Source organism: Engystomops pustulosus, chromosome 2 (assembly GCF_040894005.1).
Source record: "Engystomops pustulosus chromosome 2, aEngPut4.maternal, whole genome shotgun sequence".
Classification (NCBI taxonomy): domain Eukaryota; kingdom Metazoa; phylum Chordata; class Amphibia; order Anura; family Leptodactylidae; genus Engystomops; species Engystomops pustulosus.
The window spans coordinates 34588680-34656560 of NC_092412.1; the positions used below are offsets into that span (position 1 = coordinate 34588680).

Below are 67881 nucleotides of genomic sequence, written 5' to 3' on the forward strand. Positions count from 1 at the left end.
CAAGGTACAAGGTCGAGTACCAAACGGTTGGATGGTTGATCAAGGTACAAGGTCGAGTACCAAACGGTTGGATGGTTGATCAAGGTACAAGGTCAAGTACCAAACGGTTGGATGGTTGATCAAGGTACAGGGGCAAGTACCAAATTTAAGGTTTGGGTTTGTTAATCCCTGCAGTCCGTGACATCACTGTGTGTATTATCCCTGTACTTTGACATCACTGTGTGTATTATCCCTCTACTGTGACATCACTGAGTGTATGATCTCTGTACAGTGACATCACTGTGTGTATTACCCCTGTACTGTGACATCACTGCGTATTATCCCTGTACTGTGACATCACTCCGTATTATCCCTGTACTGTGACATCACTGTGTGTATAATCCCTGTACTGTGACATCACTGTGTGCATTATCTCTGTACTGTGACTTCACTTTGTGTATTATCCCTGTACTGTGACATCACTGTGTGTATTATCCCTGTACTGTGACATCGCTGTGTGTATTATCCCTGTACTGTGACATCGCTGTGTGTATTAACCCTGTACTGTGACATCACTGCGTGTATTATCTCTGTACTGTGACATCACTGTGTGTATGATCTCTGTACTGTGACATCACTGTGTGTATGATCTCTGTACAGTGACATCACTGTGTGTATTATCCCTGTACTGTGACATCACTGTGTCTATAATCCCTGTACTGTGACATCATTGTGTGTATTGTCCCTGTACTGTGACACCACTGTGTATATAATCCCTGTACTGTGACATCACTCTGTGTATTATCCCTGTACTGTGATATCACTGTGTGTATTATCTCTGTACTGTGACATCACTGTGTCTATAATCCCTGTACTGTGACATCACTGTGTGTATTATCTCTGTACTGTGACATCACTGCGTATTATCCCTGTACTGTGACATCACCGCAACTACTATCTCAGTACTACAGAATCACTGTGTGTATCATCTCTGTACCGTGACATCACTGTGTGTATTATCCCTGTACTTTGACATCACTGTGTGTATTATCCCTCTACTGTGACATCACTGAGTGTATGATCTCTGTACAGTGACATCACTGTGTGTATTATCCCTGTACCGTGACATCACTGTGTGTATTATCCCTGTACTTTGACATCACTGTGTGTATTATCCCTCTACTGTGACATCACTGAGTGTATGATCTCTGTACAGTGACATCACTGTGTGTATTATCCCTGTACTGTGACATCACTCCGTATTATCCCTGTACTGTGACATCACTGTGTGTATAATCCATGTACTGTGACATCACTGTGTGCATTATCTCTGTACTGTGACATCACTTTGTGTAATATCCCTGTATTGTGACATCACTGTGTGTATTATTCCTGTACTGTGACATCGCTGTGTGTATTATCCCTGTACTGTGACATCGCTGTGTGTATTAACCCTGTACTGTGACATCACTGTGTGTATAATCTCTGTACTGTGAACTCACTGTGTGTATTATCCCTGTACTATGACATCACTGTGTGTAGTATCCCTGTACTGTGACATCACTGTGTGTATTATTCCTGTACTGTGACATCACTGTGTGTATTATCCCTGTACTGTGACATCACTGTATGTATTATCTCTGTACTATGACATCACTGTGTGTATGATCTCTGTACAGTGACATCACTGTGTGTATTATCCCTGTACTGTGACATCACTGTGCCTATAATCCCTGTACTGTGACATCATTGTGTGTATTATCCCTGTACTGTGACACCACTGTGTGTATAATCCCTGTACTGTGACATCACTGTGTGTATTATCCCTGTACTGTGATATCACTGTGTGTATTATCTCTGTACTGTGACATCACTGTGTCTATAATCCCTGTACTGTGACATCACTGTGTGTATTATCTCTGTACTGTGACATCACTGCGTATTATCCCTGTACTGTGACATCACTGTATGTATTATCCCTGTACTGTGACATCACTGTGTGTATAATTCCTGTACTGTGACATCACTGTGTGTATAATTCCTGTACTGTGACATCACTGTATTATTTGTGTACTGTGACATCACTGCTTGTCTCATCCCTGTCCTGTTACATCCCTGTGTGTTATGTTATTAAACTTATATATAATATATATTGTGGTCCTGTCCTCTCAGGTCTCTCTCCTCTCAGGTCTCTCTCCTCTCAGGTCTCTCTCCTCTCAGGTCTCTCTATCCTCTCAGGTCTCTCCCCTCTCAGGTCTCTCTCTCCTCTCAGGTTTCTCCTCTCAGGTCTCTCTCTCCTTTCAGGTCTCTCTCTCCTCTCAGGTCTCTCTCTCCTCTCAGGTCTCTCCCCTCTCAGGTCTCTCTCTCCTCTCAGGTCTCTCTCTCCTCTCAGGTCTCTCCCCTCTCAGGTCTCTCTCTCCTCTCAGGTTTCTCCTCTCAGGTCTCTCTCTCCTTTCAGGTCTCTCTCTCCTCTCAGGTCTCTCCCCTCTCAGGTCTCTCTCTCCTCTCAGGTCTCTCTCTCCTCTCAGGTCTCTCTCTCCTCTCAGGTCTCTCTCCTCTCAGGTCTCTCTCCTCTCAGGTCTCTCCCCTCTCAGGTCTCTCTCTCCTCTCAGGTTTCTCCCCTCTCAAGTCTCTCTCTCCTCTCAGGTCTCTCTCTCCTCTCAGGTCTCTCTCCGCTCAGGTCTTTCCCCTCTCAGGTCTCTCCCCTCTCAGGTCTCTCTCTCCTCTTCGGTGTCTCTCTCCTCTCAGGTCTCTCCTCTCTCAGGGCTCTCCTCTCAGGTCTCTCTCCTCTCAGGTCTCTCTCCTCTCAGGTCTCTCTCTCCTCTCAAGTCTCTCTCCTCTCAGGTCTCTCCCCTCTCAGGTCTCTCTCCTCTCAGGTCTCTCTCCTCTCAGGTCTCTCCCCTCTCAGGTCTCTCTCTCCTCTCAGGTTTCTCCCCTCTCAAGTCTCTCTCTCCTCTCAGGTCTCTCCTCTCAGGTCTCTCTCTCCTCTCAGGTCTCTCTCCGCTCAGGTCTTTCCCCTCTCAGGTCTCTCCCCTCTCAGGTCTCTCTCTCCTCTTCGGTGTCTCTCTCCTCTCAGGTCTCTCCTCTCTCAGGGCTCTCCTCTCAGGTCTCTCTCCTCTCAGGTCTCTCTCCTCTCAGGTCTCTCTCTCCTCTCAAGTCTCTCTCTCCTCTCAAGTCTCTCTCCTCTCAGGTCTCTCTCCTCTCAGGTCTCTCTCCTCTCAGGTCTCTCTCTCTCAGGTCTCTCTCCTCTCAGGTCTCTCCCCTCTCAGGTCTCTCCCCTCTCACGTCTCTCCCCTCTCACGTCTCTCCCCTCTCACGTCTCTCTCCTCTCACGTCTCTCTCCTCTCAGGTCTCTCTCTCCTCTCAAGTCTCTCTCCTCTCAGGTCTCTCCCCTCTCAGGTCTCTCCCCTCTCAGGTCTCTCCCCTCTCAGGTCTCTCCCCTCTCAGGTCTCTCTCCTCTCAGGTCTCTCCCTTCTGAGGTCTCTCCCCTCTCAGGTCTCTCTCCTCTCAGGTCTCTCTCCTCTCAGGTCTCTCTCCTCTCAGGTCTCTCTCCTCTCAGGTCTCTCTCTCCTCTCAAGTCTCTCTCCTCTGAGGAGCAGCAGGGAGAACATGTGTCTGCACTCCTGAAGCCCCCAGCCGGGCAAGGCAGCGGAGGGCATAACAGGGGCATCCAGCCCAGCAGAAACGCCAGTAGGCTCGCTGGTGAACCCCACAACCTCCTGAGAAGGAGGGGGGTACCAGTGGAGGAAGGGGCAGATGCTGTGGCTAACAGGGCAAATGCCCAGGGACAGGGAGCTTGCATATGCGGTGCATGCCTGAGACCGGATAAAACCAGTCCAGGGGACAAAGCCTAACTCCATAACCGCATCAGCGATAGGAGCGCGCACAACAGGGCTAAGAACGCCATAAGGACATAGGAGCAGGCGCAAGGGGCGGGGGGAGGAGAAAGGGCGGAGCTAAGGTGCTCCGGCGGTCTGTAGACCAGGCCATATCATTGAGCAGCGGCGCTATGTATAAGAGGCAGGTGAGGGGGGATAGAGGAGGAAGCCAGGGCAGATGGAAGCTGGGACATCAGGTAAAAGAACCTGAGCCAGCTAAGGGAGTCATCCATACTAGTTACCAGTCACTGGATACTGGGAGCTCTCAGCGCACACCAACTGCTTTGGTGCCGCAGATCAAAGAGGAAGAGGAGTAGCTGACAGCCCCTTATAAAACCAGGAAACAGGAAGCAGAGGGGAGGAGAAAACACTCTAGCAACACCCAGCTCAATAAAGTGCCAAGTTAACCCTATAGTGCAGAGACTAACCTAAAAACAGCATTCACCAGTCCAGGTGCACCTTCCCTAATTGGTCAGGAGTACACCACAGGTTTCTCCTCTCAGGTCTCTCTCTCCTTTCAGGTCTCTCTCTCCTCTCAGGTCTCTCCCCTCTCAGGTCTCTCTCTCCTCTCAGGTCTCTCTCTCCTCTCAGGTCTCTCTCTCCTCTCAGGTCTCTCTCCTCTCAGGTCTCTCTCCTCTCAGGTCTCTCCCCTCTCAGGTCTCTCTCTCCTCTCAGGTTTCTCCCCTCTCAAGTCTCTCTCTCCTCTCAGGTCTCTCTCTCCTCTCAGGTCTTTCCCCTCTCAGGTCTCTCCCCTCTCAGGTCTCTCTCTCCTCTTCGGTGTCTCTCTCCTCTCAGGTCTCTCCTCTCTCAGGGCTCTCCTCTCAGGTCTCTCTCCTCTCAGGTCTCTCTCCTCTCAGGTCTCTCTCCTCTCAGGTCTCTCTCTCCTCTCAAGTCTCTCTCCTCTCAGGTCTCTCCCCTCTCAGGTCTCTCTCCTCTCAGGTCTCTCTCCTCTCAGGTCTCTCCCCTCTCAGGTCTCTCTCTCCTCTCAGGTTTCTCCCCTCTCAAGTCTCTCTCTCCTCTCAGGTCTCTCCTCTCAGGTCTCTCTCTCCTCTCAAGTCTCTCTCCGCTCAGGTCTTTCCCCTCTCAGGTCTCTCCCCTCTCAGGTCTCTCTCTCCTGTTCGGTGTCTCTCTCCTCTCAGGTCTCTCCTCTCTCAGGGCTCTCCTCTCAGGTCTCTCTCCTCTCAGGTCTCTCTCTCCTCTCAAGTCTCTCTCTCCTCTCAAGTCTCTCTCCTCTCAGGTCTCTCTCCTCTCAGGTCTCTCTCCTCTCAGGTCTCTCTCTCTCAGGTCTCTCTCCTCTCAGGTCTCTCCCCTCTCAGGTCTCTCCCCTCTCACGTCTCTCCCCTCTCACGTCTCTCTCCTCTCACGTCTCTTTCCTCTCAGGTCTCTCTCTCCTCTCAAGTCTCTCTCCTCTCAGGTCTCTCCCCTCTCAGGTCTCTCCCTCTCAGGTCTCTCCCCTCTCAGGTCTCTCCCCTCTCAGGTCTCTCCCCTCTCAGGTCTCTCTCCTCTCAGGTCTCTCCCTTCTGAGGTCTCTCCCCTCTCAGGTCTCTCTCCTCTCAGGTCTCTCTCCTCTCAGGTCTCTCTCCTCTCAGGTCTCTCTCTCCTCTCAAGTCTCTCTCCTCTCAGGTCTCTCCCCTCTCAGGTCTCTCCCTCTTAGGTCTCTCTCCTCTCAGGTCTCTCTCCTCTCAGGTCTCTCTCCTCTCAGGTCTCTCCCCTCTGAGGTCTCTCAGGTCTCTCTCTCCTCTCAGGTCTCTCTCTCCTCTCAGGTCTCTCTCTCTCTTCTCAGGTCTCTCTCTCCTCTCAGGTCTCTCTCTCTCTTCTCAGGTCTCTCCCTTCTCAGGTCTCTCTCTCCTCTCAGGGCTCTCCTCTCAGGTCTCTCTCTCCTCTCAGGTCTCTCTCTCCTCTCAGGTCTCTCTCTCCTCTCAGGTCTCTCTCTCCTCTCAGGTCTCTCTCCCCTCTCAGGTCTCTCTCCCCTCTCAGGTCTATCCCCTCTCAGGTCTCTCTCCTCTCAGGTCTCTCTCTCCTCTCAGGTCTCTCTCTCCTCTCAGGTCTCTTCCCTCTCAGGTCTCTCTCTCCTCTCAGGTCTCTCCTCTCAGGTCTCTCTCCCCTCTCAGGTCTCTCCCCTCTCAGGTCTCTCCCCTCTCAGGTCTCTCCCCTCTCAGGTCTCTCTCCTCTCAGGTCTCTCTCCTCTCAGGTCTCTCCCCTCTCAGGTCTCTCCCCTCTCAGGTCTCTCTCCTCTCAGGTCTCTCTCTCCTCTCAGGTCTCTCCTCTCAGGTCTCTCCTCTCAGGTCTCTCTCTCCTCTCAGGTCTCTCTCTCCTCTCAGGTCTCTCTCTCCTCTCAGGTCTCTCTCCTCTCTGGTCTCTCTCCCCTCTGGTCTCTCTCCCCTCTGGTCTCTCTCCCCTCTGGTCTCTCTCCCCTCTGGTCTCTCTCCCCTCTGGTCTCTCTCCCCTCTCAGGGCTCTCCTCTCAGGTCTCTCTCCTCTCAGGTCTCTCTCCTCTCAGGTCTCTCTCCTCTCAGGTCTCTCTCTCCTCTCAAGTCTCTCTCCTCTCAGGTCTCTCCCCTCTCAGGTCTCTCTCCTCTCAGGTCTCTCTCCTCTCAGGTCTCTCTCCTCTCAGGTCTCTCCCCTCTCAGGTCTCTCTCTCCTCTCAGGTTTCTCCCCTCTCAAGTCTCTCTCTCCTCTCAGGTCTCTCCCCTCTCAGGTCTCTCTCTCCTCTCAGGTCTCTCTCCGCTCAGGTCTTTCCCCTCTCAGGTCTCTCCCCTCTCAGGTCTCTCTCTCCTCTTCGGTGTCTCTCTCCTCTCAGGTCTCTCCTCTCTCAGGGCTCTCCTCTCAGGTCTCTCTCCTCTCAGGTCTCTCTCCTCTCAGGTCTCTCTCTCCTCTCAAGTCTCTCTCTCCTCTCAAGTCTCTCTCCTCTCAGGTCTCTCTCCTCTCAGGTCTCTCTCCTCTCAGGTCTCTCTCTCTCAGGTCTCTCTCCTCTCAGGTCTCTCCCCTCTCAGGTCTCTCCCCTCTCACGTCTCTCTCCTCTCACGTCTCTCTCCTCTCAGGTCTCTCTCTCCTCTCAAGTCTCTCTCTCCTCTCAAGTCTCTCTCCTCTCAGGTCTCTCTCCTCTCAGGTCTCTCCCCTCTCAGGTCTCTCCCTCTCAGGTCTCTCCCCTCTCAGGTCTCTCCCCTCTCAGGTCTCTCCCCTCTCAGGTCTCTCTCCTCTCAGGTCTCTCCCTTCTGAGGTCTCTCCCCTCTCAGGTCTCTCTCCTCTCAGGTCTCTCTCCTCTCAGGTCTCTCTCCTCTCAGGTCTCTCTCCTCTCAGGTCTCTCTCCTCTCAGGTCTCTCTCTCCTCTCAAGTCTCTCTCCTCTCAGGTCTCTCCCCTCTCAGGTCTCTCCCTCTTAGGTCTCTCTCCTCTCAGGTCTCTCTCCTCTCAGGTCTCTCTCCTCTCAGGTCTCTCTCCTCTCAGGTCTCTCCCCTCTGAGGTCTCTCAGGTCTCTCTCTCCTCTCAGGTCTCTCTCTCCTCTCAGGTCTCTCTCTCTCTTCTCAGGTCTCTCTCTCCTCTCAGGTCTCTCTCTCTCTTCTCAGGTCTCTCCCTTCTCAGGTCTCTCTCTCCTCTCAGGGCTCTCCTCTCAGGTCTCTCTCTCCTCTCAGGTCTCTCTCTCCTCTCAGGTCTCTCTCTCCTCTCAGGTCTCTCTCTCCTCTCAGGTCTCTCTCCCCTCTCAGGTCTCTCTCCCCTCTCAGGTCTCTCTCCCCTCTCAGGTCTATCCCCTCTCAGGTCTCTCTCCTCTCAGGTCTCTCTCCTCTCAGGTCTCTCTCCTCTCAGGTCTCTCTCTCCTCTCAGGTCTCTCTCTCCTCTCAGGTCTCTTCCCTCTCAGGTCTCTCCTCTCAGGTCTCTCTCCCCTCTCAGGTCTCCCCTCTCAGGTCTCTCCCCTCTCAGGTCTCTCCCCTCTCAGGTCTCTCCCCTCTCAGGTCTCTCTCCTCTCAGGTCTCTCTCCTCTCAGGTCTCTCCCCTCTCAGGTCTCTCCCCTCTCAGGTCTCTCTCCTCTCAGGTCTCTCTCTCCTCTCAGGTCTCTCCTCTCAGGTCTCTCCTCTCAGGTCTCTCCTCTCAGGTCTCTCTCTCCTCTCAGGTCTCTCTCTCCTCTCAGGTCTCTCTCTCCTCTCAGGTCTCTCTCTCCTCTCAGGTCTCTCTCCTCTCTGGTCTCTCTCCCCTCTGGTCTCTCTCCCCTCTGGTCTCTCTCCCCTCTGGTCTCTCTCCCCTCTGGTCTCTCTCCCCTCTGGTCTCTCTCCCCTCTGGTCTCTCTCCCCTCTGGTCTCTCTCCCCTCTCAGGTCTCTCTCCCCTCTCAGGTCTCTCTCTCCTCTCAGGTCTCCCCTCTCAAGTGCTTGGCTTGCAACACAATGTTGAAGTCCAGCAATTTGTCAGAATCCGTTGGATTGTCTGACGGCCCACCTCTCCAAAATGCAATCGCGTGCGACACAATCGCCTGCTACATACCTGTCCCGGCGGACAGGTCTTAAACCCGATGGAAATGCGGCCGCAGGACCCTTAGTAAATAAGCCCCACTATGTACAATCTGCTCTGCTCCTCCTGCTCTACAACATGCTGCCTGCAGATAGGACACTATGTACAATCTGCTCACCTCCTCCTGCTCTATAACATCCTCGCTGCTGTGCCATCTACACTTCTCCTCAAATGCTATAAAATGTCAGTGACAGGTTCCTTTTAAGAACCTTTTGGGTTGTTTTTGCGCTACGTTTTGGGTGACTATGCATTTGGTTTTCAGTAATATAATGTAATATATGTAATAATCAATGTTTCCCTGTAACATCAGATATCATCTGGGAAACATAATCACAATATCTAGGCAAACATCAGATCTCTCCTAGGAACTATCACTAATGTCGCCTCTGAATGTCAAGTCACATCCAGACACGAGGCAGGGAAGTGCCATCACTCTGGTTACATCTGGTGCAATCTGCGCCTCTGACAGATGCAAGCGGAATAATTCGCCCGGAGGGAATACGTATTGGAAATGGAAAAATAAATATTAGTGAAGGAGCCTGTAATATAATATAACTGCGCAGGATTTAGCTGTGATTACAAGGTGATTCTGCTAGCGGCCTATCACAATTCATTTCTTACTACCACATGAAATCATTACTTATCCTGCTCATAGGGGGAGTAATGATAAGTAGAAGATATAAAGGGGGATTCCGACCATAGATCATTTATGGCGTGTACATCTCAGCATCTACATCTCTAGTAGGTGAAATGTTCAAGCTCAGAACCGGTCCATTTACAAACAGTCTGAACAATTATGACCGGTCTAATTTAGAAGACTTTTCTTTTTAGGCTCGTTGTTGATTGGGTAAAAACACTGCCTTGGGGCTTTCTAGACAGGGGACCAGGGAGTCTATTGTGGAAGATAATGGGGGTTCTTTTGGTAGTGGAGGGAGCTTGAAAAAAGACGGTATTGCACAAGTTGATAAGTCATAGTTTAGAGTTTGGTTAGTAAATTCTAGACTGTAGTGCTGGATATCTGGTAAGACTTCTTAGGATGTTGTGTCTCCTGATGGGCTTACCAAATGGGTCGTAAAGTTGGAAAGCGGGATCTGTAGGCTGATTGGGCAACTAGAGACTTCTGATAAATCTCCCCAATGGAGTTGGCCATGAAATCCTCTTTATAACCAAGTATTCTAGAGTGAGAGCCAAAACTAGCCTAAAACTGGGTCATCAACCATGATCAGTTCTGTGTAGACAGCAGTGTAAAGACACCCCCTCCTCAAATGTAGAAGCTACAATACAAAACTGAAATATAAATCTATCTTTTAATTAATTCATAAATTGCCTACACTATTCATATAGTGTCCCCCTAATTCAAGCTCATTTATTGTCTGCCCCTATTCCATGCCTCACAACATTTTTTGCCCTAAGACTGCTCTTTACTCTGCCCCTTTATGTATATTTTCCTCCTTGGTGTCCTCCAGTTCCCCATCAAATTATCACAGCTCCCTGTCACATTGTAGCCCCCCCCCCCCCCCCCCGATATTGTGTCTCCACATCCCCTCATATTAAAGCCCCCTATTATTGCACTCCCCCCAGCAGATCCTCCTCTTATTGTGCCCCCGCTAAGTTTATATAATACCTCCCCAAATTCTTATAGCACCTTTGCCAATTATTGTCTTCCCCCAATGACTTGATATAACTCCTTACACAGTCCATATAGTGACTCCCTTATTTCTTATAAAATATGTTTCTCCTGTCACATCTTTTTTAAGTAAAGGATTGTTGCAGGTTATGTCAAGGTTCACTTATTATAGGATACCCCTTGTCTGCCGGTGACCGCTCAGGGAACTCATGCGGCTATCCTGTTGCAGGAGTCACATCTACATCATTGTGTGGATGGTATCATAGAGAGCAGTGTGTGCAGAGGAAGGCACCCTGCAACCCCACTCTGTTAATCAGTTCTTACCATTGGTAAGTGCACTCACTTGTGGCGTCCTGACGAATGTGTCAAAAAGCATGCGCCTAAAATGGTGGTGTAATCAGCTGTGTTGACATTGGGACACCGCTGCTGAAGAAAAACACTTTCAAAGCAGCAAAATGCATAGTAACCTGAAAACACAGATATAGATAAATACAGATATTCACCCAAGCATTCAACCAAGGGGTATTAAAAGTGCAACACAAAAGTTTGCCGCCCCCTAATGCCCAGTCTGCCACCCCCTAATGTCAGCCCTTGGTAGATGTAAATTTTACAGGGTAAAGGACCTTAGATGACATCACGCTGGTCACATGACATGAAGTGCTCAATGATGTAAAGGAAATCTCTCTCAACGTTCCAGCAAGGCAACATTTACATGTACAACATTTGACACAATGGGGCACATTTATTTACCCGGTCCATTCGCGATCCCGTGGCACATTGTCCGACGTTGCTTCGGGTTCTGCCTGGATTCACTAAGGTCGCGCATCCGATGTCCACTAAATGTCGCTGCTCCGCTGAAGTCCGCCGTAGTTCACCTACTTCGTCCCCGTGTATGTGAGTGCTATTCTTGCGACACCAATTTTTTAAAAAATTTTGCTGTTATTCCGAATCCATCAGGTTTTCCGATTTCCGTCCCGTGAAGGCTGGCGCCGATGCACCACAATCCGATCGCGTGCGCTAAAATCCCGGGGCAATTCGGCACAAATCGTAAATATTCATGAAACCCGACGAAAATGCTCGATTCGCATTGCGTATAAAATTGAACATGCAGAAATATCATTGGACTCACCTCAGGGGGACCTCAGAGGGAAAGCTGAATAACAAACACTACTGTGTAGTACAGGAAGAAGAAGTAAACGGGTTAAAGAAGTATTTCCATTTAATAAAGTCTATTACATAAGTATATTAAAGCACATGCAATATTAATTTCCAGGGGAAAAAAAAAAAAGAATAGTTTCACATATTACGTTTTACTTTGAAATTTCTGTACATTCAGTCGTTCTCAATGCCACGAAGTTTCCCATTATTCATGGTTTCTACTGTATTAATAAACAGGTACAGTATATGAAAAAGCTTTGTTTTGTTCTATGTACGGTTTATTGGACATTATATTGCCGAGTACTTGACAGTAGCAGTTTGTGATTTGGAGCTGTATTTCCATATATACTGTTGATATTTCTGTATACTACCATATATACTAATCATTGGAAGCCTTTGGCTTTGGGCAGACAGTTACCTGATCTGTATATAAGTACTGTATATTATATCCAGGTTTCTCCTACCTCTCTCAACTACATCTGTTAAACCTGTGTATATCAACAATTGGATGTCATCAAATTTCAACTAATCTGTACTAAGAACCTGAAAATATCACATCAATGTGCAGTGTATCCATCTCTTTCTGTAGAGATCGGTCGACTCATCATTATCCTAAGTTTATAACTGGGATCCATTCAAAGTTCCATAGAATAAATAGAATAGATACAAATAATATATTACATGTATAAAGTGAAAATTTTCTTTTTCTCAAAGCTGTACATAAAAGAGTTCAGTGATGTAATGGTTGGATGGTCTATTCCTTTTATTGTGTTTAGTAGGTAGAGTTATCTAATGATGACACATAGGATTCATTGGTCTAGACACAGATATGTAGGGTTTTACCTTTCCTCTTGGCCCAAGAGGAGGGGTGGGAGACTTCCAATAAAAAAACAACAACTTATTTTGGGATGTCTCATGGCAAAAGCAAAGTTAATGAAAGAGAAATATGTTAAACTTATTCTTTTACGTATTAGGTGCAGGGGCGTAACCACAGCAGCTGCTATGGAGCCCACAGTGTCAGGGGGCCCCTGCATCTGGGGTATGGGATATAAATATGCTGTATGTGTGTATTTATAATGTGTATATGCTCTAAATGTGCATTCATATGTGATGTGTATATTCTGCATGTCTGTATATATGATTTGTGGGTGTATATGGTATTGCATGTATGTGTGTATTTGCTGTATGTATGTGTGTATCCACTGTATATATATTTTTAAGGGGTAAATGTGCTCCATTCAGAAATTCTCTGCCTTTTACACCACTGATTAGGTGAGCCAAAAAAAGATATCTAAACTTTAAAGAAACTTTGCATAAAGTAGCCTTATAGTGTGTGTACGGTATTTCTGACCATTATATGACTTGTTTCCTTCATTTTTACCAGTTTTTTACTCTGTAGTCTCTGTGACAACTTCAAGTTTACTTCAAGGCGCTGAGTGTAATCCTAGCTGATATCTCAACTTCTCACTCACCTACCTCCTGTCTCCATAGACATCTCTGTCAAACTGATGCCTAAGTGAGCTTTTGTTCAACTAAATCGTAAAGCTTATTGGGGCAGATTTACTTACCTGGACCATTCGCGATCCAGCGGCGGGTTCTCCGATGCTGATTCGTGTCTTCCGTCGATTCACTAAGGTAGTTCTTCCGATGTCCACCAGGTGTCGCTGCTGCGCTGAAGTCCGTCGGAGTGCTCTGAAGTTCACCGAGCTAGCCTGGGTGCAGGTAAGTGCGTGTCATGCGACACTTTTTTAAAAAAAATACGGCGTTTTCTCCAAATCCAATGGGTTTTCCGACGGCCATGCCCCCTGATTTCCGCCGCGTGCATGCCGGCGCCAAAGCGGCACAATCCGATCGCGTGTGCCAAAAACCCGTCGGAATTCGGCGCAAAACAGTAAAATTCGGGTAATCCGACGTAAAAATGCAATTCGGGCCCTTAGTAATTGACCCCCAATGTATCAGAGATGGAACATGAGAGGTATAAAGTAGGGGGAGAAAGAAGCAAATAGCTCCATGCTATGTATAGTGGCCAGGCATTGTAAGAGCACTCTCAACTTCAACTATCTTCAATGGCTGCTTACTGATAGGATTTACAGATGGCTTACACCCCATGGATCCCTGCACTTATTGAACTGAATGACTTCACAGTAAAACTCTGTTAAAGCCCGAGGCATCGGAGAGACTTCCTCCCACTCTGACCGATTGCTATGGTAGACTTGAACTTCATCGGTGATTTCATCAGGAGCATAATCACCACCCAAGATATAAATTTTATCTTCAATACCCACTGCCCCTGCATTAAAACCAGCACACTCAAAAGAGCCTTCACCCTTCCACACACAAGTCTCGGGGCAGAAGCTGTAAACCTTGTAAGTTGAAAGGTCACAGATATACAATGTGCTGTTCACTGGCACTGCCTTGATTAAAGTGGCATGAAAAAACTGGCCGAACTCTGCCACTAGTTCACACCATTGGTCCGTGTCTGCGTTGTACTTAAAGAAACAGTCAAGGGAAGGGTTAAAAGCATCGGTAATCTCAACTTCGGATCCTAGAACGTAAATGAAAGACTTGCATGCACTTGCTTCGGGGTAGTATATCCCTCTTGGCAATGGACCAACTGATTTCCATTCCTTAGTTAAAGGATTATAAGCGTCGACATCTAGAAGACTCCTTATGTCTTGTGCTCCTTTGGTTTTCCCACCAATCACAAACAATTGGTTGAGGGCCATGACCGATGTATGCATGGTTCTAGGTTTTTTCATGGCTGGTACTAGGAAAGAGTTATTGCTTGAAGGACAGTAGCACCAAGTTTGGTCAGTGGCTTCATGGTAAGGCTCGGCAATATGAAGCCTCACTGCGCGACAACAACTACCTGTACAACCTCCGGTAATGAAGATTTTCTCACCAAAACTAGACAAGCTAGAACCTGGAAGGTCCACGATATGGATCTGTGGAAGCTCCATCCATTTATCAGTTTGGATATTGTAGCAAAAAGTATACTGAGTTTCTCCATCTTCCGCAGTTTTGTGGACAAAGATGTATTTTTCGGTAGTGGAAATGCGGGCGTCTGGGAATAACCCTCCAGAACGTTCAATGCTTTGTATGGCAAGACGCACCTTCGGTAAACAGTCCGTGCTTGTCAGAAGTTGCTCCTCAGAATCTAGTATATTCTGCAGAACCAATTGTGATAATTGATGTAGTCTTACTTTCCTCATCAGCTGAGGGAAAAACTTCTCTCTCTTTTCAGAATTATATTTGGTCCACGCCAGGATGGCCATGAGCACAAACTCCTCATCAGGAACGTTCAAGTCATCGTCCTCCAAACATTTTTCGAGCACTCCGACGTTCAACTCCAAGAAGTCCAAAGATTGTGTCAGCAACGAGAAATGCCGTAGGGCAAAGTGTAAGGCACATTGAAACAGCCGGCTGGAGCCGTAGCTATCCGACAAGGACAGCAGTTGTAAACAATTACTTATGTCAATGGTCTTTATTAAAAAATCACTACAGGCCTTTGCAAGGAGAGGCACCTGGAGAAAGGAGGACATCTGAAATAGCCTATCCACATTTTCTTCTGTAATCTCTGCTTTGCCTGTGTAGGCGTAATCCAGGAAGGCTTTCACAGCGTTTGGAGACAGATTGCTGATGGTGACATTTCCACCATCTCTTTCCCTCATATTTACCTCAAACATGGCCCTGGAAATACAAAGGGAAATTCAGTAAGTTATTTCCTATCAAGTCAGAAATTATCGTGGAACACAATACATGATATATAAGTCTTATTGAACCCTCAAGAATCAGGGCTCCAGAACTTTTTCTTTGGGAAAGGTAAAGTATATGATAACAACTGTAAATGACACTGATCAGGTGTTTGTAGTTGAGCTTTCCTTCAAGGAACCTTAGGATAGGCCATCAGAATCTCACTAGGTTTTTTTTTCTTCCTCTAGAATCCTCCACACCGTAGGATTAGTTGGTTCAACTTGATGGACCAAAATCTTATTTTCATCTTTACTATGACTATGATACCCTGCCTTGCAGTGGTCTGCCAGTCTTGAGCACTGCCATCTTTATTTCAGCCAACCTGTCAGTGCTGAGGACCAGGAAAAAGGTATGACACTGGAACCATGACACTTTTTTGGCTGCCCCTGTCCCAGGTTTTTTTTTCAGGATTCCTGGAAATCCTCATTTACAACATGCAGTACAAGTAGAGGGAGAGGCCATTGTGTTGACTTTTTGAAATATGTGTGAATGAAGAGATCGGCGGGAAATGTTTTGGGCTTGCAGCATAGAAAAATATTTCTTGTTTAGGGCCCCAAACCTGGGGATGGGTTCTTTTTAATCTTCCACATTTATACTAAAGGACCAAATGTCAGAAATCTAAGGTGGGCACTTGGATTTTTGGTGGCAGATGTGCAGTTTGTTGTGGATCTACATGCAAATTAGGCCTAATGTCCGGACATGTTTTGGCTCTCCTGAGTCTTTTTCCAACTGCTGCAGTTAAAAAATGCTCAGAAGAACCAAAACACAATGACATTTATGTTTGTATGATATATTTGCAATCACTAAATATAATACTGATATGTAGATGGCATATGGAGAATGACCCCCCCATGCCTGTGATACACCCACATGTCTGTCTATACATACACATGTCTATAGCACTACTAGTACCTTGTCCCTCTCAGTTGACTTAATAAATTAGGCTTGGAGCCCACAATTTTCTTACAGCCTAGTTCCCATGGTAGTACTGTGCACAACAAACCATTGAAGAACCAACCTATATATACAAACATACATGATAGACTCCTCATTGTATACATATATACAGTATATAGTAGATCTGGTTGTAGATTCCTCCTCCCTCTGCCCTAATCTGCAATTTAATAATCCTGGAAACAAAATTGGCAAAAACTTTATTTTAATGGGGCGTGTACTAGTCTTAGCTCCCAGTGCCCGGGCCAGGCTAGTACACGCTCCAGTAGCCTCTGCAGTTAATTTACATATAACTAAAATAAAGTTTTTAACAAATTAGGTTGCAGGATTATTAAATTACAGATTAGGGCAGGGGCAGGCAGGAGGGATCTACCATCAGAACCACTTCAGATAGGTAGGTTTCCTTTAACGGACAAATATACCAAGAAGGCTTTACCTGAAGAAGTCACTGCTGGCCGCCAGGACACACCGGTGGCATGGAATGGACTCTTCTTTCACTATTATATTAAAGTCAAAAAATATATTTTGTTCTCTGAAGTTCTGCAGCACAGTTAGTATTTGTTGTCCGTGACTATCCGCCACCAGGGAGACCGACTTCTTTTCAGCAGACAAGAACCCGTTGCACGCTGCTCTCCCAAATGAATCCATACCGAGTCAGAATGTGGGCAACCTGGGGGGAGAACATAGGTCAAGTTTTTGTTTTAGTCCAAAGGGCTAAAGAACACAAATTTGCATCAATCCCAGTCCCTGTGTCAAGAACAGAAGTCCAAGCATCATTGTGATATATGATGCAAGGAGTCCCTGCACAGGGTCCAGTCTATGAAAACCGGGCACCACGTTGGTCCAGGATTCATGGACCGAGCTCGTTCGTGATGCTGCAGATAAAGCTGTGCATTTTCTGTTCATGCAAAAGCACAAAAGAATTTAGATTATTTTATATGTGCAGTTTTCACAAAACCAGAAATACTGAATAGGCCCTTAATCTAGACCACACCGAGAATCAGTAACAATAAAGCAATTTTCAGATGTAGCAGAATCTTCAGCTGCTGCATTTTTGACACTTTCGTCAAGATTGGTATTCTGGAAAACCATCAAAGGGGTTGCGTCTCAGATTTTTTATACAAAAACATCACACTGTTCTTCTATGGGATATGTCTGGTATTATAGTTCAGCACAGTAACAGTTAAAGAGGGTGTCATACCACAGCCAACCTGTGAACAAGAGTGGCACTGTTTGTGGAAGAAAGGAACTACTGTAATTCTGTAAAAAATTATGTCAATATTCACTATTTTCTTAGTCCACCCTATGTAGTAACTTTGGAGGTCTACAGTGGTTTGCAAAAGTTTTCGCACCCTTTGGTCTTTGCCTCAAACGTGGCAAAAAGTGTTGAAGTGTTCAAATGGGCTGCAAACAAAAGATCTCATTCCTGTTTGTTGCCTGCAATGTGCAAACTGCCAAGTACAGGAGACCTGACATGTATTTTGATATTTTACGCAAGAGCAACGCAAAGTAAAATGGAAAGAAAGCCAGTCAATGGGGGTCATGTTTCTTATCTCTGTTTATTTTGGCTGGTTTTGCCTGTCATTTTTTTTCACCCTCTACTACTTTGGTAATTTATCAATCTCCCTTTTGCCTTGTGTTAAATGGGCTTTCTTTCAGATCTCTTTGAGAGCTTTCTTACAAATGTCTCAAAAATGTCGCACAAATGTCTCAAGTCACTTCTTTCCATTTTCTAAGTTTTCCTTTAAGTTTTACACGGGATAGAGCCTAATTTGCTGATCAGTGGGGGTCTAAGTGCCAAGACCCCCACAGATCACGAAAACAAGCCCCCTCGTCGATCCAAAAGAGTAATGGAGCAGATGGCAGTGCATGACCATTCTGCTCCATTAATCTCTATGGAGCTGACAGAGATCACCGAGGGTCCGTCGGACCCCTTGTTTTCACGAGAACCCCCCTGATCAGCAAGTTAGGCCTTATCCCTCGGATAGGGCTAACTTGTCTTTGTGGGTAAACCACTTTATGGATGGTTTCATCTGGAGATTTTTGCACCAAAAATGTTGCAAGAAAAATAAAGATAAATGGCCCCCAATATCTTGGAGGATAACTTTTAGCTGTAATGGTGAATACTTTTGCAACCCACTATCTATAGTCACAACTACGAGGATCCATGTATACTTGGCAGATCTCCTGTAGAAATAGAGATGTCAGAAAACCTTGTATTTGTAAGGGGTTGCAAAAATGTGCAAATATGTGGCGAGGTCTTTCGTGGGTCATCTCCATAATGGAAACAAATATATTGCACCGTTGCCAGGAGTTTGGGACCGCAATGGTTGGGGAACTGATGCAGAGTGTGGTAATAGTGGTCTAGCTAGCAGGGGGTCAACCTAAACTATCTGCTGCCCAAGGTGAACCATAGAACAGTGACCCCCACCCCATGCAGTAGGTTATCTTTTTAGAAAGGGGTTTTCTCCATGTAGTGTGTTACACACATGCGGACATCAGGTATGAAGAGACTATTTAGAAGAGTCAGGTCCTGCTCAGTTTAGCTGGTGCAGCATGAGGCAAGAGCCTCAACTCACCGTATCGTTGGTGCACCCCGAGAGCAGGTGTTTAAAGACCTCCCGCAGAGTGTGTGACCCCAAGCCATAGAGATTGTATGATATTAGAGATGCCAGCCTCATAATAACAGAACATGCTGTAGTTAAAAGGGAATAAATGAGAAGTTTTGTCTATACAAAGCTGCAGACAGAGTTAGGTATTGGTCTTGGTAGACCTGTGTAACCCTACCTATGTTTATGTTGTAAGTAGCAGCAGGACTGTGAAAATGCATTTATATTCTGCAGCTTCCAGGGAGGTGTCCTCACGCTAAGCTCTCTGCATGGAACTTCGCTACCAACTCATTGCTCTAAGTAAAAGCTGTAGCAGGCATGCAGTATGACCACTACAGCAGTTACTCAGAGCAGAGGGGAGATGATATGGAGCATATTAATCACCTAATAGACCATTATACTGATACGTTATGGTTGCATTTCAACAAGAATAGATACCCTTCAGTTGACATACAAGTGCAGGCAGTGAAAATTGCTCCATGTACTGAAGGGATCTACCGGCCTTTAATTACTGGAACTCAGCATATCAGTTCATTCCAGTGATCAGAGGTTCAGGTCAGAAGATACCTTCAGCGCACAAAGCAATTTTCACCAACTGTACTTGCTCATGGGCAAGAGTCCTTACTGACCGAAGAGGAATAAGTATTAGGCTGAATTCGCACGAACATATACCTGACCAGCTACGGCCTGGCGAGCATACCTCCGGCGTGCTGGAGAGAAGGAGGGGTGACCCTTCTCCATAGAGATGCATGATCGTGCACACGGGGAAATATAGGACATGTTCTATCTTTTCCCTGTGTACAGAGGAACAGTGGCATGGTATCACTCAGTGCGCCTATTGCCATCTTTGGGGGACATATATATGCCCCCCCATATGTTCGTGGGAATTCAGCCTTAAATCTACCATTTGATGCATTATGAACCAAACATACCTTGAGAATGTGGTAGCTACACTGATGCAGAATCATTTCTTGTTTAATCCCTGAGCCGAGTGGTTTTGATGAAAAAACGATAATAAAAATTCAGGATAATGAGTCTGTCGCTCCTCTGCCTGTGCTTTTCTTATTACACTGCTCAGGAGAATGATGTAAATCACTGACAGGCAGAAGTAATCAATCGCTGCACCATCCTTCAGCTGCTGTGTACGAGTCATCCACCTCAGGTTGATTAGTCCTGTCTGAAACAGTGCAGACAACAAAACCACTCAACTCGGGGATTAAACAAGATATGGTGCTGCATCAGTGTAGCTATAGCATTCTCAAGGTATGTGTACTTCATAAAGCATGAAAGCAAATGGTAGATTTCCTTTGAGGTTACTTTGCACTTACACTTATTGCCCTGAAAACATCATGCAGAAAATTCACAAATTGACCAAAACGTACTCTTCATGGATTTTAGAGCTTCATGGCAGATGGAAGATGATAGAAGAGGCATAATTCCAAACGAAACAAGAACTCACTCAGGTACTTTGGAAACTTGCATGTATGCTATATTCTACCATTACACACAGATTGTAGTAGGAGAACCAGACCACCATCCTTGTATGGAAACAAGAGTCTATGGTACCAATTGAAGAAGTTGTGAGTGAAGTTTCCCTCTACATCATATTCATATGTCAGGCTAGCAGTAAATGCTCATTCAAGGGACCACAATACTCATCTAAACAAGGGTGCTGGAAACAAAAGGGAATCCTTACTTTTTTGTAAGGGGTTTTTTCCAGGAACCACTGATGGTTTCAACAGTCTACTTAGGACTTCAAAGTAGGCAAGTAGAGGCAGGGGGTGTCCAATGAGGTCAACCAATTGTTCTACATCACTTGGTCCAGATGGTACTTCTGGAGAATCACTTCTCTCCATGACATTACAACCACAATGAATAAACCATCCCCCCCACGGGGTCATCTCGGATTTAATAGGCAACAAATTCACTACATCTAATAACATTTATTAAACAAAATAATTTACAATTATTTTAACTATACAATAAAGATAATGTATAATAGTCTTCTTATACAAGAAAAACCAAAACGAATGCATGAATGCCCCATGTCATCTTATGGGCTGGATAATCGTCCTCTATTACTCAGAACATATTGTTACCGTGTGCATCAAGCATGAACCCAGGCTGAGACAAGCAGGTCATGGATGTAGACGTTACCCTAAAGGAGCTTCCTACATGACCTCCACCAATTCTCTTTCCTCGTCTTCGTGACGGAATGAGAGACTGACCCTTCAGATTTTGCCTTCTTGAAAGGTCATGGAGCAGTATTTGCTCAGCTTGTTGCTGGTTGACCAGCTGTTCTACCCCTTCGGCAAGCTTGCCAAGTTGGATGTTCATTTGATGCAACGTGCGGTTCCTCTCACCTGCCACTTTTAGCAGGTCATTGGCTATAGAATTGCTTTCATTGATGCACTTGTTAAGGTGGCCAACATCTGATTGAAGGACGTTGAGACTATGCCTCATACCCTTTCGAAATGACCTTTGGGTGGCATTTAGTACCTGAAGTAGAGGTTCACCAGGATTAGGAGTTGGATTCGGCATGCTACAAGACTGATTTTGTTTGGCAGAGTATCCAGCGTGGTAAAGTTTGCGTTTTCTTGGATCAGTAGGTTGTCCATGCCGTCTGTCTAGTAGATCAGTGGAGAAGTTCACGGACTGTACAGTACTCAAATCCATGGGGACGGTAACACTAAGTTCTGAGAGCATTGACCATTGATCATCTAGAAGACCAATACACAATGGTCCTTGTAGTGCTTCAGAAAATTTTTTTGAAGACTTCTCCCTCAGCATTTTTTGGTTATTTTGTGGTGTATACCATGATGGTCCTGTAATGAGAGGGAAGATTAGCAGGTGGGATATTATACTTGACATATTATGCTGTGTAAATTCTGAATTTATTACTGAAGGCGCAATGTTGAAATTTCTAAATTTTTTTACCCCTCAAGATGTTTCTCATGATATCCCCAATTATCCTAGGGACCCCTTCAAATAAATGTATTAAATCCATAAAATATAGGCCAAATCTACATCTATCCATTTTCTAGACTGAACCCTGACTTCTATGGTACTAGGGGGGTCTCTCCCATATTGGGTGGGGGGGGGGGAGGGGGGACTACTATCCCATACTAAAAACAGGATTACAGTCTTATTAGGAGGGCCCAGATTTCAAGCATTTTAGATGATAGATCATCAGTAAGAAAATGCAGGAGCCAGACAACCCCTTCAGCGCCAGTCAAAAGTCACTGCATGTGCCTTTAATTCAAGGCAATGTATTCCAGACTTTTAAATGAAATTCATGTTGTCTAGGATCAAAAAAAAAAAAAAAAAAAAAAAAAAAAAAAGGAACTATACAGCGCCACACCAGGTTTCGGTAGGAATTGCAGCCAGTGCAGTTTAATTGCAAGAGCAAAGTTGTAATACTAGAGATCCCATGGACAGGAACTCGACATTCACTTGGTGCCTGTACATGGTGTTAACATTGCATTTACACAAATGCGATAATGTAATATAAACCCAGCCTTAGGTTGCAGTTTTTAGAAGAAGCCATATTTTGCTTAGCCTAGACAATACAACCCCCCCCCCCAAACTTACATTTTAAAAAATTCATACTTCTAATAAAATTAATCCCGTACATGAAACTGCAGACCTCTCTAAACCTATAGACAGCATGTACCGTATATACTCGAGTATAAGCCGAAGCCCCTAATTTTACCACCAAAAACTGTGAAAACCTATTGACTCGAGTATAAGCCGAGGGTGGGAAATGCATTGGTCACAGACCCCCCCCCCCCCCCAGTATTTAGCCAGCTTGCCCCCAGTAGTATACAGCCCAGCATTAAAAAAAACAAAAAAAAAAAACAACTTATATACTCACCCTCCGGTGGCCCCGATTCGTAGCGCTGCTCCACCGATGTCCGCGCGGCTCGACTTCAGGCTTCCGCGCCCGTCTTCTTTCTTCTGCAGGGCGCCGCCATTGTTCTCTCCTGGCAGGCGCATAATATGACACACCGCCCCAGGAGAGAAACATTGGTGGCGCCCTGCAGAAGACGGGCGCGGATGCCTGAAGACGATCCGTGCGGAAATCGGGGGAGCAGCGCTACGCATCGGGGCCACCGGAGGGCGAGTATAAAAGTTTCTTTTTTTTTTTTAAAGTAATTTTTACTTTCGTATTGACTCGTGTATAAGCCGAGGGGACGTTTTTCAGCACATTTTTTGTGCTGAAAAACTCGGGTTATATACGAGTATATAATAATATATTTAAAAAAAATAAATAAAATAAATTCGAACACCTGTCCACCATAGATCTCTACTGAGAGGTTTCTGCATTAGGGTTGTAGAGATGTTCCCGTTTAGGTTTGGCCACCTGACCTGGAATTATTGCCTTATTGGTGGTTGAAACTGACACTCCTAGCTACTAGCCATGGCTATGATTGGCTAGGGGAAACTCAGGAATGGAAATGTCAGGTCCTCATCTGTAGTTGTAAGCATAGAAGAAGTGTCTCCTATATAGCTCTGGTCTCCAACCAGTAGATCCCAGGTGTTTGCACAGATGCCACCATCATGGGTTGCTGGAACATGCAGTTTCCCAATAAATTAAGAGCCACAAGTTGGAGGCCTCATATCCAAACCTATGGATCTGTACTAACAAAAGTGTAGAATCTGTACAGAAGAGGGGCACATTGATTATTATAAAAGAAGCTGCAAATATGCACCAGACAAAACGAAACTTTGATAAATGTCCCCCTACATGCAAGGTACCTCACACCAAATTTACTTCCCGACTTTGGAATCAATGCCAACACCTGACATCACAAAGGCTTTTGGAGGCCTCTTGATACCAGTGCTGGCCACTTCAAATGATATATTCTCCCCTATCCACCAATTTCTCATGACAATACCATACAATACAATTACTGTGAAAAACTTCACTTACCAGCCTCTACCTGTAGGTGTTCTTGAGGAAGATCTGAGTCATAGAATTCAATCCCATCAATGATCTCAGCAGGTAAAACTTTCTTGAGCTCCTCCTCATACGGTGTGTAGTAGACCTGGAAGGCGGCAGGTCCAGCACGGCCACTCAAAAGACCTTTCTCTCGGTTTAGTTTATTTCTCAGCAGTCGCTTTATATCATGAAACCTCTTCTTGCAGTGGGGGATGAGACGTTGCTTGTTACCAACAGCGTTGACCGCATCACAGATCTCCTGCCACATCTGGTTCCTCTTGTGAAAGGTGGTTATAGACTTGCCTTTACCCAGTAGCTGCTCATACACTGGCAATAGTCTGGAGATGAGGGTAATGTTCTCAATGTTGGAGAACCTTGTGTTCCTTGGACGTCCTTTCTCCTTTATTGGTAGAAAGTGTAATGGTGGGTTATCATCAGATTTGATGCTATGTCTGGTATTCCATGTTCTACGTCTTCTTCTTAAACCCTTTACCTCGCCATGATCTTGCCTCCTTCTTAAGTGCCATCTCATACAGTTGTCCTCCTTTTTCTCCTCTTGAAGGTGAAACTGTGCGACACTATCAAAAGTGACTTCAACCAAACTTGTACTTTCAGTTTTTAGAGCCTTATTTGTATTCAAGACTCTGGCACAGTGTGCACCCCCTCTTCTCCTCCGTCTTCTCATCTTTGTCTCCACATAAAACTGAAGCTTGGGCGACCACTGAAATGTAATACCAGTCTTTTTCCTTGAGAACAGGTGTGATCATTATACTGAGTATCTGAGACACATGTTCCCACATTCAGGTTTTCTGATGTCGTTTTTGAAGCCAAAAGCAGGTGTGGATCATTATGGTTAAGAACGTATCATTCAGGTAGAGTTCACTCAGTTTTTCAGTTGCAGTTTTTGGCCGCGGTCACACATACCGCTAGACGTCCGTTCATAACACGACGCTAGCGCACAGGGGGAGGTCCTCGGCCCGAACGCACATGCGTTTCCAGAGAAACGCATGCGATCGGCTTAACAATCGCATGCGTTTCCCTGGAAACGCATGTGCGTTCGGGCCGAGGACCTCCCCCTGTGCGCTAGCGTCACGTTATGAACGGACGTCTAGCGGTACGTGTGACCGCGGCCTTTGATGTCCAAACCAGGAATGTAGAAAAAGAGTAGGAGTAGCAGCTGTCTATGATATGTTCTCACCAATTATGATCCGCACCTTCCCCTGTGCCGTTTTCGTTGTGTTTTTAAACGCATCCAAAACTAAAGAGGGAGGGAAGGGTATGCGTTTTGGATGCATTTAAAAACGCAACGAAAACGGCACGTGGGAAGGCCCCCTGAGGGCCCGTTTTAGAATGGGAGAGCGCGTTCACACGTTCCGCTAATGGCGCGTTCATAACAGGGGAGAGGCCGAGGCCCGATCGCATATGCGTTTTCGATTGCCTGATCGCATGCGGTTTCCGGGAAACGCATATGCGATCGTCCAGGGGCCCGCCCCCCCTGTGGACTAGCGTTGCGTTATGAACGCGACTCTGCTGGAACACTCCCTCAGGGCGCGTTCACACGTTGCGTTTTGGTTGCGTTTTCATTGCGTTTGAAACGCATATACAACAGCTGATGAGAGGTAATTTGCCTAATTACATTACCGCTTAAGTTTGTAAACGCAATGTTAACGCATGCGTTAACAAAACACATGCGTTAACAAAACGCATGCGTTAAAGCTTTGTTAATGCGCACGTTAACATCGCGTTTACGATGCGTTTTGTAAACGGAAATGTTAACAGTGATGTAATTAGGCAAATCACCTCTCCTAAGCTGTTGTAATGCGTTTTAAAACACAATGAAAACGCAGGTCAAAACGCAAGGTGTGAACGCGCCCTGAGGGTGAAGACACACACTAAAAACGGCCCAAAAACGGCCTAAAAACGCCATGTGTGTCTTCACCCTGAGGCCGCGTTCACACGTTCCGCTAGCGCCGCGTTCATAACGCGCCGCTAGCGCACAGTGTGCGATTAATAACCCGATCGCATGCGTTTCTCTGGAAACGCATATGCGATCGCCCCAAACTCCGCCCCCTGTGGAATGTGTGAACGCGCCCTCACAGAAACGCCATGTGGCAAACGCAGACAAAACCGCGCCCACCGGATCGGGTACGAGCCGCCGGTGTTTTGCGTTAAATTAATGCAACACACCGGCGGCTCGTTCCCGATCGAAGGTGTTTCCATAGAAACGCCGATGCGATCGGACCACCCCGGTGGGCGCGGTTTTGTCTGCGTCTGCGTTTGCAAACGCAACGTGGGACAGCGCCCTGAAAGTGAGAGTACACACTGAGGACGGATTCCCACGTAGTGTTTTTGAACGCATCCAAAAGGCGGAAGTTTGAGGCCGCGGTCACATGAACCGCTAGACGTCCGTTCATAACGCGACGCTAGCGCACAGGGGGTGGTCCTCGGCCCAAACGCACATGCGTTTCCCCTGTGCGCTAGCGTCGCGTTATGAACGGACGTCTAGCGGTACGTGTGACCGCGGTCTCACACATTGAGTTCTTGGTCCGTTTTTAAAAGGAACAGAAAATGCCTGCATTTAAGGGTGATGACAAGAATGGCATTTTTGGTCAGTTTTTAAGGCTGGTGCCACACATACCGCTTTGTCTGCGTTTGAAAACGCAGACAAAGCCGCACCCACCAGAGCGGGCCGCAGTACGTGTGGCACCAGCCTAAGCATGCGTTTTCAGTCCGTTTAAAAACGCATCCGTTTACCATGCATTTGGCTGCTTACAACCTGTATATCTATAAAGATAATTGGGAAAAACTGACAAAAACGCATGCATTTTTAAACAGACAAAAGCGCACAGGGGCATGCCATGGCCCGATCGCGTACGTATTTCTATGGAAATGCATGTGATCAGTAGCCAGCACCTGGTGTCTTGCATTTAAACAGTAAAAGACACCAGGTGCTGCTTACCGATCGTATCCATAGAAACACATATGCAATCGGCAGTAGATTATAATATAGGCGGTTTGGTTGGTAGCCCATGGTCAGCCAAACCAACCTCCAATTTTATACTGAAAAGAGACTTCACCCATGAAATCCTTGTACATCTGTTCCTACATGTACACAAGAGCTAACATAGGACCATTGAAGGACCCCGAAAGGTCCTGAAACTGCAGGTTGCTTCTAGTACGATATGTAGGAAGACTTGTAGGGGCTATAATATTCATACAGCCCATGGGTCATGCCCCCCCCCCCCAGTTGATCAGGCCATGGCACGCCCCCGAGGCCGCGGTCGCACGCACCGCTAGGCGTCCGTTCATAATGCGCCGCTAGCGCACAGGGGGACGCCCTTGGCCCGAACACACATGCGTTTCCCTGGAAACGCATGTGCATTCGGCCCGAGGACCCCCCCCCCCCCCTGCGCTAGCGTCGCATTATGAACGGACGCCTAGCAGTACGTGTGACCGCGGCCCGATCAGGCCGCATTCACATGATGCGTTGCGTCACATTTTTTGTTTCTTTTTGATGCATTTCAAAGGCTTGAATTGTGAGCACATGCTAAGGTTACATTGCGTATTAAGCGAATGCATTGTACCCTCTGCACCCTGCTCATCGCATGGGATCACTATGGTCATTATGCTTTAAAGCATCAACTTTAATCCAAGAAAAGGTAATGGCATCTTCCTGTAATATATTCAGCTAAGATCTGCAGGACCCCAAGCACGGTGCATGGTTTACGTTTTGTTATGGGTAGAACTATCTATAAGCACAGTTTGGTGGGGTTTTTTAGGGACGTCGCTGAATTTCCATCCCATGTGGATGAAGTTCATACCCCAAAACTGCAGACTGGTGACTAGGGGCAGAGAAGACAGAACCAGTTCCATAAGTCTGTACTCCCCCTTCCCGTGTGTACACGCATGGTGATGTACATACAGTACATAAAACATATACATGATCGGGGGAGAACTATCATCAAGTTTCTGCGGTAAAACTGTTCTAGTTGCCCATGGAAACCAATCATAGCTCAGCTTTCATTTTATAAATATCTGTGGAAAACTAAAAGCTGAGCTCTGATTGGTTGCCATGGGCAACTAGAACAGTTTTGCTCTAAGAGGCCTATGATAAATCTCCCCCGAATTCATGTAAACATCAAACTAAATAGAGACTGTTGTGTGTAAATGGGCATGCACATACCGGACAAACACACATATGCAGACATCCACACGACACAACACATACACGACTGACTGTACCTGTGTGGATGGCAGAGCCTCAGCACAGAGCAGCATCTGTCACATTTACATGGCCACACAAATAGCTGACATCGTTACAATGTGTCAGCAGCAGCATCACAGGAGCAGTAGCCAACCAGGCCGGCCGGGACATGCCTCCATTGTTATCCTAGCCCTCACTGGAGCTCATTCCGGCTTTTCCTATTGGGAGATGATTTATTGGAAAGCATTGGAGCAGCGTATAGCAGAGGCGGTAGTGTATAGCAGAGCGTGCAGCGTATAGCAGAGCGTGCAGCGTATAGCAAAACCGGCAGCGTATAGTAGAGCCGGACGAGTATAGCAGAGCCTGCAGCGTATAGCAGAGCCGGCAGCGTATAGCAGAGCCTATGGAGTATAGCAGAGCCGGCAGCGTATAGCAGAGCCTATGGAGTATAGCAGAGCCGGCAGCGTATAGCAGAGCCTGCAGCGTATAGCAGAGTGTGCAGCGTGTAGCAGAGCCTGCAGCGTATAGCAGAGCCTGCAGCGTATAGCAGAGCCTGCAGCGTATAGCAGAGCCGGCAGCGTATAGCAGAGCCTATGGAGTATAGCAGAGCCGGCAGCGTATAGCAGAGCCTATGGAGTATAGCAGAGCCTGCAGCGTATAGCAGAGCCTATGGAGTATAGCAGAGCCTGCAGCGTATAGCAGAGCCTATGGAGTATAGCAGAGCCTGCAGCGTATAGCAGTGCCTGCAGCGTTGCTGTACTCAGTGTGAGAGGAGAAGCTGTTACCATTCAACCCCTACTGAATAATTCAGCACAGCCCTCACCCTACTCCAGGCGGATATGAAAAAGACAGGGATCTCTAGAATATGACATGAAATATTCACATCACAATAACAGGACGTTGCATTGTATGTTTACTGGGCTCTGAAGTAGCAATGTGGACTTTATTAAAGGGGTTGTCCAACTTAAAGGAAACCAACCATCTCAGATCTACCTAACAAAGTAGATCAGATGGCTATATACATGATTATCCCCCATCCTTTTTTTTTCAAAAGCTAAATTTTAGAAGAAATGTAGAAAATTGTAAAAAAATCTTTTTTTTAAAAAAAAAATGCAAATTACTGGTGTGGTAGCCACGCTGCGGAGTGGGAGATAAGGTTATATTTTTAAGAGAAGAATTTGCTACATTTCAACTAAATCTTAGCTTTTGGGGAAAAAAAAAAGGATAGGGATAATCAAGTATATAGCAACCGACCATTGAATCTACTTTATTAGATTTTTTGATTTTATATATACAACAAACACCCAGGCTGTGTATTACATACTATTATAGAGGTTAACGGCAAGGAGTTAGGGCGCGTTCAGACGTTGCGTTTTGACCTGTGTTTTCATTGCGTTTGAAACGCATATACAACAGCTGAGGAGGGGCGATTTGCCTAATTGCATCACTGTTAACATTTCCGTTTACAAAACGCGTAAACGGTAATGTAATTAGGCAAATCACCTCTCATCAGCTGTTGTATATGCGTTTCAAACGCAATGAAAACGCGACAAAAACGCAACGTGTGAACGCGCCCTTAACCCTTTCACGACCCGTGACGTAATAGCACGTCACGGGTCGGCCGCGGGTGCATGGAGAGGGCTCACGCGCTGAGCCCTCTCCATAGCCGGTAAGTCTTTGCTGCATATTGCAGCAAAGGCTTACCGGTAACACCCGCGATCGGTGCTAGCACCGATCGCGGGTGTTTTCACCTCGATCGCCGCCGGCAATGCTGCCGGCGGCTTCAAAAGCATGGCGGCGCGTGGGCGCCGCCATCTTTTCGAGGATCGCCGCTCCCCGTGACGTCATCGGGGAGCGGCGATCCGTCGCCATGGTAACCTCGGGTCTCGCGAAGACCCGAGGCTACTTTTGGTTAACCCATGCATTACAATGTGCTATCAGCACATTGTAATGTATGAGGAGTAAAATCCCCATATACTGCCATACTGTAGTATGGCAGTATATGATAGGATCGTGCAGACCCCCTAGGGTTAAAGTACCCTAGGGAGTCTGAAAAGTACTAAAAATAAAAAAAAAAAAAAGTTAAAAAAAAAAAAATTATAATAAAAAACCCTAAAAACTCAAATCACCCCCCTTTCCCTAGAACTGATATAAATATAAATAAACAGTAAAAATCATAAACACATTAGGTATCGCCGCGTCCGAAAATGCCCGATCTATCAAAATATGATAACGGTTTTTCACTGCGTTTAATCCCGTAACGGAAAATCGCGCCCAAATTCGAAAATGGCACTTTTTTTGTAATTTAAAAAAATTAAAAAATTCTATAAAAAGTGATCACAAGGTCGTACAGTCCTAAAATTGATAACATTGTAAACGTCATCAAAATACGCAAAAAATTACACCACCCACAGCTCAGTACACCAAAGTATAAAAAAGTTATTAGCGCCAGAAGATGGCAAAATCCCCAAAAAAATTTTTGTACAGGAGGTTTTAATTTTTTTAAATGTATGAAAACATTATAAAACCTATACAAATTTGGTATCCCTGTAATCGTACCGACCCAAAGAATAAAGTAGACATGTCATTTGGGGCGCACAGTGAAATCCGTAAGATCCAAGCCCACAAGAAGGCGGCACAAATGCGTTTTTTTACCAACTTCACTGCATTTGGAATTTTTTCCCGCTTCCTAGTACACGGCATGGAATATTCAATACCATCTCTATGAAGTGCAATTTGTTACGCAGAAAATAAGCCATCACACAGCTCTGTACATGGAAAAATAAAAAAGTTATGGATTTTTGATCATGGGGAGTAAAAAATGAAAATGAAAAAACAAAAAAGGGCCAGGTCCTGAAAGGGTTAAAGGGATTGTCCGTAGGTTGAGAAACGTGAGTGCTTTCCTCCGAAAATAGCGACACACAAGACCATGGTTTGTGCAGGTATTGCAACTTAGGCCGCGGTCACACGTACCGCTAGGCGTCCGTTCATAATGTGACGCTAGTGCACAGGGGGTGGTCCTCGGTCCGATAGCACATGCGTTTCCAGGTAAACGCATGCAATTGATAGGCCAATCGCATGTGTTTCTATGGAAACGCATGTGCGTTCGGGCCGAGGACCGCCCCCTGTGCTCTAGCGTCGCGTTATGAACGGACGCCAAGCGGTACATGTGACCGTGGCCTTAGTGGATAGAGATGAATGGAGCTTTGTTGCAATACACATTACCCATGGTCAGGAGAGGAGCTGTTTTTGGAAGGAAGCAGCCATGTTTCCTTTGAGACCACATTCACACGTGGTGTTTTTGCTGCATTTTAAATGCAGCAAAAAGCGAGTGGGAGAAGCTTAGCGAACCCGCATATGCATTTCCATCGCAGGGCATGCAGTTTTTTGAATGAGCACCACATCTTTTGCATGTAAGTAATTCATAACATGATTTTGGTGGAAACGCATATACATTTTGGGTTGTGTTTTTGTTATGTATAAAAACTCAGAAAAAACACCATGTGTGAACACGGTCTGAGGCCACATTCACACTTGTTATTTGAATTAGGCTTTGAAACGCAGAAAAGTTGGTGCCCATACAGGAGCGCTCAACTACGACAACATAGAGGGTGCCTTCCCATGTGGAGTTTTTCTTGCGTTTTTAAACGCATCCAAAACGAAAGTGGGAGAGCGTGTTCACACGTTGCGTTTTGACCTGCGTTTTCATTGCGTTTGAAACGCATATACAACAGCTGAGGAGGGGGCAATTTGCCTAATTACATCACTGTTAACATTTCCGTTTACAAAACGCATCGTAAACGCGATGTTAACGCATGCGTTAACAACATGTTAATGCATGCGTTTTGTTAACGCATGCGTTAACATTGCGTTTACAAACGTAAACGGTAATGTAATTAGGCAAATCACCTCTCATCATCTGTTGTATATGCGTTTCAAACGCAATGAAAACGCAGGTCAAAACGCAACGTGTGAACACGCTCTCCCACTTTCGACATTGAATTTGTAGGTCAGAACAAAGTTTTCGTGACCGCAGTGTTCACCCTTCCTCATGAGTTAAACTTATCATATATGTAGTGAAAGAATGCTCTTCATTTAGTATTTTCTAAGAACATTTCTTCAGATAAGTCCGGAAACACATCCAGTACATAATACGATAACTTGCAAAACACAAAAGACTTTTTTTTATTACCAAGTGTCCATTGTGTTCATTTCGGCTTGTTTATAAAGTTGGTTAAAAAAACATACACAAGTGTCGCTTAGCTCTCTATTGCGGTCGCTGGAGACGCCATCTTGTAGAAGACCTCTTTTTCTTTGTAAGTCATGTAGTCACCGGCAATATGGCGGCTGCCTGTATACATTTCTGAGGGAGATTAGCACAGGGAGCAGGAGACATGTTACTTTCGGTTTTAGTTTTGCGGAGCTGCTCCTGGTCCTGTGTAGACAGTGACATGACAGTCGGGTGTGAGAGCTCGTCTCCGGGATTCGGCCTCCGTAAATGTCCCTGCAGCCCGTGCGGAGGCCTCTGGTTATGGAGGCGGTGCGGTGGGCCTTCCCCTGTGCCCGCTGGGCTCCGGGCCGGGAGGACTGGACACTATGCGGCCGCTGTGTGCAGCCCGAGGAGAAGCAGCGCATTGCCCAGTTCATGTTCACCAGAGATGCCAAGGCCGCCATGGTAATGTCTATAGGGGATGTACAGGCCGCCATGGTAATGTCTATAGGGGACGTACGGGTAATGTCTATAGGGGATGCACAGGCCGCCATGGTAATGTCTATAGGGGATGTACAGGCAGCCATGGTAATGTCTATAGGGGACGTACGGGTAATGTCTATAGGGGAGGCACAGGCCGCCCTGGTAATGTCTATAGGGGAGGCACAGGCCGCCCTGGTAATGTCTATAGGGGAGGCACAGGCCGCCCTGGTAATGTCTATAGGGGAGGCACAGGCCGCCCTGGTAATGTCTATAGGGGACACACGGGTAATGTCTATAGGGGACGCACGGGTAATGTCTATAGGGGATGTGCAGGACGCACGGGTAATGTCTATAGGAGCTGCCCTGGTAATGTCTATAGGGGACTACGGGCCTGCGGTGGGTGCCCTTTTCTCCTCGCCCACAGTTGCAGATCAGCTGTCCCAGTGTATACACATTATTATAACAGCTCTTCAGGGTTATGTTCACACTTGGTGAAGAGACGACATGCCTGCACTCTGCATTATATTTATACCTTCTCTAGAAGGCAGAGACCAGGCAGGTGATGACTGAAGGTCCTCATAGTGTTAGTCGTTCTTCTCGGTGATGGATACTCAGTGCTGTAATGTTGGTGGCCCTAATCACTATGGTCCTGAGCCGGTTCTTCTCTTATTCCTCAGGCTGGGCGTCTTCTTATCCGAAAACTGATAGCAGAAAAGTTTTACATTCCCTGGGACAAGATACGCCTGGACAGGACGGCTAAGGGGAAGCCATTCCTAGTTAGCGGGAATCCTCCCCAGTTCCCAAATTTCAACTTCAATGTGTCCCATCAGGGGGATTATGCTGTCCTGGTTGCTGAGCCTGAGCTCCAGGTCGGAGTTGACATAATGAAAACAGACCGGCCTGGTAAGTTCTGGTCCGTACAGTTGTCATAGAATTTATTATGTTATTCTAACCACAAACAAATTCTCATGGACCAGTGGTTTAGTATCCAAAATCGCCCCCTGTAATGTTTGCCTTTGTTCCTTTAATAAAAATTGAGAACAAACCTGTATACTTACCTCAGTTCAGAGAGGCAACCGTAGTGCATCACATCACTGCGCGTGTGTCGTAAGTCCAGCACAAGCACGATGCAGCCGGGTTGTACTACTGCAGCTTCATTGACTGCGCTGGTTCTGGGACAACCACAGATGAGTCTGATTTGCCTTATGTGACTCATCGCTAGCCAAGTATTAAGTTATATTTTGCATATCTAACAGCCTAGTGGAGCCAAATTCCTTAGACGGGTTCTCTTTAAGGATGGATTCCCACTTGGCGTTTTTGTCGCCTTCTTTAAGCACAGCCAAAACGCAAGTGGGAGGGGATTTGTCCACAAAGCATGTGTGCTTTGGCTAAACCTACTCCCACTTGCCTTACCCTTTTGTTTCCTGGCTGCACTATTCTTTGTGCGACACAAATGTCTGCACTGAAGGGGGCGCTCTGGTGCTCAGTCAAACCGCGCTCCACATTTATCATGCAAAGTCTGACAGAAATGTGTTGTAAGCCTCATGTTTAAAGATGCACCAAAAAAAGGTAGTGTACTACCGGGAGTGCCAGACTCATAAAGAACGGGCGCCAGGATTCCTGAATCTGGCGCCCCCTGCACACTACACAGGTAACACTGCACATAGTACAGACTGCACTGCTTTTAGTAAATGTGTGCATGTAAATCTATATATTCTAGGGTGCACTCCAAAATGTGTATAGCACAGAATAACATGAAGTGTACACTGTAAGTGATCCTGTAGGTCATCCCTGGCTCTCTGGCAGAGAACACAGAAATCCTCCACCTCCAGGCTGGGAATATGAGGGGGTTAGAGAAGGGCCATAGACAGAGGAAGAAGCCACAGAAAGGGTAGGCAGAGACTGGCAGACGTGGAGGGCATCAGTGCAGCTCTGGCTGTGTATAGAGAAGAGGGGCAGCTGGCTACAGTCCAGAGGAAGTGAACAGCGAGCAAGCAGTACTTGCAGCCTTAGCACACTAGTCACAGAATGTACTACCCTGTGGAGGGGCTGAGGGCACTTACCTAGGAGCCGCATCCGCTGATCCATAGTCAGGAACCAGTTCCTGCAAAAAGCCGATGCTCAGTCACCCTATAGCTCCCTCTATAGCCCGCATGGTAGAAGGGCAGCCAATAACAAAGCCCCTTACACACTGCTCAACATCAGCAGTGTGAAAGGAGCTTTGTTATTGGTGTTGAAGACACTGCATCAGGTGTCCTGCTGAGCGGTTCGGTGCACTGCCTATGCAAAATGACTGTTGCACATTTGGGAGAATTCCCCCTTTTACAGTATTATTATTTTCTGATTTTTTTTTTTTTTTTTATTCCCCTTCTTCCACAAGCCATATTTTTTTTCCCCCTTGTACAGAGCTGCATGAAGGGCTTGTTACCTGTGGGGCAAATTGTATTTTCTAGTGACATAATTTAAAGAGGACCCGACAGATCAATTTTTGGACCCTAAACGAACTAGGGTCCCAGAATGACCGTTTTGCTGTGGGTGGGCAAAAAAAAAAAATTGTACTTACCTAGATGTGAGTCTGATGAGACACCTGCGCCGGTGCATCCTCTTGCAATGCAGAAAGTGAACAGAGATCATACCCCGCCTTCATTGCACATGTGGTGTAAAGCCGCGGTCACCGGATGCACTTGCTGGAAGGCATACGCAAAGAAAGGAATGAGGAAATCATTTTTCTTAATTTTCTTTTTTTTATGCACCCATATAGATTTAAAATGTGGTTGAATTGACAAAAATAAAGAATATTTTCTAATGGGCTTTGTTTTTAGAGCGTTAACTTTAAGCTCCAGGTGACCCCTCCTTTTATTCTTTGCCTTTATAAAATCACAGAGATACCAAATTTATTTTTTCACCAAATCCTTCACAATGTTAAAAAGGCCTGGGGTGAACAGGATTATGGTAGGAATATTTGGAGTTCCAAACTACTGACGCATGAGGCAATAGCGGTGGTCACAGGGGTTGCCTGGTCACTATATGTTTGTCCCATGGATCGAGGATAATGTGCTGATTATTGAGGTCCATTGTACCCTAAATGAATGGAATAGCAGGTTGGAGATGTGCGCAGATGCTCCATTCCCCATATATGGAAGCAGACGAATATTGGGGCACATTTACTTACCCGTTCCTTGGAGTTCACAGAAAGTACATTGTCTGACGATAATGCCCTCTGCCATGATTTACTAAGATTCTGCGCCCGATATCCTGCAAGTGTCGCTTCCCCGCTCAGGTCCCCGGAGTTCATCTTCTTCCTGGTGCATGTAAGTGCATGTCTTGTGACACAATTTGAAAGTTAAATCCCGCGCTCAGTCCGAATCAGTCGGATCATCCAAAGGCACGCCCCCCGATTTCTGTCGCATGAAAGCCGGTACAACGAATCCCTGTTCTCTTGGTCCGTGGAAGTCCCAACTCTGTGACCCCCACTGAGCAGCACATGATCTGTGAATACAGGAGAATTTGTAATGACCTGTGTTTTTGTTTTTTGTTTTTTTCTCTCCCCTCCTTTAACCCCTTAAGGACGCAGCCATTTTACAGCTTAAGGCTCAGTCCCATTTTTTGGATTCTGACCTGCGTCTCTTTGTATGGTTATAACTTTTGAACACTTTTACTTATCAAAGCGATTCTGAGATTGTTTTTTTCCCCACATGTTGTACTTCATTTTAGTGGTAAATTTTGGCTGATAAGTTTTGCGTTTATTTACAAAAAAAGGAAAAAAATGATGAATTTTTAGAAAAATTTGCCATTTTCGAAATTCAAAATCACCGCGTTTTCAGGCAGATCGATTTACCACCTAAATAACTTGCAGAATAACATTTCCCATTTGTCTACTTTACATTTTCATAATTTTTGAAATGTTTGGATAATTTATTTTGATGTCGCGCGGCTTACAAATCGAATAGCGATTTTCTGTATTTTCAGAATTGACTATTTTGGGGATAAATACTGTTTGAAATTAAATTTTACATATTTAGCAACAAAACCGCCTATATAACCAACCCATTTTCAAATCTGCACCCCTCAAGCTATCAGAAACAGCATTTACAAAGATTGTTAACCCCTTGAGATCTTCATAGTAATTGAATCAAATGGCGGTGAAATTTAGAATGGTCAAATTTTGTCGGTTATACGTTCATTTAGCCCTAAAATTTACACATTTCCAAAAGATAAAAAGAGAAAACTCACCATAAAATTTGTTCTACAATTTCTCCTGAGTGCAGCGACCCCCCCACATGTGGACATTACTTGTGTTATGGGGGCACAGCGAGGCGCAGAAGGGAAGGAGGGACCTGCAGCTGCCAGGATTTTAGTTTCCTCTTTGGTCCCTTTTGTAGGCTATAAAATTTTCGCTTTTTCGTTATTGGGGCCATGTGACGGCATTTTTTTTGCGGGACGAGATGCTTTTTCCAGTGTTACCATTTTGGGGTTGGTATCACCTATTGTTGAAAATTTAGGAACTTTTTTTGAGGTCATGAGTAGAAAAGCATCAATTCTGTACTGGATTTTTAACTTTTTTTTTTTTTTCGTGTTCACCGTATAGCCTAATAATCATGTTATCTTTATTCTATGGGTCGATACGATTACGAGGATACCAGACATGAATATTTTTTCTTATGTTTTACTAAATTTGCCAAATAAAACTCTGTGGGGAAAAATCTATCATTTTTGCATCGCCGTCTTCCAAGTGGCATAACATTGTTACGTTTTTGGCTACAGAGCTGGTTGATGGCTTGTTTTTTACGGGACATGTTGTTCTTTGCAACAGTATTCTGGAGTACATATGTTTTGTTGATCACTTTTTATTGCATTTTTAGTGGGATATAATAGGTAAAAATCATAATTTTGGGCGGGTTTTTAACGTTTTTTTTTTTTTTACGGCGTTCATCATATGGGTTCAATAGTTATTTAGTTTTATTCTATGGATTGTTACGGACGCGGTGATACTATATATGTGGGGTTTGTGTTATGACTTTTTTGAGTGTTATATGTCTCTTTATATGTTTTGGGGCTTATGGGCATTTTTAGTGATTTATAAAGTTATTTTTTATTGAAAAACATTTTTTTTTACATTTTTTTACTTGATCCACCATGGGATATGAACAAGCAATCATCTGATTGCTTGTTCATGATAATACTCTGCAATACTCATGTATTGCAGGGTATTAGCAGTGCCAGCCTATGCAGATGCATAGGCTGACACTTTGCCTTTAAGAGGACGTCACAGACGCCATCTTAAAGGCACCGCCTTCAGGCTTCTCTGGGGTCACGATCGGACCCCAGAGGTGCCAAAACAGCGATCAGCGAAAACGGGCCGGGGGGGGGGGGGGGCGATCGTGGGGTAAAGACCCCCGGAAGGCATGTTAAATGCCCACTCCGACCGCGGGTGTTAGCGGGGGATGTCAACGGTAGATTACCGTTGAAATCCCGCGGCTAACGATGCCGTTTCGGCTGCTATGCAGCGCTGAACCGGCATCGTCTCTGCGCAGTAGCTGTACTGCGCTGAGCGCTATTCGCGGGACTCAGCGCAGTACAGCTACGGCGCAGAGCGCTAAGAGGTTAACCTTGCTATTGAGCCTTTGGCCTCCAGGACCTGTCATTTCTACAGATCTGTTACACTGTGCCAGTGACACACATTTACAGGTCTATAGCAACTTCTCCATATACTACAATACAGTAGTATTGTATTGTAGTGTATGGTAGGAGCAATTAGACTAAAGTGTAGTGTAAAAAAAAAAAAAAAACCTAAAAGTTCAAACTTATTTGCATATTTTCCCAGTATCCCCCCCCCCCACCAATGGAGTATCAATGTCTCTAAGTCTCCATACACCTACAAGGCGGCCTAAATTGGCAAAGTCTACATAAGAACTCTTAATTCTTGATCTTTTGGATCTTTTTATGTCCTGATAATAATGCTTTCTGTGTTAAATGTTGTTGTCATGTTAATGTTCTTGTTTGTGGCTTTTTTTTTGTACTGTATTTTAAAGGGAACCTGTCACCAGGAGAGCCTTTTAGCACCCCTTCCTTGTCCCTTACAGAACAAAAGATAACTTCTATATTACCTTACAAAGCCAAGTGAGTCTGTGACTAATCAAGGGACTGAAGAGGAGTAGTTCCCCATACCCTCGGGTAACCGCTCCTCTGTGTGTGATTTTCAAGAGGAAAATTCGCAGATGAAGCAATGCCGGCCTCGAGGTCCCCGCATTCATTTGCGTATGTGCAACAGTTTGAGTCGGAGTAGCTTCATAGTTTGCATAGCTCCCGGAACTTCACCATCTAATCTCCCTGCTCCCGCTTCATCTGCGCATGTCGGTGCGTACAGTATGAAAGATGCTGACCGCACGGACAGCGGGTGGGACATGAATGGATGTCGTCTGCTGTGGGGGGGAGCCAGTGGGCGTGAAAATGATGGGAGGAAGGCGGATGAGTCTTTTGAATATCGCACACGGGGAAGCAGTTTCCTGACGGTGGGGGGGGACTACTCCTCTTCAACCCTGCCTAGGGGGCTACTTGACTAGTTTCAGAGCACATCTCATTCTATGGTAGTATATAATTTATCTTTTTGTTTTGTAAAACCGACAGGTTGCCTTTTAACTTAAAACTCGATAAACAAAACTATGTGGTCAGTGAGTGTCTGACTGCTGGGACCCTATTGATTACAAGAACCTGGGTCCTGTTTTCACCAAGTGATGGAACATCCGGTTGAGCTTGCGTCCTGCTGCTCTATTCAGTACTATGGGAGTGTTGGAAACTGAAGCTGTGCTCTGCATTTTCCGACACTCCCATTGAATATTGAATGGAGCAGCAGGATATATGGTTAACCTGGCGCTCCATCGGTCGGTGACAATGGGCTGATCTTTAACTGATCCAACTTTTCCAAACTGAACTTGGTCCATCCCCTTTAACAGGATAATTTCTGAAGGACTATGTCACTAGATTTATGGTCACTAATGTGGCTATAAAATGTCTTTCCCTTCAGGCTACTTTACATATGAACACTTAATGGTGGACAATTATAAAAGTGAATTGTGCTGAACTCTAGAAGTCCTGTTGTTTTTTTATACTGTAGAGAGATTTCCTTTTGTTGTATGATTTTTCTGTTATGTTTTCCCTTTGTTGCCTATTTGTTATTTTACTCTTTCAATTTTTTTAAATTTTTCTCATTTACTATAAAGTCGCAGTGTTCATGATCCCCCTGGACCGTGTAATAGCGCAGCGGTTAATGAAAAAGACCTTGTCGCTCTCGCTGCGGATTGATCTGTTCACCCAGTAAGCCGGCCTGGCCCCTGCTGTCTGCATCTCTAAAATGTTCCAGCTAAGAATAAATTGTAGCAATTCATCACAATGACATTTTTTGTTTTTGTTTTTCGAAATGATTTTGTTCTATGATCCCCCTTAACTTAAGGTGCTGAACTGAGATTTTCATCATCATAATAGTAAATGGAAGGCAAGTGGTCAAAGAGAGCAAAAACTTATACCCCCCAGAAGTACATAAAAAAGGATATTGAAAAAGGCCAGAGTGAGCCAGGGTTGGGGTCGGGAAGGGGGCCAGAGTGAGCCAGGGTTGGGGTCGGGAAGGGGGCCAGAGTGAGCCAGGGTTGGGGTCGGGAAGGGGGCCAGAGTGAGCCAGGGTTGGGGTCGGGAAGGGGGCCAGAGTGAGCCAGGGTTGGGGTCGGGAAGGGGGCCAGAGTGAGCCAGGGTTGGGGTCGGGAAGGGGGCCAGAGTGAGCCAGGGTTGGGGTCGGGAAGGGGGCCAGAGTGAGCCAGGGTTGGGGTCGGGAAGGGGGCCAGAGTGAGCCAGGGTTGGGGTCGGGAAGGGGGCCAGAGTGAGCCAGGGTTGGGGTCGGGAAGGGGGCCAGAGTGAGCCAGGGTTGGGGTCGGGAAGGGGGCCAGAGTGAGCCAGGGTTGGGGTCGGGAAGGGGGCCAGAGTGAGCCAGGGTTGGGGTCGGGAAGGGGGCCAGAGTGAGCCAGGGTTGGGGTCGGGAAGGGGGCCAGAGTGAGCCAGGGTTGGGGTCGGGAAGGGGGCCAGAGTGAGCCAGGGTTGGGGTCGGGAAGGGAGCCAGAGTGTGCCAGGGTTGGGGTCGGGAAGGGGGCCAGGGCGTGCCACGGTTTTCGTGGGGTCTACATCACTCTCATAGAAGTTGAATGTGGAGTCGGGGAGTGCCTACTCAAACTGCCAATCCATCTTCTGATTGGCGGAGACCCACCTGTCCTACCCTACCCCCCCCCCCTTCCCCCATGGCCAATTGGTACAAATATGGATAATAACAACTCGGAACAACCAACAACAAAACCTATATATAAAAGCCTGAGATGTCTTGTGCTTCTAGCTCTTGAAGGGATATATATATATATATATATATATATATCTGTATATATATCTGTATATATGGAAGTAATATGCTGTATTATATTTATATTTCTCTTGCATTCCCCGGTCATAGCACACATATGCTAATGAGCATTGATTCGGCTCAGCCTTCCAGCATATGACGCGGGGAGATAAAAATAATGTTCCCCTTTCCTTCACCAGGGACCATGTAATATGTCTAATAGATGCAATTTATGTTTTGTGTACATGGGGGGGGGGTGTCTATCTCTCGGGTGATCTGCTTTCCTGCAGCATTGGAATACACAGGTCATGAGTGATGCCATTGATTTTATCCGTCAGCCTGGCGATTCCGCCGCAAGAATATTATTATTATACGCCATTCTCATTATCATATTTGAAATGGTCCTGATTCTATCGGCATAAATTGCTTTAGGTATATACTGTCGTCTCAATAATGGATTGTGCGAGGATGTTTCTGCATTACAGTGGGTGCAGCATGTCCTTTGAATTATGATGTATTATTTCTTATGTCTTAACCTCAGATCACCACCGGGTGGTGCCGTTGCTTCATAGGTGCAACTGCTTCATTTTTTTAGTGCTGCAAATGAGTTTTATAAAAAAAAAAATATACATATTTTACTAAATAGGGATAAAATGCTTAATTCTATCATCTCAAAGCATATTAGGGGACTTAAAAGCGCAAACACTGTGTACATCCAGAACATTATCGCATTATGCAGAATATTTTATGGTTACAGCAGTGAGGTTTCAGTATCTGTAGAGTGGTCAGTGTTTAGGTTTCTGTGTATTTTTTTTTTATGTTTAGTTTAACTGTACTTTTATATAGTAGGAATGGTGTTTGCTACATACACATTTATGTGTAGAATTGCTCCAAGCCCTTGTAGTATTCCTTTTTCCTGTGGGTCGAAAAATGTGACAACCACTTGTCATTTTTAATCCAAAAAAAGGGCAATGTTTGCATTAAGCTATTATGATGTAGAAGTATGTCACAGGCGACCAGGACTTCCCACAACAATACCTACGACTACGTCCCGCTTCTGGTGCTGTATGCTAAACGGAGCTGGTGGCAGAATCTGCGGGTGTCGGCTGTATATTACAGCAGACACCCTCCTGTAACATGACTGCTGAGTGTAAGGGGCATGTGAAAGTAATTGGAATTGAATAACAGCTCGATCAGAGCATCGCTTGTTCAAACCAAAAAATTTAAAAGAGATTTTCTATAGATTTTGTTTTTCTTCAGTAAAATTGTAAAAATATATATATATATAAATGAGTTATTACCATAATCGTTGTGATCTTTAGAATAAAGCGTACTTATTTTAATGGCACGGTGTACAGCCCCAAAAAGATACAAAAAGAAAGGAAACCAGAATTTTTGATTTTCTTTTCCTATATACATTCAAAAGTTAATAAAATCTCATCAATAATAACCAACTAAAATGAAGTATTTGTAAAGTGCACCTAATCTTGTAGAAAATAAGCCCTTATATGTCCAAATTTCCAGAAAAATAAAGATTCTATAGCCACTAAAAAGTGACAATGCATAATCTGCTCTGAACGGCGCAGCTTCCCTTCCATGCCCTGGCGTGTGCACATGCAGCAGGTTACCACCACATATGGTAGATTGTTATACTCGGGAGAAATTTGGGATTAAACTTTGTGGAGCGTTTTGGTATTTTATCCCGTAGAATGTGTAAATTGTTTGAAAAACAAATTCATTAAACCCAAAAAATGGAAATGTAAAAATCGCACAGTTAAAGCAGACATTCGGCGAATGTTCGTTATCAAGTCTTTTTGCTGTTAGGACTGTCGAAAAAGTAGGACATTTTGAACTTGAAATCAAGCATTTTTCCAAATTTACGCCAAATGTATGAATTTTTTTTTTCTTCATAAATAAACGCAAAACATATCAGCAAAATTTTTCAACTAACATGACGTACAAAGTGTCACGAGAAAATATGTTAACGCTTTCCAAAGTTCTATGTACAGATATATATATATCTTTTTTTTTTTTATTATTATTATTATTATTTTTTATTTTTTTTTTTTCTTTAAATTTCAGAAATGAATGTAGCCGTTGATGATAATGTTAAGCTTTGTGACATACTTCTTTAACCCCTTACAGACGCGCGCCGTAATTGTACGGCGTGCGTTGGGTACGGGTACATGGAGAACGCTCACGGCTGGACCCTCTCCATAGCTGGTAAGTCATTGCTGCATATTGCAGGGGATAGGTTCTAACTTGCTGATCACTGGGGGGGTCTCTCCATTGGACCCCTCTTCGCTCCATCAGATTAATGGAGCAGACTGCCGCACATGACTGTTCTTCTCTATTAATCTCTAATCTCCGACAAACCCCTCGTTTTCGCAATCTGATCAGCGAGTTAGCCCTTGTGCACGGGACACGGCCTAACTTTAGTTTGTGGCAAAACCCCTTTAAGACATTAGACACTTTATCTGGTTTATTTTATCTCTCAGCTGTCAGTGGATAGAGGGCAGAAAGCTGAGTTACACAAACTACTTAAATAAAGGAGAAAAGGAAAGGACACAGGAACAGATTTCTATAATTAAAGTAAATTATAAAGTTTACTATTATAAATTTCTAAAATGTAGTTGGAAGTTTAGCTACACCTTAAGGGAACCTGTCAGCAGAAATTGACCTAATAAACCACTAGCAGAATGTTGTCAAGCGAAAGAACACCTTCCAGATCATGTTTCTTCCATGGTCCGGCGTGGTGGCATCATCCAGAAAATCAACTTTGAATAGAGATTTAAATTGATTGTATGAAATCTTTAACACTGAATTCAAGCTCCCAAGTCAGGTGCAGGACCATCAATCACAGGAGGAGGCTTTCCGAGCAGGGAAAGCTTGACTTCAGTGTTAGTCTCTGCCTCCTTGACTTTATACAACCAATTGACATAGAACTTTAAAGTTGATTTTCTGGGTGATGGAACCACACTGGGCCATAATCTGGAACATGATCTGGATGGTGTAAATCTGCTAGACAAAATACTGGTAGTTGTTTATTAGACCAATTTCTGATGACAGGTTCCCTTTAAAGAGAAACTGCTGATACATCAATTTCAAGATTCAGCCCTTGTTATAGGTCACAGCCTGGTGTCTGTCATCTCTGGTGCAGCCGATACTTGCACATGTCCATCGTACATTCACAAAAATGTGGTGTGTGTTCTCCATGTTGTGAGGCCACAATAATGTTAGATTTGTTTTTTATTTCTTGGAGGCGTCTTGTTTACATGGACAGGGAGGGTTTAGTTTGGTTGTTAGCAAATATCCAACTGAAAGATGGGATCTGTTTAGCATTATAAGGAGAATTAAGAGGCCTGGTATGAAATTGAGAGTCTGTTCTGAAGTCTGATTTTATTAAAGTTTGATGTGAGATCTTATTAATGAATTTATTTTTGTTCTTTGATACAGATCCAAGGTCTGTAAGTTTGTAAGGGGATCTGCTGTGAAGTCAAGATTTAATGATTGGGGTTGTCCCAGAAATACAAGTACTCCATTTATGATTTCTCTCATAAAGTTAATAATTTTAGCTTTGACTTTAAGCACATTCTCTGATTTGCACCCCATTGTTACCTCCCACTTGGTCTCGGCATGTCCATACGGTGAGGTTATGATAGGTCACACATGTGCAGTAGTGGTAACTGTTTCACTTGATCTCTTAAGGTACTGCTCTCTTCTACTTGGCTTTCTTACAAAACCTTTACTGAATGAGCTGTGTTGCAGCACAGGTTGGGACCTGTGTGGGCTAATAGAGGAAGATTTGCATGTCATTGTTGATATTGGGCCCACACTTACGGGTTGGGTTGAGAGCTTGGAGACCATTTTGATGCCTGACACACTCGCTGGTATTGCAATAGGGGCACTAAAGACTATAGTGTTCACTGTACAATTGCCGGGAAAAATGGCAGGGTCAGTCAAATACTGCTGCGTGCAAGGCATCATGGGACATGTAGGAAACTTCCACTTTCTTTTTGGAAACCCTAGTACTTCTGTATCACAAGTCCACCTTCCCTTAAAATAAAATAGTATAGTATTGTTCTCAATGAAGATGCTCATATAATAGTGGAGGTTATAGAATAGGTCAGCAATATCAAATCGTTGAGTGTTGGATACCTGATAAACCCTACACCAACCTCTATTCTTTGTATCCTTTAGTAGTAATAGTTTCCTGTGATTCTGGTGTAGCTTTATTTATTACTTCAGTCCCCACCATTCCAGAGCAATCCGTATTTTCAGCTTTCAACTGTTAAATGGGCGGGGTCACCCTGACCGCTTCAACTACAAACCACATGTCTGACAGTTGGGGAGTGTTCAAACAAACCGCTTTTTTATCGGAATCAATTTATAAATGGAATCAATGCACATGGGGGCATGCCGTGGCCCGATTGCACATGTGTTTCTATGAAAAGGCATGTGATGTTTAACCAGCACCCAGTGTCTTTCATTTAGACAGTACAAGACATTGGGTGCATATATAAACATATATGCTTTCCTAGGCAGGAGCTTGGACGGTATGGCCCGGCCCATCTGAAAACAACATTTCCAGGATTGTTGGACAACCATGAGTGTTCCCACTTTGATACGGTACTTCTGGTTTCCGGCAGCACTGCCCAGACAGTAGTAGTGGGGTCACAGGACCCTTTTGGGCTAATTGGTAGATCCTGTTGGTCACAGAGGTTACTAATTGACCCAAGTGGGTACCGTGTCATCCCCACTGAACCATGGAAGTAGTAAGGTTACGCAGTCCTCTTTAACATGAACCAGTGATGCCCCAGGTTATGGTTGGTTCTCACTTGTTGCCCCATGTAAGCTTAGGAATGCTCCAACTTACGGGGGCATATAAATTGTTGCCTTTGTCTAAGTATATCCAAACTGTATGTTGAGAACAAATAACACATTGGGTTGTTTAGTATCCTATACTCACAGCCTTTGCTCTATAAGTGCAGATGGCTCCCGGGCTGGGAAGGAAATCTGCTCTTGTAGAAGGATTCTTCCATTTTCTCCGGCCAAAAAGGCTTTTATTTCCCGTCTTCCTTTATCTGCAGCCGGTTCCTGTTGGCCGCTTTCATCACTGGCAGTGTCCTCTGTGGGCCTGACATAAGGACGTTTGTTGTGACAGTCTTTGTAGTGTAAAAGTTGTCTCCTCTCCGCCTGTAGTAAGCACATTGTATCTTGAAGTGGCAGATGCAATCCGTGTTTTTACCTTGTCTGTTTTTATTCTGGGAAGAGATCGGACGGACGTTAAAACTTTTTAATGAGGTTTCTCTCCCAGGCAAAGTTTGTTGACAGATTCTGTCCCTCCCTTGGTGCGTTTTGTACAGAGATTGACTTCATTTAATCTTTCGTTTAACAGCCAACCTTAAATGTTTCACACCGGGTTCTGTAGCAGAAGTTTATATATTTTTTTTTGGGGGGGGGGGGCTTTCTACTTCAGCTATCATGACCACCCACCACGAATGAAAAAGGGTTGAAGATCTTGTCACAAGACTGATGGTTAATGCTAAATCAGTAATGGTCCTACTACCTGTTTCTAAAATGGGATGCCCATTACTCCTTTAGTGTGTGTGTTGTTGGGTTATGTTTTATGAAGTGATTGAGCCTGGTTTATGCAGATGTCAATGACGGGGTACCAAGACAACCACCGATCTTTGAAGTCTGATATAGTTAAAACATGTCCTTTGAGAAGGTGAAAAGTTTCAAGGAAACATCTACCATCAGTTTTCTGATGGTAGACTATTTCCTACTTCTTTTATTATAACTCTAAACTTAGCAATATATAGGTTTAAAAATTATGCTAATCAGTCTAGTTTATTCACTACCCTATTCCGCTAGCTGTCCCGCACCTTTACAGTGCATGGAGCAGGTTGAGAGCATAACCAGGCTGGTCTTTTAGCGGAAAAGGGGAATGAATAAATTATAGGATGAGGCGCTCCGATGACCTAGCCAGAGCTGATTAGAACAACTTTTATAACTCTATATTGCTGCAATCGCAAGGTATAGAGTTGTAATGAAAGAAGTCCTGAGGATGAACTTCCTACCAGGACACATCTACTATCATTAACCCCGCCACAGAGCTATGAAGGGTATATGAAGAGGATGGGCTTTCCTGCATATTGCTATCCATATCCGCGGTCGGTGCTTGCACCGATCGCGGGCGTCAACCTCTTCTTTGCCGCTGGCAAAGCCACCGGCGGCACTCAAAACATGGCGGTGCATGGGCGCCACCATTTTTCCTCCAAATCGTTGCTCCCCCGTACTTTGTCAGGGGGCGGCGATCACTTGCCATGACAGCCTCGGGTCTTCGTCATGTCCGATCTATCAAAATATAAAAACGGTTATAACCGGCGGTGACCTCTGAAACGGGAAATGGCGCCCAAATATCCGAAATGCGACTTTTACACCTTTTTACATGACATAAAAAATTTTATGAAAAGTGATCAAAATGTTGCACAGTACTCAAAATGGTAGTAATGGAAACGTCGGCTCATTTTGCAAAAAATGACACCTCACACAGCTCCGTACCCCAAAGTATGAAAAAGTTATTCGCGTCAGAACATGTCAAAAATTTTTTTTCCTTTTTCGTATAAATTCGTTTAAGTTTTGAAAATCTATTAAGACGCAATAAAACCTGTATAAGTGGGGTATCACCGCAATCGTACCGAATCAAAGAATAAAGCAGAGGTGTTATTTGGAGCGCAGAGTGAAAGTCGTAAAACTGAGCCCACAAGAACGTGACGCACATGCGTTTCTTTTTTCAGTTTTTCTACATTTGGAATTTTTTCCTGCTTTCCAATACATGGCATGTTATAATAAATAACATCACGGGAAAGTAAAATTTGTTACGCACAAAATAAGCCCTCACACAGGTCTGTGCACGGAAAAATGAAAAAGTTATGGGTTTCTGGAGGTGGAGAGCGAGAAATGCACGAAAAAACCCTGCGTCCTTAAGGGGTTAAAGCTGGTGGTAGAAGTCCTATAACTTTGTGTCATAACTTACACAGTACTGCCTGGAGTTTTTGCCCCCCCCCCCCCCCCAAAAAAAAAATGTAATTTTGAATGGTTTTTCATCTCTTGTGTCACTCGTATGTAACCCGTAAGACGTTTGTGCCCCATTATTTTTTTTTGTGTGTTCCCTATCTATGGAGAGACCACACCTCACAGCTAGTTCACAGTGCGGTGAGAAATATGTATCAAAGGCACCAGGAGAGTGGGGGACACAGTTTCTGAAGTCACAATAAGGGAAAGATGGCTCATTAGCATCATTTTAAAAGTTGATTTTAGAAGGAAAGCAAATATAAGAAAATTATCAGTCAGTCTGGATCTATAGGCAAGTGCCCCTGGTTTATGATTGGTTTCCTTTTTAATATAATTTGCGCCCAACCCTGGTTGGGTGTTCCATCTCCTCTTTGCTGTGTTCCTGATCTTTTATTGTCTCTGTCAATCTTGTGGCTGGTTTTCTTCTCTCTAATCTCTTTCGGGTTTGATTTCCATCATACGTCAGGCCTGTGCTTGACATGGAAACTTGATGAACTTGTGAAGTTTCAGTTGTTTTTAGTCTCTTGCTGCCTCCAGGTTTCACGAACATCAAAATGAAATTTTTCTGTCCATGGATATTGAGCCATTCTATCGATAAGAGCTATAGAGAATGCCATGACCTGGAAAAATCCGATATGCGTTTCTATAGAGACATCGTTACATTTGACAATCTCTGTAGACCTATCATCCTTGTTCTTCTCTTACTGTGTACTTCCAGACATCCATCTATGCTGCTCTCTGGTATAAGGAACGATTCTCATTAGTTTCCAAAGTAGATCATTAGCAGAAAGTTGCTGATCGTTGTGCAAAAAGAAGCCCCAATTACCACAATGTCCAGAAAAGTTCTACAACATTGACTCCTCTTCTGTGTGGTGGGGACATCCTTTAATCATTTGGTATCGAAGTCACGTTTCAAGTCTGTGTCAGTGCCTCTAAGTTGTAATGGTAGTGTATTCCAGAACTTTTCTGCGATTTCCACCAATCCTCTATAACGATACTATACCCTCCATGTTTTAGTGAGCTAAATAGAGGTACATATTTATCAGGTGGCGTGGAATACTATAACTCTCTCGGAAGACCACCAAAGCTGGCATTGGTAGTCTTCAATAAAATGGATAAAACATACTGGACCAGTTGGGATAAAAGAATCCATTTGTTGGATCTGGTATCGTTTACCTCTACACTTCATTTAAAGGGTACCCTTCAAGCTGATTGGAGACCTCCTTTTATGGGTCACCCTATGTGAGCGCTGTCCAGTGGAAAGTACAGGCAGTCCCCCGAGTTACGTACAAGATAGGGACCGGAGGGTTGTACATAAGTTGAATTTGTATGCAAGTCAGGTTGCTGGTAACTAAGGATGCATTAGCAGGTGCGATCTCACACTTCCTTAGTTACCTGGAATCTCCGGCTTCTAGTGCACTGGCTGGTAACTAAGGAAGCGTGAGATCGCACCAGCGAACACATCCTTAGTTACCTGAACCCCTCGATACTGCCGGCAATTACTTCATATCGGCAACGGATTGCGATCCCGGGCACCTCCATGGCCGCTCCAGCCTTTCGCTCGCTCCGCCCAACGATCCCCGTCACCTCCATGGCCGCTCCAGCCTTTCGCTCGCTCCGCCCAACGATCCCCGTCACCTCCATGGCCGCTCCAGCCTTTCGCTCGCTCCGCCCAACGATCCCCGTCACCTCCATGGCCTGCCCAATGAGGAGGCGCAGCTCTCCAAGCAGTGCTATTGAAACCCGGAAGTGGACTGCGCATGCGCGGGGTGCCGAGTGTCCCGTTCGTATCTACGGGTTGTCCTTGAAACGCCGTAAATTGGGGACTGCCTGTAACTAACATTGATTTTGCAAAAAAAATCTTAATCGCTCTTCTTTGACCAATCTAATGTTTTTCGCCCAACCTTATTACCTAGAGATGAGTCCATTGAGTCATATTAGATTCTTCTCTGGTTTTCCAGGCACCTCTGGTTTTTCAGGAAACCATGGAAGTACACAGAAGTTACTCTTTCACCAGGTGTTACCCCACTAAACTACAAGCCGCCTCAGGTAGGGTATGGAATGTCATTTCGAGAATTCCATCTTTTATGAGAAATCTTACACTTTACCTATAATAAAAAATCTCCCCAAAAGTCAATTAAATGTGACTTTTCTCACCTCTTTTTCACATGTGATGAGTTAAGTTTAGTGGCTAAAGGGGAGTCTAACTTAAGAAGCCCCTATCTTCTGTTCTATAGGATGTAGCTTTTTGTGTCGTATTGAAGAGAAGAATGGGATTTCATATAAAAGAGGGATTTTTAGAAAGTACATTTCACATCCAATTTGAGGGGACTATTAATTTAGTAGGGCAAAGTCTACTGACCGGTTCCTTTTTAAGGGTTCCAAACCACTTCTCCTTTACCTGTGTTGGTGGCTGCTCCTGAGATTTCAAGCAGTAAAGTTGCTGCATGTACACTATACTCGCTTCATCTTGTTTTACCACGCATGCTTTGTACATCGGGAAGTAGTGGCCTTGAATGGATGGATTGTAAACCAAGCTCACTGACATATTGGTGTGTGTCCCCTCTGGTTGGATCTTCTTCTTTTAGCTTCTTATGCTCTGGTTTTTAAGAAAAGGCTTTAAAAATTATGCAAATTACCCTGAGGGACTCTACATGAGGGTTTACAATCCTTTGTCCTGGTCCTGGTGGTGGATGTCCTTTTAAAGGAAATTTACCATATGTTTTCATGCATTGTGAACCAAACGTACCATGAGAATGCTGTAGCCACACTGATGCAGAAACCTATCTTTTTTTAATCCCTAAATTGAGTGTTTTGCTGAAAATACAATTATAAAATGGTGATAATGAGGTTCAGTCGCTCCTGTGGCTGGCTCGGCGCTTCTCCTCTTGCCCTAATTATGCACTGCTCCAGAGAATAATGTTATCGCTGCGTTGTCCCTGACAGGCAGAAGTAATCAATCGCTGAACCATCCCCCCAGCTGCTGCATATGAGTTGTCCAGCTCAGGTTGCAATCCATGCATCCCAGCTTTCCCAAGATCTTATAATAGTTTTTTTTGAGCGAAACCACTCGGATTAGGGATTAAACACAATGGGGCAGATTTACTTACCCGGCCCATTCGCGATCCAGCGGCGCGTTCTCTGAACAGGATTCGGGTCCGGACGGAATTTATGAAGGCCGGAATACACCCAGCTGGACCAGGTGAAGGTAAGCGCTTCCCAAGCGACACATTTTCGGTTATTAAATGCGGCGGTTTTTCCGAATACGTCGGGTTTTTGCTCGGCCACGCCCCCGATTTCCGTCGCGTGCTTGCCAGCGCCGATGTGCCACAATCCGATCGCGTGTGCCAAAATCCCGAGGCAATTCAGGTACAATTGGCGCAAATCGGAAATATTTGGGTAACACTTCGGGAAAACGCGAATCGGGGCCTTAGTAAATGACCCCCAATATGTTTCTGCATCCGTGTCCCTATAGCATTCTCAAGATATGTTTAGTTCACTATGTATCAAAACAATTGGTAGATTTCCTTTAAAGCAAAGCTAAATATGGATGGGTCCGGTTTTCTGTGACTTTTGCCTTTTATTGCAGAGATTTGGCATAATAACCCTATATTAGTGGTCTATAAATAAAAGATGTGTGTAAGCTGCAGATGTCAGTGTTTTTAGATATGCAGAGATTTAGCCTGTGGTCTCCTTCTAAAGCCGCTTCTGTAATTTACAAAATTTAGCCTATGTTATAAAATTGGGTTAAAGTGCCCCCTGCATTCCCGTTCATGGGGGGGGGGGTTGACGTTGGGAAATGTAGTGAATAATCAATGAAGAGTCTCCCCAATGTGTCAAGTCGGTTATGTACATTTCTTCTGAGACATCTGTGGGCGTCCAATTAAGAACCTTGTAGCTGAATGGTAAATGAGGTGGGGGCCATCTATGTGGAGTGTAGATATCTATTAGGGGGGGTTGCATATATATAAGCGTCTTATAGCATCGAACAAATTAACCCGTGCAATAGATTTTCTCTTTCATTCATTAACTGCTGCCTTATCTCGGGGAATTTCTTTGCACTCCTGCTATTACCGCGGTCATCTTGAAAGTATTGATCCCGGACGAAATGAACTATTGATCCCGCTAATAGGATAAAGCAGGCAGGAAGGCTCCAAAAATTAAATTTCAACAAAGTCCTGAACTTTTAAAGAAAATATACTCTTCTGCCGACTCTTGAGAGAAAATGTCCTAAGCTTTGGGGGCCACAGTGGATTCGGTCTATTGTGTCATTTATGGAAAGGTTGCTGGTTAGTTCAGAATGATTCTCCTGACTATGGGTTTCCTAGAAATATGGAGCTTATTTCACAGGGTTCTTTTTAGAACTATAATATTGAGCTTCATTCAGGATGAGGGAGGAGGTTTGATGCCTGGGATCCCTCTCACCAAACTGTGTGGGGTGCTCCAACAAGAGTTGTGACAAGGCACTTGTGGGGGAACTTTTTTTTTTTCATTGATTTGCAGCTGATAAGGGTTAAAGATAGGTTTTCAGATGGTCACGTGCCCACCTCGACTAATAAGTCTCCTTGTACCATGGCCAAGCGCAGACCTGAAGACCAGAAGTATTGGAGTGAGCAGGGAGACCGAGCCAGCTAAATATTCCATCCTTTCTTTTCTGGCTCCTTCCCCTAGGGCACAGGTGAGTGTGCCGCTGCAGAGTGTGCCGCTGCAGAGTGTGCCGCTGCAGAGTGTGCCGCTGCAGAGTGTGCCGCTGCAGAGTGTGCCGCTGCAGAGTGTGCCGCTGCAGAGTGTGCCGCTGCAGAGTGTGCCGAGTGTCCCCTGATTCTTTCAGTTAGGGGGCTCTGTAGGGAAGCTACACTGGTCCAAATTTCTCATCTTTCCTTCAACGTTGCTAGTGGTCTTCGGGATACTGGTACCATTGGAAGATGAGACAGATAGGGAGCAATTGGTTATTACTGTGTTGGCACTATGCAGTATTTAAGTGGGTTTTGTATACCCTTTAGACACTTTGTCTCTAAAAGTTCTGTCATCACTGCCCTTGGGATATTCCAGAAATTTAGGGTAATCAGTATTTTCTTTTCCTTATCTATCTGCTGTGTAAGGAACAGTGATTTTCAAAACCATTGCTCACTCACTACAGAGTAAGAACTTGCCCCCTGGGACTTGGGACGTCAAGAGACTTGGATATTTTTTGATATACGTTATCTTTACAACTAAAAACGGCAAAGAAGTTCTAAAAACTGTTTGGGAATGTGCATAAAAGGCCCTATGGGGCCTTGATGGAGGATAAAAAAAATGTGCACATGGGGAATAAAGAAGTATTGAAGCACACAAATAGTCTAGTTTTCTGGACAATATTGATATTGTGTTTTGGTCGAATAAAAAAAAAAATCTTTGTTGCCTGGGGAGCGCATTCAATGGGACCCGCAATTTATGTCTAGGCTTCTGGCTGAACCAAATGTGATGAGGTTTCCATGAATCATAGGTAGTCAGTCATGCTGAAACATTAGCATCACTGCTGGAATCTTACGGTTTTTACCAGTGTAACCACCAAGGCCAGTGATTGGCTGCAGCAGTCCATTTATCCTCCCCACTTTCGCTTTAGAAAGAACCAAGACCTTTCTGGTGGATGGAGGAGGAAATGGGAAAAATGATTCTAGAAAACAATTAAAACGTCTCCACTGGCCTCTGAGGTGTTTATAGATAGCCCCTAGAATTCCTCCAACTTTTGGTCGTCTGATCAACCTTTTTTTTTTTTTTTTTTTTTTTTTTTTTTTTTTTTATGTCTACAGTACTTCAGCCTATTGGTAGATGCTAAGAGTTGTACCTCCAACCACGGCTGTGGAGTCGCTAAGCCAAACCTTGGACTCTAACTTCAACTCCAGCTCCACCAAAATGTTACTTACTCGGACTCCACAGTCCTGTTCTCCTGGTCACTCTAGCATTGCTTGAGATAAATGTGAGCATTCCTTCCCAGTGCCTTATTCCTCTAATCTATAGCAGAGGAGCTTTACTATTGAGCATGTACATAAAGAACAGCACAAGCCGCGCCAACAGGCCATGAGACGACCTTCTAGCCATGAGTTGCAGGCTGCACCCTGCTGACAGTCAGTCCAATGAGCACTTGCATAACTGATGGAAGCGTTCATAGGTGCAGGAGGTCGGGTCAGAGTGCATCTGAGAACTTCTCTTGAGAGGACCCAGTAGTGGTAAGTACTTGTCAGCTTTACTGTACTGCTCTGGGTCCTGATGCCGTCACATACAACCAGCACAGGACACAGAGCAGCACATGGAGAAGAGAAGAAGCTGCGTTGGAGAATAGGAGGCGCCAGGAAGAAGAGGGTTTTTTTGTCTGCTCTGGGGGTCTCCAGGATTATTATTATTGTCTGCTCTGAATGCTTTTTTTTGGTGGTTGGGGTGGTAATCATTGCTGTATTGTGACATTTATAATTTCTGGGGTGGCATTTTGTGCTGCACTGTGGTTGTTTGTGACTGTAGGGTGCTGGTGACTGATGTGGTCCCTTAAAGTTGTGCAGTATGACAATGTGGCCATTGGATCAATAAATAATGCTTTCTCCAGGCCTAAATCCTTGGATCAGGAATAGTACAGACATGAAATTATACAGAAATTATAAAAATTTAGAAATTTCTTTTGTGTTTGTGGAGTTGGGGCCGGTCCATTTTATCATGATTCCATTTTATTATCATTTCTGCCTCAAACAGTCTTAGGCTACATGCACACTGCTGTTGCCCGCCGCACGGCGGGCACACGTCAGCCGCCGGGGAGAGGAAGAGGAGGAGGAGGTGAGCGTAGCTCACCCCCGCCCCTCTCCATAGGAACATATGGCACACAGCGCTGTAACACGGGAGAAGATAGGACATGTCCTATCTTTTCCTGGGCTACGGAGCGGTACGGTGTTGTGAGCCCATAGAAGTGTATGGGGGACGTATATCGGCTGTATATATACGTCGGCTGTATATACTTCCCCCATACATGTGTGTGAATGTAGCCTCCTACTGATGGATGAATGAATGAATGAATGAAAAATCAAGAGGAGCACATGTCCATTATACTTTAACTCCTTTTATGACTGACACCTGGTTTTGGCTTCTAAAACTGCATAAAAATAAACTGAAGGATAAACCCGGCTGAATATTCCTCCAAATTTTTTGCATCAAAGTAGTTGAAGGACTCCTCAGAGGAACCCAATCAATACCATAAGTCAATGCTTCTCGGGAGGCGCCAGTAATGTGCTTCTTGACAGTAGGACCTTATCGAACTACATTGCCAAAGGCAGCAGTTGGTCAATGTGATGGATATGGGGTGAAAGTTGGTTATTAGATCTTTACTTTACGCACATGTACTACTCTGCTGGAAACCCTCGTAAAGTATTGGTTAGTAATGGGGGAAGAGAAATTGCAACGTACCCGAACAATATATGACCGGTCCTAATCACTTCCTCCTTGTTATCTGCACGCACATGACATGACTATATACCAGTGCTGAGCCCGGCAGGATATCCAGGTGCAGCCGTCGCACAATGAAGCTTCCAGTCCTCTACCATACAGAGTAATTGATATAAATTACCGCTCTCCAGCGCTACGGTAAATCTTCGCCTTGATTCTCCCATTTCCGAGCTGCAGTTTATTACGACGGAGTCGCATTTGCTTGTTAGAAGTGAGAAGTGTGATGTTTAGTCACACCATTTAAATTTATGTTTGCCATTTTTCAGGCAGCGGCTCCACGGAAGAGTTTTTTCGCCTCATGCACCGCCAGTTTACGGAGAGAGAGTGGCGCTCTATCAAGAGTATGAGAAGCGACTGGGCACGGCTCGACATGTTCTACAGGCACTGGGTAAATCATCACTGTAGTTTTTGTAAGGTAATGACACTGGTGACAAAATCACCTGCACGTAAGTTTCCCTATAACACACACACACGGTACACACGGCCTGGGTATATCCACACAACGTTATTATTCTGACATGGATGTTACAAAAAATTTGCAATATTTACCGCAGAATTGTTATTGCATGTGAACTTGACCTCGTGTAAAACTCTACAGAACTTCTGCAACACAGTAAGCACATGTGATGCTACAGAACTGGTAGTCTATAAAGCTGGTCAGCGGGTGTGCTGACCAGCATGTCCACCACTAATCTAATATTAATGGCCCCTAACTAGCTGTCCCAGTTAGATATTGGCTCCATATTTCTCCAGACTGTTGGTGGTGAGCCGTAGCAGCGATGTTATTCTCACCAGCATATGTTTCTCACTACGGGGAGACGAATACTAGAACACCACTTTTTTCTTATAACGTCAGATAATTTGCCGCTTTTTCTGTTTTGCCATACATTATTCACGTCCAGAAGTGAAACATTTATAAGGGTGAATGCACAGACACTGCAGGATTTTGATACGATGGGAACTATAGTAAATAATACATTGAATTTGGTTGCGTCTACAAGAATCTATCTTGGCAGCTTGCGTGTGTGTTTGCGGTTCCAGGCGCTGAAGGAAAGCTTTATAAAAGCCATAGGGGTCGGCCTAGGCTTTAACCTACAAAGGATCGAATTCGAGGTATCGCCCATAGAGATGGAAGTGGGGAAGGTTTACGCTCAGACCAAGATGTGGCTCGATGATGAAGATGAGAATTGGGTCTTTGAGGTAGGAGGACATCTCTGTGGAATAGCATTTCTAATATATATGTAACATGAGGACTGATTCATAGCGTTGAGTTGACAGCTGCTCTTGGCGTAGGCTTGTCGATAAAATTGTACTATATGAAACCAAAGCAGTATTTGATGCATATTTAATAAGATTTGCGTCAATGCAGATGGTGTGCCCAATGGGTCTTTTTAATAAGTGAGGACCTTCTGAACTCTATGTGTATGAAAGTTATTTTTTTTTTCTTTTCGGCTTATGTTTTACAGGAAAGTCTCCTTGATGATAAGCATCATGTGGCTGTGGCACTTGGCAGCACAGACACCTACAAACCCCCCAAATTAACGGTATAGTATAGTACCAAAGTCTACATAGTATAGCATCAAGTATACAAATGAGTATTATTACATTCTATAATCTCAATAGACCTAGCACAAATGTATCACTTTCCAGTCATTATGTTTCCAAATATTTGGAGGAAGGGTTTTTAGTAGACGAAACTTACTAAAGGTTAAATGCAACAAATATTTGTAAATATAACCGGACCATCTATAATAGGAGATACTGTTTAGTCTAGCCGTGTAGTCTGATGGTCCCCTAGATAATAGTAGTATGGCCATGTGGTGTATTAATCCCCTAGATAATAGTAGTATGGCCGTGTAGTCTGATGGTCCCCTAGATAATAGTAGTATGGCCATGTGGTGTATTAATCCCCTAGATAATAGTAGTATGGCCATGTGGTATAGTACTCACCTAGATAATAGTAGTATGGCCATGTAGTGTAGTACTCCCCTAGATAATAGTAGTATGGCCATGTAGTGTAGTACTCCCCTAGATAATAGTAGTATGGCCATGTAGTGTAGTACTCCCCTAGATAATAGTAGTATGGCCATGTAGCGTAGTACTCCCCTAGATAATAGTAGTATGGCCATGTAGTGTAGTACTCCCCTAGATAATAGTAGTATGGCCATGTAGTGTAGTACTCCCCTAGATAATAGTAGTATGGCCATGTAGTGTAGTACTCCCCTAGATAATAGTAGTATGGCCATGTAGTGTAGTACTCCCCTAGATAATAGTAGTATGGCCATGTGGTGTAGTACTCCCCTAGATAATAGTAGTATGGCCAAGTAGTATAGTACCCCCCTAGATAATAGTAGTATGGCCAAGTAGTATAGTACTCCCCTAGATAATAGTAGTATGGCCATGTAGTGTAGTACTCCCCTAGAAAATAGTAGTATGGCCATGTAGTATAGTAATCCCCTAGATAATAGTAGTATGGCCATGTAGTATAGTAATCCCCTAGATAATAGTAGTATGGCCATGTAGGGTAGTACTCCCCTAGATAATAGTAGTATGGCCATGTAGGGTAGTACTCCCCTAGATAATAATAGTATGGCCATGTAGTGTAGTACTCCCCTAGATAATAGTAGTATGGCCATGTAGTGTAGTACTCCCCTAGATAATAGTAGTATGGCCATGTAGTGTAGTACTCCCCTAGATAATAGTAGTATGGCCATGTAGTCTGGACCTCCCCTGGGTGGTAGTAGTATGGCCATGTAGTGTAGTACTCCCCTAGATAATAGTAGTATGGCCATGTAGTGTAGTACTCCCCTAGATAATAGTAGTATGGCCATGTAGTGTAGTACTCCCCTAGATAATAGTAGTATGGCCATGTAGTGTAGTACTCCCCTAGATAATAGTAGTATGGCCATGTGGTATAGTACTCCCCTAGATAATAGTAGTATGGCCATGTAGTGTAGTACTCCCCTAGATAATAGTAGTATGGCCATGTAGTGTAGTACTCCCCTAGATAATAGTAGTATGGCCATGTAGTGTAGTACTCCCCTAGATAATAGTAGTATGGCCATGTAGTGTAGTACTCCCCTAGATAATAGTAGTATGGCCATGTAGTGTAGTACTCCCCTAGATAATAGTAGTATGGCCATGTGGTATAGTACTCCCCTAGATAATAGTAGTATGGCCATGTAGTGTAGTACTCCCCTAGATAATAGTAGTATGGCCATGTAGTGTAGTACTCCCCTAGATAATAGTAGTATGGCCATGTAGTGTAGTACTCCCCTAGATAATAGTAGTATGGCCATGTAGTGTAGTACTCCCCTAGATAATAGTAGTATGGCCATGTAGTGTAGTACTCCCCTAGATAATAGTAGTATGGCCATGTGGTATAGTACTCCCCTAGATAATAGTAGTATGGCCATGTAGTGTAGTACTCCCCTAGATAATAGTAGTATGGCCATGTAGTGTAGTACTCCCCTAGATAATAGTAGTATGGCCATGTAGTGTAGTACTCCCCTAGATAATAGTAGTATGGCCATGTAGTGTAGTACTCCCCTAGATAATAGTAGTATGGCCATGTAGTGTAGTACTCCCCTAGATAATAGTAGTATGGCCATGTAGTGTAGTACTCCCCTAGATAATAGTAGTATGGCCATGTAGTATAGTACTCCCCTAGATAATAGTAGTATGGCCATGTAGTGTAGTACTCCCCTAGATAATAGTAGTATGGCCATGTAGTCTGGACCTCCCCTGGGTGGTAGTGGTGTGGCTATGTAGTATAGACCTCCCCTCTTCTCCAATATTAAGTCTCGCTCATATCCAAAGTTGAGCATCCATTAAGGCCATTTTTTTTTTTAAATGAAGAAGCAGCCACTCGTTTCTTTCTATTTTTTTCCTGATCTCTTTTGAAACACTTTTTGGTAATTTTTCACAACTTTTATCCCATCAGAGACATCGCCGGATTTACTTGGCATTCTAGCAATGCTTTAATAAACCACAGTCTTCTCTTCTCTGTCCTCATGTGAGAGTAAACATGAGATTGTGTAAATGATATTGATCTGTCTGTTTCATTTCCAGGACGGCCCTTTGTTCAGTATTCTCTCCTATGAAGATCTTATGGCATCTGCTGTTCCAATTACACCCGAGGATCCGGATTACTGGGATAACTTTCACTCCAAACAGGAATTACCGCTGCGGCAGACTTCTACAGCCAAGGCCGGCACTGTCACCTGAAGCCGCAGTCACCCCGAGCCGTAGGATTATCCTGACTCTGACTATGAGACCTGCTGCAGTGCGGATGAATCCTAGGATTCCTCCCAGAAATGGATGTCACAGCCGTGTGCCATGGGACGCATGAAAAAATTGACTGTGAACTACTAAATACTTATGGGGAATCCATCAGAAGTCTGCAATGTATACACTTTATGCTGCTAATGTTTTGTGATTTTTTTTTTTTTTAAATAATTTTAATCCAATTTATTTTTCCCCTTTTTCATGTGTCACAGATGATGAAATATAATAAATATTATAATTCCGCATTTGAAGAGTACTTAAAGGAGTTTCTTTGGAGAATATAGAGGGGACAGGGCAATGAAGGAAAGTGACTATCCCTATTATTCTTTCACTGCCCCAGCCTCCATGGTAGACGCCTTGCTAGCATTCACTGCCACAAGTCACGTGTAGTCCAGGCCTAAAACTTCAGAGACTGTTACTTTGAAGAAGGTATAAATGTGCACATATTTTCGTCTGTCTATGACGCTGGCACCTTCAGCCTCTTGTTATACTCCATCATTATCGGGGGTAGAGGACAGACATTCACAAATGATACGTTTACGAACATTCCCCACTGTGTGCCAGGACGCCATTGTCTTTGGTGAATGTTAAAGAGATCAGTAATTGTACAAAAGAAGTTTGTCATAAAATCTGAATAATATCCGATGGGGATAAAATTACAAGTCCTTCCTTGTCTCTGCGCTTGTCCATATGTATGTCAGGAAATGAGCAGCTTTTTATTTGGAAATATGGTAGCACCAAGTGATACGTGTGGCTTGCCGACGCCAGCGGGGACCAGACTGCCACAAAATGCCTCCCCTGGATGGACCCACTTGAGTCTTCCGCACCATTGCGGTACACTTTGGGCCTCATTTACTAAGGGTCGCGCTGTGCACTTTTGTTGGACTGTTCACGTTCTTAAATACCTATGCAAGCTAGTTTAGCCTAGAAGAAGAGTCTGCGCTGGAATTGTGGCCTCCATGCGACACAAATTGTGTTGCACGCCGTATGTTAAAGATAATAAAAACGATGGTGAACTCGACCAGTGCAGGAAAGCGACACATTCATGATTTCTGGTGCACGATTTTAGGGAATCGCCGCACCCAGCATTATAGTCGGACTATGCACTTTCTGGGAACTTGAGTGACCTGGTAAGTAAATGTGACCAATTGTGTAGCTGAGGCCAGTACCCACCACTACTATGTGCAGTATACACCACTACTATGTGCAGTATACACCACTACTATGTGCAGTATACACCACTACTATGTGCAGTATACACTCACCGGCCACTTTATTAGGTGCACCATGCTAGTAACGGGTTGGACCCCCTTTTGCCTTCAGAACTGCCTCAATTCTTCGTGGCATAGATACAACAAGGTGCTGGAAGCTCCTCAGAGATTTTGGTCCATATTGACATGATGGCATCACACAGTTGCCGCAGATTTGTCGGCTGCACATCCATGATGCGAATCTCCCGTTCCACCACATCACAAAGATGCTCTATTGGATTGAGATCTGGTGACTGTGGAGGCCATTTGAGTCCAGTGACCTCATTGTCATGTTCAAGAAACCAGTCTGAGATGATTCCAGCTTTATGACATGGCGCATTATCCTGCTGAAAGTAGCCATCAGATGTTACAGGGTACATTGTGCTCATAAAGGGATGGACATGGTCAGCAACAATACTCAGGTAGGCTGTGGCGTTGTACCAAGGGGCCCAAAGAGTGCCAAGAAAATATTCCCCACACCATGACACCACCACCACCAGCCTGAACCGTTGATACAAGGCAGGATGGATCCATGCTTTCATGTTGTTGACGCCAAATTCTGACCCTACCATCCGAATGTCGCAGCAGAAATCGAGACTCATCAGACCAGGCAACGTTTTTCCAATAGTCTACTGTCCAATTTCGATGAGTTTGTGCAAATTGTAGCCTCAGTTTCCTGTTCTTAGCTGAAAGGAGTGGCACCCGGTGTGGTCTTCTGCTGCTGTAGCCCATCTGCCTCAAAGTTCGACGTACTGTGCGTTCAGAGATGCTCTTCTGCCTACCTTGGTTGTAACGGGTGGCGATTTGAGTCACTGTTGCCTTTCTATCAGCTCGAACCAGTCTGCCCATTCTCTTCTGACCTCTGGAATCAACAAGGCATTTCCGCCCACAGAACTGCCGCTCACTGGATGTTTTTTCTTTTTCGGACCATTCTCTGTAAACCCTAGAGATGGTTGTGCGTGAAAATCCCAGTAGATCAGCAGTTTCTGAAATACTCAGACCAGCCCTTCTGGCACCAACAACGTTCAAAGGAACTCAAATCACCTCATACTGATGCTCGGTTTGAACTGCAGGAGATTGTCTTGACCATGTCTACATGCCTAAATGCACTGAGTTGCCGCCATGTGATTGGCTGATTAGAAATTAAGTGTTAACGAGCAGTTGGACAGGTGTACCTAATAAAGTGGCCAGTGAGTGTACATGGTGTAGCTGAGGCCAGTTCACACCACTACTGTGCGCAGTATACACGGTGTAGCTGAGGCCAGTACACGCCATCACTACTGTGCGCAGTATACACGGTGAAGCCAAGGCCACTACACACCACCATTACTGTGCGCAGTATACATGGTGTAGCCGAGGCCACAACACATCACTACTGTGTGCACTATATACGGTGTAGCCGAGGCCTCTACACACCACCACTACTGTGTGCAGTATACACGGTGTAGCCGAGGACATTACACACCACTACTGTGCGCAGTACACACTACTACTATGTGTAGTATACACTGTGTACCCGAGGACACTACACACCACTACTGTGTGCAGTTTACACGGTATAGCGGAGGCCAGTACACATCACTACGGTGCACAGTATACACGGTGTAGCCGAGGCCAGTACACGCCACTCCTATGTGCACTATACATGGTGTAGCCGAGGCCAGTACACACCACTACTATGACCCATGTCCGTCAAGTTCAACCAGGGAAGGGATTGGATAAGGAAGGGATTTAGGGGAATCATTTCTATATAAAATAATTGGCAATGTTACTTAGGAGTAAAAAGGCATCTAAACCCATTTCTGCTGTCCCTACTGTAACCAGCGCCTAAGCTTGGCTATTCCACAGATTTACAATTCCTACAGGAAAAAAGCCCTTCTGCTGGTGACCTTGTTTTTTCCAGACGGAGACAGTGCTCCCTTGTGTTTTCATTTGATTTAACCTGGAACAACTTTCCACCATATTTTTTGTATGGATTGAAATGTGCATTGAAAGATTTAAGAGGTGCAGCGACAGGCATAGCCCCGCCTTCAGTGCACCAAGAAGTTTATTCACATAAAGATAAAAGTGGACTTTTTTTCTAAAAAGACATATTCCTAGAAAGCAATAAGGATATGTCTGCCCTGCACAGTAACTGGGAGGTGGTAGACTCCTTTATATCTGATTATTAAACCATTTTTTAGTTGCTTTCCCAGATGCTATACACGGTCTATACATTCATTATGCAGCAAATATATTTATCAAACAGACAATGATGGAGCATTAGAAGGTTATCGGCAGCCATGGAAACCTGGCATCCGACTTTAGAAAAGTAGTTAATAATCCGCAGAAGGACAATGCCCAGGGATTGACATAACGCAGCCTATTTACCAAAACCTTTCATGGGTAAGAAATCCATAAATATATAATCACCGCATTCCGTTCCGCTGAATTCACCCGTTATTTCCTCTCTAATGAAGCCCATGCTATTAATTTACATTGGCATTGTGGATGTGGGGAATGTTACAGTACACAGAAATGGCGGGGCATTCATCTCTGGATTCCCCATCGAAGTCCTGGAAATACTGACAATATTGAGAGTCGAATAAGTGTTTGGTAAGTCTAGATTTTCTGAAGAACTCATTTTCCTGACAGTTCGTGGGGGTGGAGGTGGGGGGCTGTTCAGTATTTTATTCTAGACCTTGACACAACGTATTAAATGCAATGTATTCACGATCCCTTATAAAAGGCCGCACTTTCATCGGATTATCCGACATTTACGGGTTTTGCACGGCTGTGACAGGTGTTTACCAGGGGATTGTGACGCACAAGATCAGATTTTTGCGCAGCTGCACTGGCATTCATGCGTCAGAAATCAGGGAGTGTGCCGTCGGACGATCTGAATGATTCGGACTGAGCGCAGGATTTAACTTCCAAATTGTGTCGCAAGACCAAACACTTACATGCACCGGGAAGAACATGGGCTGGAACTATTGGCTCCTGGAAGCAAACACTGTGACTGCTGAGGTAAGGCATTGTAAATTTTTGCAACTGTGACTTTTGGCTACTGGGACAGGCACTGTGAATATTTACCACTGGGGCAAGCACTGTGACTTTTGGCTACTGTGGGATAACTGTGACTATTGGCTTTAGGGGAGGTGCTCGACTATATACTTGACTTTAAGCCGACCTGAGTATAAGCCGTGGTACCTAATTTTAACTCAACACTGGGAAAACCTATAGATTCGAGTATAGGCCTAGTGTGGGAAATGCATTGGTCACAGCCTCCAGCCAGTATAAATCTAACCAGCCTATATCCCCCAGTATATAGCCTGCCAGTCCCTGCCCCCCAGTATATAGTCAGCCCCCATAGTATGTAGCCTGCCAGCCACTGCCCCCCCTATTATATAGCCTGCCAGCCCATCCCCCCAGTAAATAGCCAGCTAGCCCCTGCCCTCAGGATGTTAATACTTTAATTTAAAAAACTGTAAAACACTGTACTCGCCTTTTTCCGACAACCCCCGCAGGTCCTCTTCTTGCTTCGGATGCAATTTTTGTGCTGAAAAACTTGTCTTATAACTTGAGTATATACGGTACTTATAAAAGCTACTTTGTTACTATATTGACTAATGAAGTAAGTGGCCACCACATTGGCTGCTGTGAGGACCTAATAGTAATCTCTATAGGAGAAGGAGAAAAGTATTACATTTGTGATAAGAAGGTGGCTTGAAGAGTATAAAGAGAAGAGAATTGCTTTATGATACTCAAAGGTTAATTTAGATATTATATTAATAAAAAGTATATTTTACATGTTAATTAGTATAGGTTTTTTTTTTCATGCTGCACAACGGTATGGATTTCTCACTCCTAGAGATTCTGTTGTACAAAATGTGAATCCCACCCCGAAAGGTATCAGTCATGTAAGTAAATGTCTGACCCCTAAATATGAGATAACCCTTTTCAACATTAGTGCTACACTCACTAAAGCTTTACACACTAAAACTTTATACCGCGGTTACACAACAACGGGGCCATGCCAAAGTGAAGAGAGATTGTGTAGTGTGGAAACAGGGATGGGTATGTGCTAGTGGTTGTCACGGGTGCTCCTGCGGCCCGCGACCCGCTCACCACGCTTTGATCCGTGCCCCCAGACCTCCGCCTTAGCTCTCACCTTTCCTCAATCCTGCACTGGCTGTGGCTGTCCTAGGGTTCTTGGGAGAAGCATCCCTGGGTAAGAGCAAAGCTTCTCCACGTCTGAATATTCCCGTTCTGTTCAGCTCTGGCACAGGTAGCTCGTTCAAGATTTCTGCTTTCTTAGATTCCGGCTCTGCAGGAAACTTTGTGGATATTGCTCTGGTCTCCCAGCATCATTTCCCTGTGGTGCATCTCCAGAAGCCCCTGGTCATCTCATCAGTGGCCAAATCCTCTCTGATCCCATCCGGTACTGCACCGAGCCTGCAAGTCGGAGCGCTACACAAGGAGAGACTGTCTTTTTATGTGCTACCCACGTTTTCTATCCTGTTGAGGCTTCCAAATTTGCAGAAATGATTCATCTGCAAGTCGTCGTCTTCTCCGGCCGGTGTTGGATTCTTCTTTGTGGCCAAGAAGGATGGTTCCCTCTGTTCGTACATCGATTAACGTGGTCTCAATAAAGTCATGGTGAAAAACCGCTACCCTTTACCTCTCATCACTGAACTTTTTGATCGCCTACATGGTGCCACGGTTTTCACCAAGCTGGATCTGCGGGTGGCATATAACCTCATTCGCATCCGTGAAGGCAATGAATGGAAGACAGTCTTCAATACTTGTGACGCACATTTTTAGTACCTTGTGATGCCCTTTGGACTCTGCAATGCTCCAGCAGTGTTCCAGGAATTTGTCAAAGATATCTTCAGAGACATGCTCTACACTTGTGTCGTTGTCTACTTGGACGATATTCTGGTGTTTTCCTCTGACCTGCAGTCTCATCAGGTCCACTTCCGGCAAGTTCTCAGGCGCCTAAGGGCCAATTGCTTATATGCCAAACTCGAGAAATTTCATCTGAGTAGTCTTCTGTTCCTGAGATACATTATTTCTGACAAAGGACTACAGATGGATCCTGCCAAGCTGTCTTCCGTACTTCAGTGGCCTTGCCCAGTGGGACTACGTGCCATACAGAGATTTTTGAGCTTCACTAATTATTACCAGATATTTATTCCACTTTTATCCTCTCTTGTCCTGTCTCCCATTGTGGCGCTGACAAAAAAGGAAGCTATAACTTTGGCCTCCAGCGGCTCAAGAAGCATTCTTTGCCTTTGCCGTCCAGGTATGTCAGGCTGAAGGTTCACAGCTACAAGCTCGGTCCTCGCTTCCTGTGTCTTTTTGAGGTATTGAAACGCATTAGTCCTGGGGCTTACAAGCTTTGTTTTCCGCCCACCATGCACATCCCAAATTCCTTCCACGTCTCCCTGCTGAAACCTGTCCTACTGAATTGCTTCTCCCGGCAAGTACCTCCTTGCTACTGACGTCTTTGAGGTAAAAGAAGTCCTTGATATGAAGAAGGTCAGGGGGAAGTGATTCTATTTTGTCAACTGGAAGGGGTTCGGGCCAGAAGAGAGATCCTGGGAGCCAGAGGATAACATCTTGGACCATGGCCTTTTGCAGAAATTCCTCCAGTCCAAGAAGAGGGGGAGGTTGAAGGGGAAGGGGCACTGTCACGGGTCCTTCTACCTACGACCCGGGTCGCTGGCGCACACATGCTCTTATCCTATCCGTGCCCCCGGATCCCCGCCACTGCTCTCACCTTTCTTCGATCCCACGCTGGCTCCAGCGGTCCGGCGCGCACATCCCCACCTTCTAGGGCCAGCGCACCGATAATTGAGAGTGGCCAGCTTCTATTACATTCCCAGCCCCTTCCTGTGTTCCCTGCCGGATATTTATGGCTTGTGCCCTAGAGAAAGCTTTGTTCCTGTGCCCTGTGCTGTTATTGTGATTTCTTGTTGTGACCTTGGTTCCATTATTGACTTTGATCCCGTGCTGCCTGTACTGACCTTCTGCTATGTCCCCAACTCCGATCCTGTGTTGCCTGTACTGACCTCCTGCCTATCCCCGACCATGATTCTGCTAAACGTCTCTGTACCTCGCCTTGGCCGCCACCGCTGACAAAGTCGCACCTGTAGTACCACGCCGCCAAGTCCAACCCGCTTTGTGAAAACCGGGTACCACTTGGACTGGGGTCCCAGGTGACCGGTCCATGGTGGTCCAGTGGGTCCACTATTGTTTATTTTTTATTTCATTATTGTAAGTTCAAAAGCATTTTAATTTTATAATTAGGTTATTTTATATGGAGAAGTCAAGTGAAGACAAATTTCTTTTTTCAGTAGTCTGGGAATAAATCTTGAGCCCAATTAACACCTTAAAGGGGTTGGTCACACTTTTACATAAGTTGCCCATGTGCCTTTACTGCCTTCATAATAATCCCTTAATGTTCATTAGGTGATTCTTAGTTTAGTGCTGTGTGCAGACTCGTGTGACTCATCCTGCTCCCTCCCCCTTCCCTTTTCCTGAATTTCAGTGGGGACGGATTGTGAGAGAGAGACACAGTGGGAGAGAGAGAGCAAGGAAAGGCTGAAGCTCTCAAAGGAGGCAAAGGTACAGGTACATATACATGCAAAGACATATGTAATTGAATAGATTTATTCAATAGAATATGTATTTTTGTTAGAAACGCCCTCATTTAGTTATTCATAGTCCTAAAGCTAAGATCATGAGTTCAGATCAGCTGCAATTTGTGAAGTAAAATTTTAGCCCGTATTCAGTTTCCCTACACTGCCTCCACAGGAGAAAGGAAGTATTACAAGTTAAAATTAGTGGTTTGTCTGTGGCTCCGCTAAAGAGAGATTGAGAAATTCTTATTGGCTGATCAATGAGAGTACTAAGAAAGTTAAAAGTGTCATTTCTATTTTAAGAGTTATCTGCAGTACATATTAAAGAAGTCTTAGTAATTATTCTTACTAGAAACCAATGAAAAATTTACAACAGGGTTTTTTTTTTCCAGAGGGGTGTGGCCATTCTCATTACACTGATTGGACAGTGTCAGACTTTACAGGAACAACCAACCACACCCCAATAAGGGGTCGCTTTAATCCCAAATTAGCAGTATAACGC

General features: G+C 44.9%; 3 protein-coding genes across 4 annotated transcripts; 1 reads left to right on the forward strand and 2 right to left on the reverse strand.

The window, feature by feature from the left end:
* Nucleotides 1–11183: 11183 nt before the first annotated feature.
* Nucleotides 11184–27813, reverse strand: KBTBD3 (kelch repeat and BTB domain containing 3). 2 transcript variants are annotated; one of them, XM_072134220.1, is made up of 3 exons: nucleotides 27641–27813; nucleotides 16284–16517; nucleotides 11184–14830 (listed from the first exon to the last, which is right to left on the reverse strand). In XM_072134220.1, the coding sequence occupies exons 2-3, from the start codon at nucleotides 16493–16495 to the stop codon at nucleotides 13228–13230; spliced, it is 1815 nt and encodes a 604-aa protein (XP_071990321.1). In that variant the 5' UTR covers nucleotides 16496–16517; nucleotides 27641–27813; the 3' UTR covers nucleotides 11184–13227. The 2 variants fall into 2 exon arrangements, with proteins under 2 accessions (XP_071990321.1, XP_071990322.1); XM_072134221.1 differs by having other exon boundaries at nucleotides 27582–27813.
* On the reverse strand, nucleotides 20387–24262 carry LOC140117458 (uncharacterized). The gene is made up of 2 exons (XM_072134222.1): nucleotides 23390–24262; nucleotides 20387–21281 (listed from the first exon to the last, which is right to left on the reverse strand). Exons 1-2 carry the CDS (start codon nucleotides 24081–24083, stop codon nucleotides 20539–20541), a joined length of 1437 nt encoding a protein of 478 aa, XP_071990323.1. The 5' UTR covers nucleotides 24084–24262; the 3' UTR covers nucleotides 20387–20538.
* A 4140-nt stretch (nucleotides 27814–31953) lies between the features above and the next one.
* On the forward strand, nucleotides 31954–59751 carry AASDHPPT (aminoadipate-semialdehyde dehydrogenase-phosphopantetheinyl transferase). Its single transcript, XM_072134223.1, has 6 exons — nucleotides 31954–32277; nucleotides 32973–33198; nucleotides 55486–55607; nucleotides 56261–56419; nucleotides 56686–56763; nucleotides 59291–59751. The coding sequence occupies exons 1-6, from the start codon at nucleotides 32101–32103 to the stop codon at nucleotides 59444–59446; spliced, it is 918 nt and encodes a 305-aa protein (XP_071990324.1). The 5' UTR covers nucleotides 31954–32100; the 3' UTR covers nucleotides 59447–59751.
* The last annotated feature ends 8130 nt before the right edge of the window (nucleotides 59752–67881 follow it).

Excerpts from the sequence above, each read along its gene's own strand:
- KBTBD3 (XM_072134220.1), bottom strand. The coding sequence starts at position 16,495 with ATGGATTCATTTGGGAGAGCAGCGTGCAACGGGTTCTTGTCTGCTGAA. Across the intron at positions 14,831-16,283 it reads GCCAGCAGTGACTTCTTCAG|GGCCATGTTTGAGGTAAATA; the intron begins GTAAAGCCTTCT and ends TTGTATTTCCAG.
- LOC140117458 (XM_072134222.1), bottom strand. The coding sequence starts at position 24,083 with ATGAGAAGACGGAGGAGAAGAGGGGGTGCACACTGTGCCAGAGTCTTG. Across the intron at positions 21,282-23,389 it reads ACACCTACAGGTAGAGGCTG|GACCATCATGGTATACACCA; the intron begins GTAAGTGAAGTT and ends CTCTCATTACAG.
- AASDHPPT (XM_072134223.1), top strand. The coding sequence starts at position 32,101 with ATGTCCCTGCAGCCCGTGCGGAGGCCTCTGGTTATGGAGGCGGTGCGG. Across the intron at positions 32,278-32,972 it reads GAGATGCCAAGGCCGCCATG|GCTGGGCGTCTTCTTATCCG; the intron begins GTAATGTCTATA and ends CTTATTCCTCAG. Across the intron at positions 55,608-56,260 it reads ACATGTTCTACAGGCACTGG|GCGCTGAAGGAAAGCTTTAT; the intron begins GTAAATCATCAC and ends TTGCGGTTCCAG.